At 30.7% G+C, this 61604-nt stretch overlaps 4 protein-coding genes and 1 pseudogene across 4 annotated transcripts; 2 read left to right on the top strand and 3 right to left on the bottom strand.

Moving 5' to 3' along the window:
• The first annotated feature begins 21181 nt into the window (after window positions 1-21181).
• On the top strand, window positions 21182-38059 carry LOC148202369 (uncharacterized; annotated as a pseudogene).
• Window positions 38060-42425: 4366 nt separating this feature from the next.
• Window positions 42426-44542, top strand: LOC148202370 (uncharacterized). The gene is made up of 4 exons (XM_088109603.1): window positions 42426-42548; window positions 42630-42765; window positions 42931-43130; window positions 43202-44542. Exons 1-4 carry the CDS (start codon window positions 42426-42428, stop codon window positions 44540-44542), a joined length of 1800 nt encoding a protein of 599 aa, XP_087965729.1.
• A 1640-nt stretch (window positions 44543-46182) lies between these two features.
• Window positions 46183-49211, bottom strand: LOC148202371 (mogroside I-E synthase-like). Its single transcript, XM_088110047.1, has 2 exons — window positions 48480-49211; window positions 46183-47056 (listed from the first exon to the last, which is right to left on the bottom strand). The coding sequence occupies exons 1-2, from the start codon at window positions 49131-49133 to the stop codon at window positions 46343-46345; spliced, it is 1368 nt and encodes a 455-aa protein (XP_087966173.1). The 5' UTR covers window positions 49134-49211; the 3' UTR covers window positions 46183-46342.
• Window positions 49212-52338: 3127 nt separating this feature from the next.
• On the bottom strand, window positions 52339-54007 carry LOC148202372 (mogroside I-E synthase-like). The gene is made up of 2 exons (XM_088108501.1): window positions 53337-54007; window positions 52339-53144 (listed from the first exon to the last, which is right to left on the bottom strand). The coding sequence occupies exons 1-2, from the start codon at window positions 53970-53972 to the stop codon at window positions 52434-52436; spliced, it is 1347 nt and encodes a 448-aa protein (XP_087964627.1). The 5' UTR covers window positions 53973-54007; the 3' UTR covers window positions 52339-52433.
• A 2980-nt stretch (window positions 54008-56987) lies between these two features.
• LOC148202373 (mogroside I-E synthase-like) lies at window positions 56988-58745 on the bottom strand. Its single transcript, XM_088109937.1, has 2 exons — window positions 58096-58745; window positions 56988-57905 (listed from the first exon to the last, which is right to left on the bottom strand). Exons 1-2 carry the CDS (start codon window positions 58717-58719, stop codon window positions 57195-57197), a joined length of 1335 nt encoding a protein of 444 aa, XP_087966063.1. The 5' UTR covers window positions 58720-58745; the 3' UTR covers window positions 56988-57194.
• Between the last annotated feature and the right edge of the window lie 2859 nt (window positions 58746-61604).

A 61604-nucleotide genomic window follows, 5' to 3' on the forward strand; every position in this document is an offset into this window, starting at 1 on the left:
AAACTAGCTTTCAAACTTTCATTTATTTTCATTTACAATGGTCTCACCATCCTTATCACAATCCCGATTATGACATTTATCACCACATAGGACTTGTACACGAGACTTTTACCCCACCACAACAAGCTCTGGCTAAAAAAACACATGGTATTTGCACAAAATATTTTTTATTTTATTAATAGATAACATTCCAATCACACCTTCAATGATCTCTACTCCTATAGTCTTAAACTTGTCGTGCTATATAAGTTCTCCATGCACTTTATTGACCTATCTAAACTTTGCACTGAGTTATTTGAGCTCTCCATGCATTTTTACCTCGCTATCCGGACTTTCTGTCAAGCTATTTCAGTTCTTTAAGCACCTTATCACGCTATCTAAACTTTCTACCTATCGAGTTATTCAGATATCTTGCATACTTGAAGACATAATATACGTGTCTTAAACAAGTTCGAGACTTGAAACATAATTTGCCACACTAAAAAAAACAAACGATATGATATTCGTTGTGAAAAACTAAATCCGTCATTTTTTAAAAGAAGAAAGAACGAAATATAATTAAATATAATTAAAGTTGATGAGAAAATGAAAACACATAATAGTAAAAATATGAAGAAAAATATAATTAATCTTATATTAAATGTACATTTATGATAATTATATATTATATTTAATATGATAGAATATGTATTAAATGTAATATTTATGATACTGTAAAATTAATAGAAAAAAGAATATTTTATTATTATGCGCTATAGGTTTAAAATCTCTCATCTTATAAAATCATTTTTTTTAAGAAATTATTTAACAACGAGTATTTTTTATTTTTTCCAAGTCAATTACCAATTCCTTTATGCTTGTGAAAATTGGATAAATTATATAAGACAAAAATTATAAAATGAAAACTCATTATAAAATCATTTTTTGTAAGATTGTTTAACTACCAATGTTTCTGATTTTTTTCAGTTGGGCTACCATAGGATGACAGAGAGAAAATATTGGAGTGAGGTAGATGAAAGAGAAAAGATTGAGAGGAATAAGGGAGGTGACTAAGGATTTGAGGGATTTTTTTTTTAATTTTAAGAATGAAAATTATTAAAATACCCTTAACCTTAAAAGTTAGAATTCATTATCTATAAGGGTATTTTTGTCTACTAAAATCCGGTACACATTGCTAAAATGTACCAAACTGAAAAACAGACGTGCGCGCGTTAGCAAACCCTATATATATATATATATATATATATATATATATATATATATATATAATCAAACTTTCATCAATTATAAAATATAATATATAATAAATTTGTCCACTAACCATAAAACCTATATTGGTTTTCAATGGAAAGTTTTAATCCACAAATACAAATAAATACAAATAAATGTTTTTCAAAAGAAACTTATATATATCATGTATTAAATAAATTCCCTAATATCAAAATTTAATAAAAAAATTTTAATATACATAAATTTTCTCAGTCATATGACTTTATTTAAATAATGCATACAATTTAATCTACCTATGCTATGATTGGATCGAAAGTTTAACGTATAAGAATAATTAAATATCTTTAATTAAATAGTAAAAATTTATATATAATTCACTAATTAATTTCCTGAAACACTAATTAAGTAAAAAGATTAAATTAATAAGCATTTATGATTTTTCTTAACCGTTATGACTAAATTAAAACAAACTCACATGATTAATGAGTTCACTGTCCAGTCATTGTTTGTAGGATATCTTTGTCTCTATCTTTCTTCAGTGTATTGTTTCTAACATATATTCTTCACAAACACTTTCTAGTCACTCTCAAACTTTTCTCTGAATCCAAAACACATTTCTCTCTCCTTTCATCAAACACTTTGCTCATTCACTCTAATTTCATGGCTTCCTCCCTTAGAATTAACGAAACAGTGTCTGCTTCGAAGGTGGTACACTTTCGAAACCTTCCTGAACAGTGCTCTCATGAAGATCTCATAGAGTTGTGTAGTCCTTTTGGTAAAGTTGTTAATCTTTTGTGCAATGTTGGCCCCAATAAGAACCAGGGTTTCGCTGAGTTTGTAAGTTCTTTCACCCTTTCATATTGAAGTATGTTTTATGTTCTCTTTTCTACTCATGAATGCATGTTCTATTATTATTTTCAGTGAGACAAACATAAGATATACTTATTTAACTTAAATTAACACAAGTATTTGAAGAGACAGATCGATCAGATAAAAGCTATAGAAAGTTGAATGGTGTGTAATGAATGTTTGATATTATGGTATATATATATATATATATATATAGTGATATGAATCCAATTAACATCGGTGTGTGACATTTAGTAATGTTGCTTCCTAGGTCTTTATAGAAGAAGATTCAACTAGATATTAGATTATGAGATTTATGGAAACAATTTAGGATAGAATGTAATGACCCTTTTAGTTTTTCATTTTGTAGAATATGAATGAAGTTAAATGGATGAATATAATCATAATAATTATAATAAATGACAGATACTTTCTAATTTGTCCTGTTGATTTTTGAACTCAGGGTTCTCTTCTCACATGTTAAGTTTAAATGTTTAACAGGCAAATATAAATGAAGCCATTTCAATGGTTTCAAATTATGCTTTGTCTCCAGATCGTGTTCAACTTCATGGCAAAAATATTTATGTCCAGTATTCTGATAGACCAGAAATTATTGTTACCAGATTCGCAAAAGGAAATATCCTTCTGGTAACCATGGAAAATGTGAAAGCTGGAGATGTAAGCATTGATAACATGCGTTTGGTAAGTCATATAGTTGTCCATTGAGTTCGATTTGGGAAAAGTTAAATGTTAAAAGTATTGATTAGAGATAAAATGGTTAAGAAGTAAATTTTAACTTAATTTTATAGAAACTAATTTATAATAAATTTTAAATTTACACTTTTAATCTTAACTAAATCTTATAAAACCATCATGTAAGGTGGAGTTTGTACTACCTATATAATATAAACTTGTCTTAGATATGGAATCTCCAATAAATACATATATAGTTTGTCTTTAAATATATGCAAGAACCATTTCGATGGTAAGCTCTTGCCAGTTAAGGAAGACAAAATATATCCTTTTCATGATTTATATAACAAACATTTGAAGCTTTGGAAAGTCTTGAATCAAGAAAATTTTATTTTTGGTAAAAGATTATATGAATTTGATTTCACCTCTTTGGAGGACATGCATAAAGTGCTATCCATTAGTTCTTCAAACCTTAATCCAATTACATTGCATTTATTTGATTGATTTCATGATTTCAACTAGTTGATGGTTAAGATAACTAGGATCAATGATCATCTGGAAAAGGATGACAAAAAATTGGTTTTAAGGTATGCTTATAAATAAGAAGTGGATACAAGAACCAACAATAGTCAAGAAAGGGAATTCAAATATTCTTTCAAGATACATTCACTAAGAAAAAAAAAATATTTTTGGATGGAGTGAAGAATTGAGACAAGAACTAATAAGATTGAAATAACTAATATAGATAACCATATTAAGATTGAACTTCAACTATCTTCTTCAACCAGACTACGTACCACTGATTAAATATAAAATAATGCAGTTATCTAGTGTCATTAAAAGTGAATGGCTAAATCTAAATCAATTCCAAGGAATTTAGAAATATAAGGATTTCAATCATTTCCTCAACTACTAATGAATGAACCCTTGATTTAAGTGCATGACTTAACTCAAGCATTCAATTTCATTCCCAACATTCAAACACATTACATCATTTGAGTGGACCTTAGATTTAAGTAGTTTTCCAAATCAATATAAATTAGTTAAATAAGATGAATCAGTTCATCAATCTTCAAGCATAAATCAAACCATTAACACTAAATAAAAGAATAATTATATATATATATATATATATATATATATATATATATATATATATATATATAAATAAATCAGCACTAGTAGAGAGAATTAGAAAAGACTGCATTAAACATGAATACAAGAGATTTTAGCCACTCATGATGATGACTCTAGTTATGAACATATGGAATTATTTTTCACTCTCATAACTCTATCAAAATGTTACCAAGGAAATAGAGAAAATTGAGCAAAAATGGTCTAAGAGAGAGCTCCCTAAAACATAGCAACATTATGTTGTTAGAGAAATAAAAGTTGATGCTCAATTCTAGCCTTCAGTACTCAACTCAACTGTAGAGGTTTCCTTCTATGCAAGATTTTCTTGTGACATCCTTTATTTTAGTGTTCAACTTTTGAGGTATTCTCTTTAGGCTCAACTCTTCGTCTTAGTGCTCAAGCTCTGCAAATTGGACCAATTTAGCTATGCAAATTGGACCAATTTAGGTTTTTCCATGGCTCAATGCCTTGCTTTGTTTCTTAATGCCTCTACAAAAATTTACATTTTCATAAAAAAATCATTAAAATCACACTTAACTAATTATCAGTACCACATTATTTATCTTTAAGCTAAGGGGGTCTAATTTACTTAAGAATACATCAAATTTATACATTTTAAGTGTAAAAAAATATATCAAATCAGTTAAGTTCTCCACTTATAATGTATTGAATAAGATAAAAGGATGACAATGGTTAAACAACTTTATGAGGATTGGTGTGTAGTCAAGTAAAATCAACTTATTCAATGAATCAAGATTGAATGTTTAAGGAAGATAATGACTTTTTGGGTACATGTGGGAAATGAAAGCTAATGCAAAAGGCTTGCCATTTCATTCTAAGATTTGAAAGTGTATCTTTCCCATATGCCTCAACAATTTCTTCATTTATAAGTTTGAGTTTGGTTTTGATAGTTTTGTCCCAATAAGATAAGACTCTTGTACTATTGCTTGTGCAAATATTATTAATACACCACACAATATTTCAATATGAACTTCATGTTTGAGTAGGCTTAAACTAGTGCATTTAATTTCTGGTTGTTCACCAATGAATTCAAATTTTTTTACATATCACGATTGAGTTTAAATCTACTTAAATAAGTATTAGATCACTCTATGTTCCTACTGCTTAAAAATGTTACTCCGATTTTGAACTATTGTCTTACATTAACAACTTATTGACAAATAATTTTTTCTTTTGCTTGTTTGGAAAGAGGAAAATTGCTCTTTAGGTTAGATTCAATTAACTTCAAATTTTTTAGTAGCCAAATCAAGAACTTTCTATAGGCTAATCAACAATTTTCTGTTCTTTACAACTTCGTTGATTCATTAAATGGGACAATTTTAAAGTTTACTCATTGACATTCTTCCTCATTTTTACCATTTCAAACTCTATTAAAAGTCAAAACCCTTGGCCTTTTCATCACCTACATATATTTCATGCAGTTCATTTCTTATTTTCTAAGATATTTCCAAATACATAATGTTAGTAGAAATCTCATACAACAAATTAGACATGAAATAACTATCCCCTTCTTCATAGTCACTCTTCATGTTATTTGATTTGAACTATCATTAACTCTAAATAATGAAATTTACTCATCTTGAATTACATACATTTATGTTTGTATATTAGAAAATTCTCTAATTTTGTACTTTAGGAGTATGTGTAAGGGGAGATATTTTGGAGGATTATTAGTTCATAGTTTCAAATAGAGTATGAAGGAAATTGAGAAATATTTATGATGTAGTAAATAGATATTATTTTTATGTTCGAGTTCTATATAATATATTTATTAATTACCAACTAAATACAAAAAAAGGAAAAAAATCTTATTGAAAAATATATATTTAATTATTTTCTCTATAAATTGAAGAACAAGAAAGAGAACATTTCTCCTAAAATCATTTGATTACTTACGAATGTTGAATCCCTCATTTCAATTCTTTTTAGATCCATAGCCTATAAAAACTCTAGATACCATCCAAGTTGATTCCTTCCTTGAATTTTCCTCAAATGAAATTCGAAAGTACAACTATTAGAATGTAACATTGCCATAAATCCCGAGGCTCTTAATCATAATTTTTTAACCAGAATAATTCCATATAATTTTGAATTCACTTTAGACAGATAATTGCTAAGGCAATGGCAGATGGTCAACTTTTGCGATTTCTTGTTCTATAACCTCTTATTATTTATTTTAATGTATGTTTGCTAATTGGGGTTAGCATATTCTTTTTTTTTTCACTTTTTCTTCAGGTATTCTCTGAATATGGTTTCGTACAAAAAATCTCAACATTTGAAAAGAACGCAGGTTTCCAGGTTAGTTGAATTAGTAATATATGAGCTTCTTGTGTCATTGTTAAGATATAATACTAAGAGATTTGTAGAAACTACTTGATATTAGAAAATTCAACCGCAAGTATTAAGTATATAAAAATTTGTTAAGCAATATAGAGTTCATAAAATTTATTATACTAAGATTTTGAATTGGAAATGATATTAAAATTTTATATAGATTTGATAAGAAGCTCATTATTATTAAATATTTCCGATAAATTTTGTATGGAAAATCCTATCTCATTATTCAGATAAATACTGTGTAATTAATATCCCATCATTGTATATATATTCACTGTTATTTTTGGGCAGGCTTTGATTCAGTTTGCTGATATTGAATCTGCTTCTTCTGCTAAGGAAGCACTGGACGGAAAAAAAATACCTAGGCATGCAGAGTTTTTACCTTTCCTCTTTAATTTGATCTTCTCATTCATCGATCCGTAATTAATTTTGGTGATTAATTCTAAATAAATCTTAATTTTGCTTATTTATGCCTCTTGCATCCAGGTCCTTGCTGCCAGACCGTATTAGTGATGGTAACTTTCGCATTGCATACTCAGGCCATCGAGATCTTAATATTAAGTTCCAATCTAATCGTAGCAGGTAATGATGCACATCAAACATAAATCATCATATCTTAATTTTGTTTTCTTTAATTTCTTTGTAAAAAATTATATATATTCACTAAAGATAAAATTAATTTACAAAATATATAAATGAATCTTCATCTAATAAATTTGTTAAATTTGTTATATGAAGATAAATTAGGTTTAAATTGATTTCTTAATATATAGTATAACTTTGTATTTTGAATGGAATCTTGTTTCAAGAAGCACGGAGTAAAATTAGTTATTATTGTAAAATTACTTTTCTCTTGTGGAAACTATAGAAAAGAGTTAATATACGGACTATTTAGATGTCCTTAATAGAATTTATAATCTCCTTTTAATATCTATTTATGGAAGGTATTTGAATTTGAAAAATGCACAACTACATTTTATAATTTTCTTTTTCTTCTAATCTGTGGTTGATTATGCCATAATCCCAAATGGCCATGTTTTGGGTGATACTTTCCTTATTAAGTTTGTTTTACAAAATCAAGCTATTTAAGGAAGAAGAAATAAGAAAAAGGATCTAATTATGCAATTTTAAGTTAATGTGCAAATGGTTTTCTGGAATATCCTTTCTATGGGAAGTTGTAATTAATTAACTGTTGCTTTATAGAATATGTAATTGCATGAATGAGCTTCTTTTGCACAGTAAGAAGAATATAGATATATATACACATTCAATTACTACTTTCTTTTTAGGCATTCTATATTTGCATGTTCGCATTAAAAGCTCATAATTTTACACGATTTTATTAGATACTTTTTGTGTTATGATTTTGCAGGGACTACACAAATGCTACTCTTCCTGTTAACCAGGCTACTATTGCAAGGGCATTGCAGGTATTTTCTTACTACTTTTCTTTGATGAATTTATGTTCTTGTTTATCATATGTTATGTGCTAATGATTTATGATGTTCAGCCAATACCTCGAACTGCTGACAACCATGTTCTTTTAGTTTCATTCGAGAATATGGTCCATGATGTCACTTTAGATGTTCTTCATGGGGTGAGTTTCTGTTCCTCAATTTCATTCAATTTTTTATCTTTATACTAAAGCAGTTGGTATATATATATATATATATATATATATATATATATATATATATGTATGTTGCAGGTGTTCTCTGAAATTGGAACTGTGCACAAAATTTATATATTTAAAAAGAACGGTCGAACTCACGCACTGATTCAGTACCATGGTATCAATCCTAATTGACTCAAGCACTTCACATTATGGACTTATTTTTAGTATGTATATTTCAAATTTCACAAAAGTATTCCCTTATTTTCTTTCTTATACGGATAGTTTTTACCAGTTTTTTCAAATTCTTGGGATATTATTTTGTTTTATGAAGTTAATTATTATTATTATTATATTGGATAAAGTAATTAAACATTATAGATTTTATTTTAACATAGAATTTAGGGAAATTCTCCTTTTATTGAGACATCATCTTTTGGTTTTACTGGTGATGCAGATGTGGCAACAGCAAAAGCTGCAAAAAATATTCTTGAGGGTCACTGTATATATGGTGGTGGCTCTTGTAAGATTCATTTGGCATACTCTCGTCACACTGATATCAATGTAAAGGTACGAGTTAGTAGTCTTCATGAGGGAAAACGTTATTCTTACAAATAATACCTTTTTCTTTATCAGAATTGATTCTGTTGTTCTTCACACTTGACAGATATTTCTTTTTAATGTGTTGACTTAATTTTAAAGTTTTTAATTATTATTTTTGTTTCATGAATTTAGCCTTTTGGTGACAAAAGTAGAGACTATTCAAAGGCTGAACAGACGAATCCTCATGCAATGAACCCTAATGCTTATCCCTACTGTTACATGTGTGCACCTGCTACTTTTCCTGATGAAGCTTATGGCTATGGTGTCGGACAAAGCAATCCTATGGTTTACACTACAGGTTACTTACAAATCACTCCACATGGAGTTCCTGCTTTCTCACCTCAAATGCAACCTTTTTTAGGGTTTTTGCCTATACAACCTTATTATTATGGTTACTAGTTTTATACATCGTCGGCACTTCACATACCCTATGTTTAATAATTCTAGTCACATATTGATTGTAATTTCAATTTCTAATCACTATACTATAGTATAATACTTTCATGCATTTTCTCATATTACTCAATCTTTTCCGGTATTTAACTATTTTATCTTTGTTGCTAATTTATATTTCTTTTATTCGACAAATAATCACTTTACTCAACATATATTTAGTTTTTTGAAAGAATAAAAAAACTATATATGCTAGTCATTAAATATGATGTTATAAATATATATAATAGAATGGTAAATATGATATTATAAATTATAACAAACACAGTTGTCCCCAAAAAGATAATTGTTTTCAGAGAGATAATTTTCTTAATTAACTTCTGGGAGTGACCAAAACCTTGTCATGTAAGTCCAATCCATCCATTACTCAACAACTACTTGTAACTGACTATTGCTTCCTGCACTCCCCTGTTTTCTTCCTACGCCCATAGTCTTTGAAATACCAATTATATCCTGATGGAAATAAATGAAGATAGAGTGTGTTTGGTTTGTTGGATTGTCTTTCGTCCAGTTCATTAATGACAAGTATTTTTAATGGGTCAGTTAAAAGAAAGGTTTGTGTACCAACATAGATAACAAAATCATATTATTTTGTTTTACTTTTTCCTCTTGGTGAGTGGTATATTTTGGTCTCCTTTTTTTATTACAATCTCCCCAAAACTATACATAGATAGATAAAAGCTTCTAAATGTTACACTTTTGTCTCCAAAATTACAAAAAATATCGTAATTTTGAAATTGTTCATACTTCTGTTTATATCACAATATATTAAGTCATATTAAACCGACGTAACTTTAATTTATATCACAATAATAGTAGTAATAATATAATAACAACCATTTTTTAAGTTGATAATTGATATTTTAAATGTAAAATATGAATAATTAAATATTTGTATACAGTTGACATATTTTATAGTAACGTTAATTTGGTACCGAAACGTCAGACTTAATATATTTTTGTAATATCTAATGCAAAGTTTAAACTAATAATTGATTTTTTTGTTTAAGTAAAATTTAATACTCTTATTGTTAACATTTCTGTTTTTTTATCACAACTATAATTATTGTTTTATGTCACTTTTAGTTTATTTGAGTACATAAACTCTCTTTTTATACATTCAATTACAATCTCTTCAAATTAAGCAAACGAGATAGAACAGTTTTTTAGTATAAATTCTACGAAGTTTCTTTATATTATATAATCATAAAGTTGTTATAAGGAGAAATTTCATTTGAGAAGATAATACATAAAATACTAAGCACTTACGTGCATATAGAAGCTTAATTTAATAAACTTTTTAACAAAAAAAAGCTTTTAACCTTGTCATTCTGACATTAGTGATATCCAACGCTAAAAGTATGTGATATCATTTTTAGTAAATAATTTGTCAAATTTAACGTGAGTGCATCATATATCTGACGTCAATTTCATTTTTCTCTTTGCACGAGCTTCCACTAAGATCCCCCAACAACTACGGTCATGACGATGAGGTCTAGTGTGATTTTTCTTTAATTTTCATTCACATTAATTTATTTATTTTGCTTCCATCTATAACATTTTTCTTGTTTCTACCGATTGGTTTTCGAGTAGCATTTCCTAGTGCGTTCTAAAGTATGTTCTCAAGACTTCAGGGTTATTTAATGGTGACGACTTTAAGATTGATGTTTTCTCATCTTTTTTTTGTTTTAAGGTTTTGTAGAGTGTTCATAGTTGAGCTCTTGCTCATATATTCAATATCTGGTGGTGAAAACTTCAAAAGATCATAACTTTTGTTATGGACCTTTGATAGAAACACTCCAAAACTGAAAGTTGTTGGAAATGGGGTGATGGACGCCATGACCAATTCCTAAAGGGGCTAAAGTTTCTTAAATTTTAGAAAATTCATCGTTTAAGGTATGACTTTTGTTTTCATATTAATTTTCACCAATTTTTTCACACTTTAATGCTTTATTTGAGAGGCTCAAAGTACTTAGAAAATTCTGTATTTTTTGTAATGTATATTGTATTGTATATTGATTTTTCAAGATTTAGTGAAAGAAAATATTGGTGAAATTTTTTAAAAAGACAAACCCCAAATTTGCTTCTATTGTCTTTATAACATGTGACATTAATGTATGCTATAAATTGAATAGACATTAATCGAAGTCTCGTAAAAGACAATAAATGTCAATTTAACATCACCTTTGACATGGAAGTTTCAAAATCTTAAAATAACATATATTACAAGCTTTTTTTTTTTGTGGAGGCTTGCACTTTTTAGCTCATCCTTATGTTAAAGCCTTTGAAGATCATGTATGATTGTATGTTGATTTTATGGAAACCAAAAAAACAAAATAAAATATGCAATTAACTTACCATTCCGTGGAATTTTTCATTGACAAGGCACATAAAACAGAGACACCAAACCGTGTCTCACGAGAGGTTATTTGGTCGTTATTGTATTCCTTTATAAAGACAAAATCTTGTCAAATGAAATTACAATCAGATAACATCTATATAATAACAATAATAATAATTGTTTCGGTTGTTGGGACTGAGCTATCAAATACCTCTATATTTTGTCTTCTTGCCGTCAGGTCTCGCTCTAATTTTTGTTGTCTACTCCAATCGTCCGGGGGAACCTGTCAAAGATTCTCCATGCCAAAGTTAGTATGAGAACAGTGATAAATGTGCAGTAAATGCAACCTATCTACCATTGACCTTTGACCTGTATTTATAATTTTTGCTATGGACTTGGGATTAGTGAAAATTTAATCACGGTCCAAATTCAACCCAATAGCTTTAATGGTTACTTACCTTAATCCTAATCTTTGTTGATCGACTTCTTCGACCAACATCTTGAAACCGGCCGTCCATGAGGCCTTTGTTATTCATCCGAATGATGAGTGGTCGGATTGTGTAATTGGGTAGTGTTTATGCAAACTGGAATGTCCAGTCAGCTATAAGGTCAGAAACGAGTTGGTCAAGGTTATTGAGAAGTCAGACATATAACAAATTCAGTCAAAGCATTAAAGAGGTCAACAAAGGTAAAAGATATGAGAGCTATAAGGAGAAGAAGAAGTCAAATCTGATTGAAAGAAGCAAACCCGATGTGAGATGATGTACATAGAAAGCAGAATAAAGGAAGGAAGAATTTAAGTTTATGGGAGAGTTTGTTGGGATAAGCTTAAATTTTAGGATTTTATTAATAATTTTGTTTAAGTCTTATTTTATTAGTTTTGGGTCTACTAATATTTAGTTTTGGGTACATGAAGAAAGATATTGCACAAATTAAAAAACTAATATCTACACATATTATAAAATAATTATTAACAGAGTAAAGGTTGAGATATTATGCAGTGAAGGGATATTGTAGACATGGTTGTTTATGGCAGACAATAAGAATGGTGATATCATCAAAAGCATTTAACAATATTGGTTAAGCACCCATTGTTAATAAGAGTGGACAACATTATTGATACTCTTATTCTTACATATAAGTAGTCATCATGATACAAAAGCAGACCTAATTGTAACCATAATGACGAAATTGGTACTTTGCAGTATATGCCTTTCATAGATACTAACAACATGGACCCCAATACAATTACAATTCTTCATCTTTTCCTACCAATAGCACAAGGAAAATTGATTGACCTCACACAAATTTGAAGTCATGGAACTTGGAAAAACAACCACTAGGTGTCTATGAACGATTGAAAGTAGAGAGAAAAAACTAACTTGGATTTCCAATGTAAGTGACATAACTATCCACCATCCTACTATCCCATTTTCTGGGCCAGTAGCTCTGCACTGTTATTCTAAATTCATAACTATGATTGAGATGGTGGAGTAAAAATAACTTACATATAAGAGAATCTACAGGGACAAAGAGTAGCAAGTAGCTTACATGACAAGTTTTCGTCATTTCTCTCGATTTGATATGTTGTTTTGGGCTATAAATTAGTACGAGTAGAAAAAGAAAAAGGAAATGGAAACATGAAAACAAATAAAACTGCTGATAAAAGTGCAGTTGAAACTCACCTTGAAAAATGAAGGTATGATATGTGGCTTTTTGTTTTCAACAGTAGAATATAAATAGTTTTGCATTCTGGAGAAAGCAATTTGTGTCAAGTTTGTAATTTACATATGTAATGTATCAATAGTTGAGAAGCATAAGTAGAAATCTCATTTTATATTTAACAAAATCTATCGTTTTATATTTAATAGAATTTCAAAATATTTTAATTAGTATAATTATATAACATGAAACGCACAATAAATTTTTGTTTTATTTTATTACTATACTTAAAATATATTTTTAATAATACTATTCACTACAAAAATCTATAATTTTAGTAGAGGTTATTTTTTATGTTACAGGGAATAAAACCCCCAAAAAATACATTTTCGCGGTTACAAAAATTATTGGAAAAATCAGCGTTACAAAATTATTGACGGTTTTCTACAAAATCGTCACTATTTCCATGGATTTCTGAAACCGTTGAAATTAACCGAGATTATATGAAACCGTTCCTATTTCCAAGAGTTTTGAAAAACTGTCGATAATTACCAGGAGTTTTCTGAAACTACCGAAAAATCATTGAGTAAGAAAAGCTAAAATCTTTCCTTGATCTTGAATAAGGAAAGCTAAAATCTTTGAACTCTATTTTCGCTTTTTTATACATATGTTTATAAAGCACTTCCCTAAATTTCCATTTTTGAGAGAAAAAAGAAGATAAAAAATCCTACTTCAAAGATACAATTCAAAATTGGCGATTCATCAATAAATCATTAGAGACGAATAAAAAGAAATAGAGTAACATAATTTATAAATAAATTCCTCATCTGTTACATCTACCCATCCTGTGATTTCAAATCAACAGACTTTTTAATCAACTCAGGAATTAAGTAAACCTGCTCTAATGAAAATATTACTAATGAAAATATTTTTCTCCCTATTTTTCTTAATATTTATATTTAATATTATATATTATTAATTTCATTTTAAATTATAAACAGTTTCAACTTATATTTCTTTATTATAATTAATGGACATATCACATGCTAACTTGCCTAACTAATTGTAAACATATCTCATGTGCAAAGCATGGAAGACATGTGTTATGGAGGGAACAGTAGAGTTAGGAATTTCAAGTACATAGTGTCTACTTATATATGTTGTTTTCAGTCAGGACAATAAACACTATTATTGTTGTAATTAATTTTTTATTATTTTTAATTAGTGATGTGAAATTAATTTATTATTTTTTTTTGAAGTTATTAAATTATAGTTTTCATATAATATTGAAGGTTTTTCTTTGGGTGAAAATTATATGATTGAGGCATGCGGAACTATTTAGGTTGTTTTATGATTCAGTTTTCATATTTGTCAATAGATTTGAATTAATACAGAGTCGATATAAAAAAGTCACTCCATCCATAGCCCTTACAACTTTATAAAGCACACAATTTCTGTATAGAATAAGCCTAATATAGGCTACTAAGAGCCTTAAAACTATAAAACCTATAAATTGTCTAAAACAAGTTATTAAAACTGTTAATAATAGGTAAAACTAAGTACGAACTGCCTAAACTAGCTGAAGAAAGATTACAAGACTAATAAAAATTAGGTAAATATAATTTTTCAAGTTAGACTTAGACTAATTTCAGGTTACATCTTCAACTTAGTCTAGCTTCTTTGGCATGTTACCCATGTGATGTGCATTCAAAGTTAGTTGTTCTCATTCAAGGTTTTTCAAGCAAGCTTCCTTTATCAATATTTATAACTGGATTGAATGCTCCATTGCATACACTTTCACAGTAGCAAAAATCATCCAAATTGGACTATCCTCACGCGAACAATACAAATAAGCTAAGAAAAGAATTGTATTAACCACTACCATGTAATGTTGAGCATCCTTTTCTGAAAATGAAAACAAAATGAATTCATCATTAGCCTTCAAGATGATAATATTATATGAATTCTCATGAAAATACCAAAGATTTAGTTACATCCTTTCATTTTCGCACTAAAAGACAGATTTAAAGAAGTTAGAGTGAAACAAGTACAAGATTTTATGAACATCCAGCCATAACAAAACTGATTACCTCCAAAAACTTACAAAAATTGATAGAAATAAACTGGTTTTAAAAATGATTATCACACAATGTTAACACCTTGCCATTAATTTATACAAGAGTGGTAATAACACAGCATTTGATGCACTCATAACACACTATTTATTATTAGTTAAATTTATTAAAAATTACAAAATCATGAGTCAGACTGATCAAACAAGAAAACATACTCAAAATCTAGTAACTTTTGGTGAATTTCATCCAATAAGTGTATCAGAAAAAAAAGTGTAGTTAGTGAATTTATTCCAATGGTACAGTGAGTCTAAATGAGTGTCAAAGAAAAAAGTGCATAAAACAATAACTTCATTGCAACTTGTGAAGATGAGAATTAACTCCAAAATGTGTTAAATTGTCTTTCAAATATGAATATAGGTGAGTAAAAGGTACATAAACTAGCATCTCATTTCCTTCACCTTTGATCAAGTTGAAATTTTTTAATTTTACAATTAATAGAGTTTAGGGTTTAGGATTTAAAGTAATCTCTGTCTAGCAGGCACCAGATGCAGGTTGCATGTATAACTCATACACTATAGAACTAATTTTGTTGCTTCGGAGAAACATACTAAGTTGAAATGTATGCTTAATACCAGTTCATCAAACGTACTTCGATGAACACTATAGGTTAATGCCAAAACTACCAAGATTCAACCTTGTTTTGTTGCTTACTTAGGTCGTAATTAACTTTAACACTATCCTTCAAACCTATCTGTAATAGATTAAGAAATTGTTGTTGAACATAAAAAAACCAGTATTATGTGAAAGTCACATCCTCGACAGCCTTAGCTCGGCAATATCGAAGCGCGGCAGCTCGAGGGTTGGGTTGTTAATCCTAAAATTTTATTAGATGCACAGACTCCAAGAACCAACCAGTAAGGTGGTAAGTGATGTAGAATTTTGAGTTATTTGCTGCACTTGCTGACATTAAACATTTGAAGTTGCTTGACTTTTTTTTATCAACCTCTAATTATTAATTCACTGAATATTACACATGACCAAAGAACCCATCCAACCATGTTGTTACAATAGTAGAAGAGGTTTGAAGGAAATATTTGTCATAGGAGTTGAAAAATTTATTCAAATAACTTGACAATATAAATAATATGTTCAAGATGAAAGGATTAGATTATGCATCAAGTACGAATTTACTAAAATTTTGAAACATGAGATGGTTAATATTAGAATTAATTTATTTTCCTTTCATATATGCATTTATGTTGATATATTTATATTTTGTTTTTATATTTATATTCCATTTTTATATTATTTTAAACAACTATATATATCAATTGTACTCTCTCCTTGTGATCGAATAAGATACACAATTTTTATCATTTCTTTTCTTCTAACATGGTATCATAAGATAATTAATTCTTAATCACGTTCTTCTTCCGCAACCAGTTCTGTTACTACCAAGATCTCCATCTTTTACCTTTCGTTCTTGGCTTTCCTACAATTTTTTCTCCTTCTATGGCTACTCTCTCTGATACTCTCGCATCGTTATGTTTTATGTTTTGACTTTGCTTTCTAGGGTTTTCAATGAGAAACAATTGGGTGCTTTCATCACTTGTAACCTTGGATTTGATTTTTGAGGAATCTGAAAGAGTTTTTGAGGATTCGGGTTCTGCCATTTTTGTCCAATTTGGGGGTGTAAAATTCAATGGCTTCTGCAATTGTTCTTTTTTCTAATAATTCTCAGGTGCAGTCACATTCCTCAACTCTAGGACTTTCTCAAGAGAAAATTCATGGTCTATTGACACTTCTTCCTCAATCTAATCCCACAATCACACGTTCTATTGGTCTAGTGAGTTCTAATAATGTTTCCACTTCTTTTCAAAATCAAGGTAATATCTATTCCCGATGGATTCTAGACACATGTGCTACTGATCATATATCTAGATCTTTGTCTCATTTTATTTCTTATCATAGAATCTCACCAATTATAGTATCTCTACCCAATAAGAACTCTTCATTTGCTCATTTTTCTGGCACAGTTTCTCTTGACCCACATCTTACTTTACATAATGTCTTGTTTGTTCCTAATTTTTCAGTCAATCTTATTTCGGTCACAAAATTAACTAAATCTCTCTCTTGTAAAATTACCATTTCTGAATTTTCATGTGAAATACAGGACAAGTCAACCCTGAAAATGATTGGGAAAGCTGAAGAAAGAGATGACTTGTATGTCATGATAGTTCCTGCATTTGCACCCCTTGGTTTACCAACTACTATTACTCCTGAGAATTTTATTGCTTGTTCTACAATAAGCCCTAACTATATAGATATTTGGCACTCTAGACTCGGGCATCCTTCTTCTTCTTGTTATATCAAACTACGTATCATGTATGCCACTTTACCTGATACAAAATACACTCATTGTGATACTTGCCACTATTCTAAGCAAAGAAAATTGTCTTTTCAATTAAGTACTACTGTTTCAAAAGCTCCTTTTGATTTAGTTCATGTTGATATACGGGGGCCCTATTGTACTTCTTCTGTTGATGGTTTCAAATATTTTTTAACTATAATGGATGATAGGTCTAGATTCACATGGATTAAATTGATGGCAAGTAAGTCAGATACAAGATTACAACTTATTGGCTTTGTTTCTTATATCAAAACACAATTTGGCATTGATGTAAAAGCTATCAGATCAGATAATGGTAATGAGTTTGCAATGACAACTTTTTATAGACAAAAAGGGATACAACATCAATTATCTTGTGTTGAAACACCTCAACAAAATGGAGTTGTTGAGAGAAAACATCAACACATTCTCAATGTTGCTAGATCTTTAATGTTTCAATCTCATTTGCCCATAATTTTTTGGTCTTTTTCTGTTCGTTATGCTATGCAACTCATTAATCTTTTACCTTCCAAAGTTTTGGCATATTTTTCTCCATCTCAACTGTTACACAATGTTAAACCTAACATTACTTACATGTTTTTGGTTCACTTTGCTATGCTTCAACTCTTTAAGCTCATAGAACAAAATTTCAACCTCGTGTAAGAAAATTTGTTTTACTTGGTTTTAAAACCGCAGTGAAAGGCTACCTTTTGTTAGATTTTAACTTAAGGGAAATTTTTTTATCAAGGAATGTAGTATTTTATGAAAACATATTTCCTTTTCTTACTAGTGACAAACACTCACCTATTGATACACAACATTCCTTGGACTTTGTCACCAAAATCATTTCCTCTCCATCACCTCTTTTCTCAGAAGTTACTCATCAACCCTCTTTACCACCTACATCTCCTCCTCCTCAACCTGTTTCTGTTGAACCTGCCACTACTACTCTCCAAAGGAAATCAACCAGGCCAACACATAAATCATCTTATCTACAGGACTATCATTGAACCATGTTATCTACTTCTTTCGCCACTCAATCATCCACAGGTACTTTATATCCTATCTCTTCATATCTCTCATATGATGCATTATCATCTCTTCATAAATCATATGTCCTTAATCTTTCCCAAGTTAGTGAACCTAAAACCTATAACCAAGCCATCAAACATGATTGTTGGAGAAATGCCATGGATCAAGAAATTGCAGCTTTAGAAAATACCAAAACTTGGATTTTGACTGATCTACCTTATGGAAAGCAACCTATCGGATGTAAATGGGTATACAAAATAAAGAGGCATGCTGATGAACGATACAAGGCAAGGTTAGTAGCCAAAGGCTACACACAACAATAAGGTTTAGATTACTTTGAGACTTTTTCATCTGTTGTCAAACTCACAACAGTAAGATTGGTTCTGGCTTTAGCAGCTTCTAAACATTGGTATTTACATCAACTAGATGTAAATAATGCTTTTTTAGATGGGGATCTAGATGAAGAGGTATACATGTCTCTTCCTCTTGGCTACAAAACAGAAAAACCAGGGCAAGTTTGCAAGTTGTTGAAGTCTTTATATGGAACTCAAGTAGGCCTCTAGACAATGGAATTACAAGTTGACAACTACTTTACTTTCTTTGGGCTACATACAATTAAAATCAGATTATTCACTTTTTGTCAAAAGTGATTATGCTCATATCACCATCGTACTTGTTTATGTAGACTGATATAGTCTTGGCAGGTGATGACATCTAGGAAATCCAAACTGTGAAGGCTCTATTGAATGCAAAGTTCAAGATTAAAGACCTAGGCCAACTCAAGTATTTTTTGGGCTTAGAAATTGCAAGATCTCAACTAGGGCATTAATTTGTCAGAAAGGAAGTATGCTCTAGAGTTACTAGAAGATGCAGGATTGTTGGAATGTCAACTTGTTTCTACTCCCATACAACCAGGTACAAAATTTTCAAGACAGAAGGGAAACCCTATTCAGATGTGCATGCCTATAGAAGACTTCATGGCAGGTTATTATATATAACCAACACGAGACTAGATTTTATCTTTTGCTTGTTAGTACTCTCAGTCAATTTCTTTCCTAATCCTTTGGAAGAACACTATGCAACAGTAATAAGGATCCTGAGATATATCAAGAACAATCCAAGACAAGGGTTATTCTTTCCCTCCAACACAAAACATGCTCTCAAGGCTTTTAGTGATTCTGATTGGGCTGCTTGCCCTGACACTAGAAGGTCTATGACTAGTTTTAATGTGTTCTATGGATGCATCCTTAATCAGCGGGAAATCCAAGAAGAAAGGTACTATATCTAGATCATTAACCGAAGCAGAATATAGAGCCTTAGCTTCCACAACATGTGAAATTCAATGGCTTATGTATTTGCTCCATGATTTGAAACAACCTCTACCACAACCTAGTTCCTCTTATTTATGACAATCAATCTGCTATACAAATTGCACATAATCCAACCATGCATGAAAGGACAAAGCATATTGAAATTGATTGTCATCTCATAAGGGATAAAGTTCAAGCTGGTGTAATTAAGCTCCTGCCCATTATCTACTTTAGCCCAACTTGTGGACACTCATACTAAAGCTTTACCTCCGACACAATTTCAATCTTTGTTGTGCAAGCTTATCATTAAGGATATATATGCTGCAGCTTGAGAGGGATATTGGATTTAATTTATTTTCCTTTCATATATGTGCATTTATGTTCATATATTTATATTCTGTATTTATATTTATATTCCATTTTTATATTATTTTAAACGACTATATATATCAATTGTACTCTTTCCTTATGATCGAATAAGATACACAATTTTCATCCTTTCTTTTCTTCTAACAGTTAAAGTTCACTTATACTAAAAGGAATTATCCCTAATTATAAGATTTGGAATATTTCGTGGTGAAGAAATTCTCTACGTTGATGTGATTGTGACAGTCCTTTAGTTCAAGCACTTTTGTATATACCTCTAAGATGGATCTAATTTATGTATATTGAAGAAATGATGAATAATACTCTTAGTCGACATGTTTCATATGAAGCAGACCATAATTTCTTAGAAGAGTATTCAAATGAAGTCACTAAGAGGTTTAGCAATTTATTGGCGGAGACAATAGTTGTCCTTCTAAAACTATGGTACACTACTAATTTATTTAACAAAGAAAAAGAATAAGAGAAAGTGTGAGTAAGTTTTTAAATGTGAACAATATTTTTAATATCTTTGATTTTATTTAAAAAAAATTCACTTGTCTTAAGTGAAGAATTATATTGAATAAAATATTATCTAAAATATACTAATACATTCAAATAAATTTAATTATTAGAATTTCAAAATATTTTAATTAGTATAATTATATAACATGAAACGCACAATAAATTTTTGTTTTATTTTTATTAATAACTTAAAATATATTTTTAATAATATTATTTATAATAATGAAATTAAAATTCTTCTATTTTATGCTCTAAAAAGATAATGACTTAATTAGTAATTTATTGTAAAAGAAAATATTTCATGTTTAAATAATTCAACAAAAATTAAACAATACTAAAATGGAAGATAATTAGGATTAAATAATAACTTTAAAAATTAATTCAATAAAGTTTAAAATTAAATAATTATTTTAAAATTAATTAATTAGAAGTAAATTTTAAAGATGATACCGTATTAAGTGGTTATACTTAGCGAATGTGTTAATGAATATAAAAGAAGGTTATTAGTAATTTTGTTTCAAATTAATTTTTGATCATTACAAAACAATTACAATGGAGAATGTTCAGACATTAGTTTCGGAGGGAGACATGAGCGAGATATTCAACCTTATGAAAAGAACTTTCTATTCCAACAAAGAAATCTTCCTTTGCGAACTTATCAACAATGCTTGTAATGTATGTTGTTTCTTAAAATTTGATTTTATATTTGTACATTTCTTTTTTGAAATTGTTATTAATCAATGTATGCCTTTATAGGCTTTGGATAAAAGTCGATTTGAGAGGCTCACGGGCATGAACAATTTACATGATGAATTGTTTATTAGATTGGTCCCTCAAAAGGAAAACAAAACACTTTTGGTCATCGATAATGGTATTGGCATGACCAAGGATGGTATGTTGGTGACAATGTTCCATTTTCGTTCGCATTTCATGTTGATTAATTGTAATTTTGTGTGTGTTGGCTTCCACTCTACGTTAGATTTGATCTATTTTCATTCGCATTACATGTTGTTTAATTGTAGTTTTTTGTGTTGATTAAGTGCATGTTCTATTTTAGATTTGATCCATAATTTGGATGTTGGCTTCTACTCTTCTTTTTTGGTTGCTGAAAAGGTTAATATCACCTCTAAGTATAATGACCTCAGACAATATATTTGGGAATCTCAACCCGATGGCTCATTTATTGTTACCAAGGATATTAATGCCCAACATGTCCCAAGGGGAACCAAAATCACTCTTTTCCTAAAGGATGATTAGGTAAACAAATTAACTTATCCCTATTTTTCATGTTATTTCCTTTGTTCACTTAATTTTTTTTCTTTATTAGTTGGAGTACTTGGAAGAGGCCACCATCAAGAATCTTGTTAACAAACATTGCCAACTCATTACCCATCCCATTTACCTTTGGAGTGAGAACACCAAAGATCATTGGCAAGTCATTAACTTTTGGCATAAACAAGAGATGGAGACGAGATGGAGAACACGTCTGTGGCCCAAAAGTGTCATAATCACTTACCTGATGATCTGACATTCTTGATTCTTGTCAAACTTCCTTTGAAATCTCTTAAGAGATTTGGAAGCCTATGTAAATCATGGGCCCTCTTGTTTGAAAATTCACTTTTCGTAGATCTCTTTCATACTAATTTCATATCTAATCATAATTCCTTCTATGATGATACATCTATCATTCTATGTCTCAAAGAAATTGACACAGAAACTAATCATAAGCCCTCCTTCTTTTTACTTTCTGGTGAGAGGTTTCAAAACGTCGACAAATTAAACTGGCCAAATCCACTAAAGGGTTGTTTTCCTGAATTGAATTTTTTGGGTTCTTCTAGTGTTAATGGAATTCTTTGCTTTTTCATCCATCAGAACCACTCTGTATATTTATGGAATCCAACTACTGGTGAATTAAAGGTCATTCCTCATAGTCCAGTTGAGTATGTACCACTTGATGCCTGTGTTAGCATTACATATTTGGGTTTTGGTTATGATGGCATTCAAGATGATTATAAGGTGATTAGAAGTGTGCAACCTGAAGAAGCTATACCGGAATATGGTTACACTAAATGGGATTACACACACTTATTTGAGATTTATAGCATAAGAAGTAACTCTTGGAGAAAACTTAAAATTGATATCACTCCTGCAGTGTATGGAATTGAGTATGGAACTGATGGTAAATTTTACTTTGACGGAATGTGTCATTGGTTATGTCGAATTGATGGTGATCGCTCCTGGGATCGATGCTTGGTGTCATTTGACATGAGGAATGAGACATATTATACAACTCCCACACCTTTAGACATACCTTTAGACATATGTGATAATTTTAATATAGGTTATATGCGGTGGTACTTGTTTCTCTTAAATGGGTCAATTGCTTTGATGTCGACTTATGGATATAACACTACATTTTATATATCAATTTTGACTGAACTTGGTAAGAAAGAAACATGGACTAAACTCTTCACTCTTGGATCCTCACCTTGCATTACAAGACCTATTGGAGCAAGGAATATGGGTTATATACTCTTTCAAACACACGACGGTGCACTAGTTTGGTACGACTTAAGTACCCACAAAATTACAAAGGTTGATCTCAAAATACCCAATCATGTTTTGTGTATGATAATTTATAAGAAAAATCTTCAACAAATTGAAGAAATAAGCAATTAACTTTGTTTTTGTTTTAAGTGAGTTATGTTATTAAACTTTGTTTCTGTATATGTCCAACAATTTTGAATTATAATTAAATATATTATAAATCCTCAAACCCTTTGATAATAATTATATTATGAAGGTTTGATTTCTTTTTCTTACCATCTTATTTTTTTGTTCTATTTCAAACTTTTTAAAGAACTAAATCCATAAAATTCGTAATAGATATTCAAATTTAATTTTGTTTTAAAATAATCCCATTCAATATTTTATTAATTACGCTTTAAAGAAACACAAACAATCGAAGCAAATAAGTGGAAATTAAAAATCTTCTGGAGTCACCACTACTTTTAACATTGAACTTGTTCAATTTCTTTTTTATGCTTTTAAGGTTTCCATGTTATGGCGTCAATTTGACTTATTATCCATACGTGAGTCTCAACTCACTCTTAAATAAGCTCTTGTTTTATTATCTCACTAAATAAGTGGACTAAAAAACTCTATTCTCTCATCTCTAAATGTGATTAAAATCATGGTCAAAGTACGTTTAATCTTATTATAGACTTTAGTTAATTTATAAAAAATATATCTTATACTGAAAATTAATCCCTCGATATTTTAAATTAAGTATAATTTGGTTCTTAAGTTTTACTATTTATGAATGAAGAATGCAAGCTAAATAAGCAAACTATATATATGTCGGGATGGGAACAAGTGTAAAATGCTTGAAAATCACTTCTTAGGATCCAGTGGTTGAAATTCAGAATTAAAATTTCTTGGCATGTATCAATTGAAATTCAAGACTCAGTTTGAGGTCTTTGGGTTCTTAATCAGAATCCCTAAAAATGCAAACTGATAATTGGATTCACCCAATTAAAAACCAAGAATATTAATTCTAAGCAGCATCCAAAACACCTAAGTTGCAAGTTTAGTGGTTTTTGGTTTGAGTTTTGATGAATTATTTTCAATGAGTTGCTGTTTTGAGGAAGTTAATAGTTGCTGAGTTTTTGGTTAGTCATTAGGTTAGTGTAGTGGTCAATTTTAGAAGAGAAAGTGGTGAGTGGTTTGGCAGGTGAAAATTTGAAAAAATTGATTTTATTTGTAAATCTGATGACGGACTAATCTTGTGTGGTAGCTTAGGTGGATAAGCTGTTTCACCACTACAGGTGAAATTTTAGTGTAGATGTCGCTTGTCTGTCTTTTGAAATGATCACTTGATTGGTGTGAGTAGAAAAAAAGGTTATGTGAAGCATGTACTAGGAGTGTGAGTCCTGACATGATATATTTTAGTTTTTGTTCCTATTAGTTTCTTTTGAAGAACTTGTAGTTCAGGTGCACATATTCTTAGATTAGAGCATCTAGTTTATAAACAAAGAACAATGTAAATTAATTTATTTATATTAAAAGGGTTTAGTTTAAGGTAGTATTTGTTAGAAATTAGTGAAATAAAATCTCAGTTTATTTTAGATTCGTTTACTTTATGTTGTTTCTTCCAAAATCTCTCTCAGGCACATAAGAACGGAGGAATGTCGGGACACTTGTTATTGAGGTCGTTGATGATGTCGTGGTCGACCACAGTGGATCTAATTCGGTGACTAATTTGGTCTGCTGAAATTTTTTTATTCAATTTAAAAAAGAAAATTGTATCGGCATCTTTAACAGTGTGTAAAACCCTATATAATTAGCAAATATAATTCTGTGTTAAATCTGTGATCAAGGCTTATCTTAGTAAAATCCTCTTCAAATCTGCTTATAATCTCTCTGCTGTGCACTGATATCGAGCCACATCATTCTCTGAAACACGCACCACTGCACACACTCAGTGCATTAAAAACGCACCAATCTGTGCATGCACGCACGCCACGTGTCGCAGGAGAAGCTTCCAAAGCAGGGATTGGTGTGCAGGTGGCAGGCGGGGAGACGCTCGCCTGTTTTGACGTGGAATCCACCAAAATTCTGAGTTTTGAGAAACTCTCTCTCACTTGCACGCACACTTCGTCTTCCTCAGAAATCAAACCCTTCATCTTCTCCAACTTCTCTCTAGAACCAGACCACCTTCTCTCTACGATAACTCCTTACCTTCTTCTCCGATCCCATTTCCAGCACCGTAGAAACGTCCACTGCAGTAAGAGCTATCCACTGGACCGAACAGTTTCAAGAACTGGAACTGGTAAGTCCCTTTCCGTAGCTCGTCTCTAGGGTTCTGGAAAAATAGGGTTTTTTTAGTTGCATGCAAACTTGTATCCTGAGTGTTCTGTAATCTGTGGTTAGATTTTGTTCTGGAAGAGTCAAGGACCTAGGCAAAACGTAGTTGGACGAAGCCATTTTCCTCTAGGACAAGCTTGAATTCCAATCCGGGTAAGGGAAGCTTATATGTTTAATTTGTACTCGTTTGTTGTGAAATCTGGATTTGCATGTGTGAAAAATATGAAGTTGAGCTGTTATGAATGGTTACTGATATCTGATATGAATTCTGGTTTGGATGGATCTGTCATGAACGAACACTGCTTGTATGAATTATATTTGATGTTGGATTTGATTTAAATGCATGTTGATTTGATTATGTATGAATGGAGTATGGTTATTGTGTGGTTGGAATGATTAAAATGTCGAAATCTGTATGATGAGAATGTTTGAGGTGAATTAAATCTGGAAATGAAAGTATAAAGTTTATAAATCTGAAATCTGGAAAATTCTGTTAAGCTTGCGAAAATCTGAAATTTTAGATCATTCCCTTTGCCAAATGACGCTCGTCACGGTACGGTATTAGACCATTCGGTTTTCATTAAAATAACTTAGATTGGAATTCTTTCATTTGGAAAGAATTCTGCTCGAGAACGAGCGTCCCCATTTTTGTGAATGAGCGTTCGTTTCAGCTCAGTATAGATAAATATTTGAAACTTTATAAATACGTGACGTTCGGCCTTAAGTCGAGCGTTCGTCTTTAATGTCGTTCGACCTTGTGTCGAACGTTTGTTTTACAGAGCGTTCGTCATTATATTGAACGTTCGTCCCCAATTGGCGCTCGGTCTTATACCGAAGCGTTCGTCCTAGATAGCGCTTGGTTTATACCAAGCGTTCGTTCTGATTTGTGCTCGGTCATTGACCCAGCGTTCGTCCAAGGAGGGTTCGGTTTTATAACTGAACGCTCGTCCTTATCATTGAATTCTGAGCGAACGTAACTGGCGTTCGTCCAAATTGTTAATTAACGTTCGTTCGTTGACTGGCAGTGTTGTTTTCTGAAATCAAATCCTAATTGGTTGTGTATCTAAATAATTTCTTACTGACTGTATCCTTTGGATTCTACCTGGAGTCTTTATACTTAAAATTTTTCTAAGTATCATCCATATCTTCTAAGATCAGTACCTTCAAATTTTTAAGTGTTGAAACGTATTAAGTGGACAAATGGCTCGTTTCTTTTGTTCAGAAACGAGGATGTAGGAGTACTGTAACATGTTAGTCCCTATTGATTGAGTGATGAACATTCGTGAATTTAAGAGAGTGGAACATAGAATGAAAATGTGAATATGAGAAATGTTTAATGTGGACGAATGATATTTTGAACGAATTATTGGAATTGGATTTTTACGAGCGTTCCAAGGAGGAACGTCTCAGATATGATTGATTATTGAAGTTTTGTAAAGTATGACTGTGGGCATGCTAATGCTGGCATGGTCCATCCTGATATTCCGTGATACTCATCTTCACGTAGAAGGGAGTACTCATGTGTGGGAATGGCAGGAGGCTCTATTCCTTAGGGGTACTTTGGATAGAGTTAACCTCGGGTGGCAGCTGTCGAGTGCAATACAGTTACCACACCACTCGGGTGCAAGGACGCCTGTAGCTACACGGTTCATACAGTCCGGACGGTCTGTCTTTTATATACGTATTTATATGATTGTGGATTGATAAGCGTACATGTTGTTTGAATGGATTGAATGGTAAATGTATGTGATTATTGTATAAATTAAATATTATAAGCTTACCCTTGTATTTCCTTTGTGTTGTCTACTGTCCATGTACCTCAGTCTTGTCAAATGCAATGATCATCCGTTGTGGATGTGAGCAGATGATGGTACGTCCCTTGAACAAGTGCTGGAAGAAGAGAACTTGGATGAAGCTAACCTGGTGGAGGTTGAAGTAAAGGCCGAGCCTTAGAGCGCTCGTTAGAATAGTACTGTGCGTGTTAGTATAGTATGAACGTTCGGCCAATTATTTTGTAAGGTCCGTTCGTCTTAATCATCTCTGATTGTATTTTGTCGTACGTTAGTGAATTTATCTAAGAACGTTTACTCTTGGTTTCATTCGTATGCGTCATACGCGTTCCCTGTACTGATGCCTTTCGGCTTTTATTTCTGAATTAATGTAAAGACTGTTTACTGTTTACTGTTAATCGTAATTAATTCTGAATTATGGTAATTACTATATTTTGGGATGTTACACAGTGAAACTATAGAAAAAAAAAATTCATCTAGCTCTTATTTGATTTCTTTGTTTGCTTTTCTTTGAATGTAATAAATAAAATAATGAATGAAATAATTTATTGTTTTTAGTTTTTTCTAAACTTATTTATTAATTTATGATATTCTGTGATGCAAGGCTAAGTCTGATTCAAAATTTTCATTCATTCATAGCACATTTTTAGGTGTCAAAAAACATATAAAGAAAACAGTGTGAAAACACTGTATGCTAGCTTAAAAAGATTTATAAGAACATTGTGTTCATAAAACAGACTAGAAAAGTGCATGAATTTGTATAAAACATTGATTGAAATTTCTTAATTCATATTATTCTCTTAAAATATCCAACAAGGTGACAATCCTAAAGTATTTTTATGTTCATTTAAATATTATTGTTATATATTATTATTACAAGAAAGAAAATTAATGAAAGCATATAGAAAACTAATCCAATACCACAATAACATTACATAATCATTCAAATACAACATCAAATAGTTTTTTTATGATGTAATAACCCAAACACAAACTGAAATAACCACATAATGCACTGAAATTTTTAAGACTCACATACAACATAATAAATCACTCACATTCAACATAATATATGGAATACTCACGTACAAATTATTACACAAACCAGAAAGGTTGAGTAAAATCACATTTACTCCATTTATAACAGTTGATGAATTGGGGAGGATTGTTTGTGTTCAAACATAACCTTATTTCTATGAGATGTTGACTTCCATCATGTGTTTTTGAACATGATAGTTGTGGGGTAACACCAAGAACACTCCATATGGCCCAGATGAAACTACTTGGATAATACAAACCATTTCGAAAGATACCACCAATTTGAAGTATTGTTAGAAGATGACTTCTTCTGTAAATATCCAATGCAAGCTCAAAGAAATCAAAAGAGTTCATATTAGAACATGTCCCATGCTTTTCCCATTCATAAGACCAAAAGTCAGAGTCATCTCCAAAATAATTTGGCCAGTCTCTTTCTAGCTCACTTTGTATTGTTGTGATCTAATAATAAAATAAATAATAATTAGTGTAATCTTTCCAATACTATATCAAAATTATACTATATTCATAAGTTTAAATGAAAAATTTACCTGAGAAAGATTTAATAGATTAACTGGATTACAAGAACTTGGAGGTGAGACGAAATTGTTTGACGGCCACAAGCCATGTATTGTGAACGTTGCTTTTGCTTTTGTTGTGATGCAGTTATTGATGGAACAGAATCCTGCTGGCCAAATCTCTGCCATCATCCAATAGTCAAATGCTCTACTAGAACCATGAAACAAGAAAAACACAATGAAAACAAAAAGAAATTTTTTCATTATGAAGGAATATTTTATGGAGAATGAGTGAATATTTTATGGACAATGAAGAGAATGAGTGAGCCGTTGATGTCTATTTATAGTTTATTTATGTTGTGAAAGCTAATTCAACAAAGTTGGCAAATAAACTTTATTAGTTTTTGTAATACACTAATCACACAAAATCAAATTTTAATCTAAAATATTTTACTATAATTTTCATCAAAATAAAAAAGACTACAACAATATTTTTCTTCCTATTTCATTAGTGACTTTCTTAATATTTAAATTTGATATTATATATTGTTAATTTCAATTTAAATTATAAACAATTTCAAATGTTATTTTATTATAAATAGTTATTGGACATATAACCCATGCTAAGTAGCCTAACTAATTGTAAACATATCTCATGTGCAAAGCATGGAAGACATGTGTTATGGAGGGAAAGTAGAGTTAGGAATTTCAAGTGCCTAGTGTCTACTTATATGTTCTTTTCAGTAAGGACAATAAACACTATTGTTGTAATAATTTTTTATTATTTTTAATTAGTGATGGGAAATTAATTTATTATTTATTTAATTTTTTGAAGTTATTAAATTATAGTTTTCATATAATACTGAAGGTTTTTCTTTGGGTGAAAATTATATGATTGAGGCATGCGGAACTATTTAGGTTGTTTTATGATTCAGTTTTCATATTTGTCAATAGATTTGAATTAATACAGAGTCGATATAAAAAAGTCATTCCATCCATCAATGGAAAATTATTATTCAAGTTTCATTTATTAACCTGTATTGTATTATATTTTATATTCTATTGTATTTTATTTATTTTATTATTTTGCTTACTCACAAAAATATATTTTTTTTAGGATTTCTCTTCATTTTTCGTCTAATTTTTTTCTATCACGTCTCCATACAGCGATTATAAAATGTTTACATGTTGTATTCATCCCTTCTTACATTACCATTTATTTTATATATTAGAAAGAGAAACAGAGAAAGAGGGAGTAAAGTATTTAAAAGTAAAAATATTTTTAATAATTTTTTAATATCTCTGATTTTTTTCCCTTCAAACTTCATTATGTTAAGTGAATAATTGTATTGACTAAAATATATTGATACCTTAAGATAAACTATAAAAAAAAACTGCCGTACCATAAGCATGGTTTAATTTAACGTAAGCCACCTATAAATTTTATAATCCATGTCCAACCATTGAACAATGATAAACTATGTCAAATAAAACAACAGGAGTATTTATTTATAAAGTCATGGAGCCACAACAGTTATACGAGTCAAGCAAACCCAAAACAAAACACCTAGTAGGGTTATAATTGCATATAGGAGAAGTAAGAAAAATTATCCATACACCTAAATATTTTATATTCATTTGACATTATTCTTACTTATCTTTTACTTTCTTTTTTTAAAAAAAACATATATAAAAAATTACACTTTCATAACCATTTTATCTTTATACGTTACATTAAATAAATGTAAAAGTATGTTGTAGTACCATTACTGAGAATAAAAATCAGGATTATGCATATCAATGGCTTGCACAAGGAGAATATCTAATTCCAAGATTATGCTACCTAACTTACACCGCAAAAAATTTCTTAGCATAAGTACAGTTGCACCATGACCATTTCCAGCACTTGTTTTCTTAACAAGAATTTACACTTTTAAAAGTTAATTTTGGCTGAGTCTATGGATTTGACCTAGGTTATCTCTATACTTCATTAGTGGAGAAATCTGGTTTTGTTCTGTTTTTACGTGACCAAATTCAGTTTAACAATAATTGATTATTTTTGTCAGATGTGCAATATATTTCAACCAATGATTCATTCTCAATCAATAAATTCATATTTCAATCATTTCACGCACAAACAGAGTAAAGATCAGCCAACTGTTTTTCCATTTTATTGTGCAAAAAACTATAAAATATTTTTTTTGTCATCATAAAAAACTGATATGTGAGATATGTGTTAGCAAAAATCAAAGATGAAGTTTTGATGATGAACAAATCTGCACAAGTCAAGATCCATAAAGACAAATTGAAGATCTCTGTATTTTATAAAGCTTTTATAATAATCAAAGTTGATGTAATAGTGCTCAAATAAGTATTAGGGTTGATTCTTGTAATTTATATTTGATTTATTTACTGTTAAGAATCATCCACAAGCTGTTTTAATCGATTAAACCCAGTGTTAATCGATTAAAACGAGGCTGACACTGAAAACCCAATTACCCCTGTAATAATCGATTAAGACTATTAATAATCGATTAGTTAATCAATTATTCCTGAGAATAATCGATTAAAACTAGCCGTTGGGGGTTTCAGATTTAAAAAACTAGCCTTTGGGGGTTTCAGATTTGAAAAACTAGCCGTTATACTCATTATTAATCGATTAATATTTATGTTAATCGATTAAATGCGTTAGATGGCCCGTTTTCGAAGAATGGAAGAGTATTTGGCTGAGCCTATAAAATAGCTCACTCTTGATCTCAAAAACAACTCTTCCCTTGTGCTCTAGTACTCATAAATCATTGAGACTTGTGTGCTCTTATTCGGCTTGTGAAACTCTTGTCTGTGGAGCTGGTGAAGTGCTGCTACGGTGACAAAGGAAATAGCCGGTTCATCCTTGGTGTGTCTAAGGAGGTGTTCGGAAGAGAATCATCCTTCGTGAAGTATTCGGAGGAGGTGTTCATCCTTTGTGAAGACTCAAAGGAGGTGTAGGTTCATCTCTTGTGGTATCAAGAGAGGTGGTTTCTAAACTTTTACAAATTGTGTTTCTTTGTGATTGTAATTTGTAATTGTTTTGTGTTAGTGAAAAAGGTTTATCTTGTTTGAGATAAGCGACTGGACGTAGGATTGGTAAGATCCGAACCAGGATAAAATCATCTGTGCAAATTTCTCTCAACCTTACTCTCTTTATTTGTCTTTATTATTTGCTTGGTAAGTTTAATTGAGTAGAAATTAAAAGGCACACGTTCGTATTAAAAACCCTCTTGGTTTGTTATTCCACGCTAACAATTCCGCTGCAGCAATTCTAACAATTGGCATCAGAGCTTGCTTTGATAGTCATTCAAATGGCAGGATCACATCAAACCTTTGCAGAGGGTGCATCAATCAATAGACCCCCACTATTCACAGGTGAGAACTATGCATTCTGGAAGGTAAGGATGCAAATATTTATTGAATCTATTGATTGTGAAATTTGGGATGTTATTGCGTCTGGTTCTTCTGTTCCTACTAACAATATACATGAACCAAAGCCCCGTGGTCAATGGACCATTGAAGAAAAGAAAAGATTTCAGAATGACGTAAAAGCTCGGAATATCATTGCATCAGCATTGACTGTTGATGAGTTCTACAGAATTTCTGTCTGCAAAACTGCTCAAGAAATGTGGGACGTACTCAGAGTGACACATGAAGGAACAGATGACGTAAAGAGGGCAAGGAAGAACTCCCTAATTCAAGAGTATGAAATGTTCCGGATGAAGCAAGGAGAAACAATTTCAGACGTTCAAAAACGCTTCACCAACATTGTCAATCATCTCATTGGACTGGGTAAGTCATTTGATACCGATGAACTTAACATTAAAATCTTGAAGTCTTTAGACAGGTCGTGGCAACCAAAGGTGACTGCAATCTCGGAGTCACAAAATCTCAACACCATGACTATGGCGGCACTTTTTGGAAAGTTGAGGGAACATGAACTTGACCTCGGAAGACTAGATGAAGAAGAAGCAAAAGCAAAAACCAAGAAAAAGAGTCTAGCCTTGAAATCTGAGGTAGAAAGGAGCAAGAGCAAAATGGAAGATGAAGATTCAGAAGATGAAGAAAATTTAAGACTCATGATAAAAAGGCTCAACAGGTTCATGAAATCAAAAGACAAAGGAAGATTAAAATTCGAAAAGAAAGAAAATCAAGGATCTTCCTCACAGTATAAATGTTATGGTTGCGGAGAAAAGGGGCACTTAAAAGCAGACTGCCCAAATCAAAAGAAAAGTGAAGAATTAAAGGAAAAGAAAAACTTCAAGAAAAAGAAAGCCTATATCGCATGGGACGATGACAACGAAACAATTTCCGATTTGAGCGAATCTGATGAAGAAGCAAACATCTGTTTAGTGGTGAACGACGACGCTGGAAGCCAAGTAAGTACATCTAGCGATTCTGATAATTATAGTCAAATTAGTGAAAATGAATTGCATGAAACTTATGCTCCTTTAATAGTAGAATATGAAAAATTAGATAAAGCTCATAAGAAATTGAAAAAGGATTTCAAAAATTTAAAATTAGATTTTGAAAATATTTCTGAAGAAAATAAAAATTTGAAATCAGACTTTGAAAATATTCTTGAAGAAAATAAAAATTTAAAATTAAATTTTGAAAATATTTTTGAAGAAAATTTGAAAAATAAAGTTTTATTTTTTGAAAAGGGTAAATTTACTAGTAGTGATGAATGTGCTTCTTGTGAAAATTTTAAGAAACTACTAGAACACACAACCTTAGGAGAATGTAGTAAAAATAACGAAAATAAGGTTGTTAAAAATAAGTATGTTCCTAAAATTAAAAATAAACATAATAATATAACCCCGTAAAACATGGGTAGAAAAAGGAACAACTTATAGGAACACAAACTTTGTATCATGCTTTTATTGTATGAAAAAGGGTCATACTTCAAATAAATGTAAAATTAAGCATTATGGTGTTCCAAGTGGTAGATACGTTTGGGTTGTAAAATGATTTCTTTTTTCTAAATCTAACCCAAAGGACCCATACAAGTAGTTGGGTACCTATTGTTTAATATTTAGAATTTCTTTAAAACAAAATTTAAGAAAATTTTATTCCAAGGCCGATGAAACTATTTTTTTTTTTGGATATCTTCTAATATACAAAGCATATATAGTTTTCAATCAGAAAACATTTGAAATAGAAGAATGTGTGCATGTTCTCTTTGATGATATTGTAGACCTTGAGGCAAAACCTCTTGAGTCAGTTGAATTAGATGCAGGCAATGATGAAGATTTGTAGAAGACAACAAATGAAGCGAAGAATGATGACAATCCTCAAGATGAAGATCTAAACAAATGTGGAAACAACCTAGAGGATTATCATTACGAAGTTGGAGGCATATCTAAAGGGGTAAACATTAGAAGAGATCTAAGAATTTTTAGAAATATCTTAGGATTGAATTTTTAAATGCGTTTCAGTTTTGCATTTTTGAAAAACTAGCCATATTTTTGTATGCTTTAAAATTCCTATCTTATATAGTTCAATGTATGTTTAAACAATGTTTTACAAGTTCTTTATCCTAAAATTATTTACTTTAAATATCCTATTGTGTATGAATGAATCTTTAAATTTGAAATACTTTTAGCTCATATGCATACATGCTTTTATTAAGGGGGAGTATTAACATCAAACACAACTTTTTAATTATGATCAAAAAGGGGGAGAAAATGTTTAGAGCTTATTTGCTTATTTGTGTTTATTCACTAATGCACTTTTTCTTCCATAAGTTGTGTTTTATCCAGATTATTACTAAAAGCTTTAAATCAAAGGAGTTTTTGATCATCATCAAAAAGGGGGAGAATGTTAGCAAAAATCAAAGATGAAGTTTTGATGATGAACAGATTTGCACAAGTCAAGATCCATAAAGACAAATTGAAGATCTCTGTATTTTATAAAGCTTTTATAATAATCAAAGTTGATGTAATAGTGCTCAAATAAGTATTAGGGTTGATTCTTGTAATTTATATTTGATTTATTTACTGTTAAGAATCATCCACAAGCTGTTTTAATCGATTAAACCCAATGTTAATCGATTAAAACGAGGCTGGCACTGAAAACCCAATTACCCCTGTAATAATTGATTAAGGCTATTAATAATCGATTAGTTAATCGATTATTCCTGAGAATAATCGATTAAAACTAGCCGTTGGGGGTTTCAGATTTAAAAAACTAGTCGTTGGGGGTTTCATATTTGAAAAACTAGTCGTTGTACTCATTATTAATCGATTAATATTTATGTTAATCGATTAAATGCGTTAGATGGCCCGTTTTCGAAGAATGGAAGAGTATTTGGCTGAGCCTATAAAATAGCTCACTCTTGATCTCAAAAACAACTCTTCCCTTGTGCTCTACACTACAAGAAAAGCGCGAATTACCGAGGGTATTTTTCCGAAGGCCTGTCTACCGTCGGTAAAAGTGATTTACCGAGGGGAAAAAAGTGAAGCACCGACGGCCTAGACGAAATGACATTTCCGACGGTCAAAAAGACCTTAGCGAGGGTTTGGAACCTTCGGTAAGAGCGTCGAGCAATTAAAATCAATTATTGGGGTTCGTCCCCAATTTTGTCAAACAAAGCCCTCCTTCCCCTCTGCCGATAAGAGCTGCGATTTCAGCCCTCCCTCCCCATCGACCTTCCCATTCACTCCGTCTGCATTCCCTTTCGCTTGCTTTCGTTCATTCTCTCCCTATCCCTCTCCCTGTCCGGTGGCATTGTGTGCGTACGGTTCGTCGTGTCGCTGTGGGTCGTGTCGTTGTGGGTCTTGCGGGTGGGGTGGTGGTTCGTGGTCGTGGGCGTCAGGCTTGTGCGGCGAGTGGGGTGGTGATTCGTGGTGATTAGCGTCAGGAGGTCGTTGCAGTGAAGCCCAAGGTTGGCTGTTGGGTTGAGAGCTCGCGGTGTGGCTTGGCTTCCATTGAATTGGGTGTTCTGGAGTGCGAGGTAAGTTCTCTGTTTTAGAACGCTACTTGAATAAATTGATTGTCTTGTTCTTCCCTAGTTGTGTGCAATGTGTCCATGTAATTGGTTGTTGCCCTGTTCTTACCAATATGCATTAACTTGTTTGCATTGTTGATATTTCTGTAAGGATGCTGTACTTGACTTGACCACAACAAAACTAAAATGATGGGTGATTGGAGGGAACTCTTCTTTTCTGAAAGGATGATTTCTCTCTGAAGTTTGAACCTTTAGGATTCTTGTCTGAACATTGGGTTTGGAAAGTGAATAATTGAGCAATGTTGACAACGTAGGTTGCCCTGGTCAGATTGTTCAGACCACTGTTCCAGTTGCTATAAGGACCAAATTCAGTTGCTTAGTTGCTAGGAACCAATGTCTTTTTGCTAATTGAGTTATTTCCAACGTGCCTTAATTGTTTTAGGACCTAAGTTAGTAATTTTAGTTAATGTAAGGCCTTTGTACAATAGTTCAGTTCCTTTAATTGGAAGGGTGAGTTTAGGGATGAGGAAGTGAGGGAGAAAGGGAACAAAGAGTGTTAATTTGTAGAGGAAAAAAACTAAACAGAGAGGAAGAGCAGAGAGTCAAAGATAGACACAAAGGATGAAAAAAAAACATAAATAAAATAAATTATTAAAGAAAAAAGAGAGAGAGTGGGGGGACGTGCCCCTCTTGCCTTTGACACAACAATCATGCATGTGTAAGCATGGAAGGTGCAGTGGACTTGTCTTCACTTGTTTACAAAAATTTTTTGTTTACGCTAAGGCCCCTTCTCTAACAAGTCATTATTAGCAAGGTTAATTGAACCAAAGGTCTCAGCCACGCTACCACTATTAATTTGTTTACTTTTGCCACTGTTGTTGGCAAAAGCAGGTTGTTAGATTGGTTCAAGATAGAGAAAAAAATGGAGTAAATGATCCGTATCAACACTGATTGAGCCACTAAAGGGTTAAACTAGGACATGTGTGTAAATTGAGGTAAGCAAGTCTAACACAAGATGGCAAATGGCAAGTGACTAAGGGAATCTGCAAACTTTATCTGGAAATTTAACTTTGTTGATTCTAGGCTTTTACTTAATCCAACCAAGTCTACTTGCAATGTAAAATTAAAATCAGACTTCACAACATCCACTTATACCAAAAATGAACTCAGAATGGATTTTTGAGATGTGAAAACGCACACAAGTTGCTCTAAGGCCAATTAATCAATTCCAGCAACTTTATATTATGAAATTAGATTTGTTTAAGCTGGGAATTGGTACAGAAAAAACATAGATCATAATATGACCTCCTAACAGCCCATTATGCAGGAAAATTAGCAACCTCACACCCCAAACTGAGTTTTAGTGAAACAAAGGACCAAACAACAATGCAAACAACTTTGAAATAAGTATTAACACTGAATCAAGCTGGAAAATATCAACTAGGTGAAATTAAACTCGAATTAGTGATTTAAAGCAAAGCTAGCATGGTGATAAGTTGAAAATTGTGCAATCATATGGTTTAAGCCGTAAAGCTGTGGAAATGCACTTCATAGCTTATTTGATGTGCTTTCCTTGATGCAAAAGTATCCACAACTGATTTGGAATAGCAAGGGTTGATTTTGGGTTTATGCTTTCGAAACCATCACTTTTTGAGTTAAAATAGAAGTGGAGTAGTGATTTTGAGTTGTAGGATGTTTATAACTCATTTTAGAGTTTAAAGACAATTAAAATCATCAAATAAAGTTACTTGAACCAGTGAATTCACATTGCAAGATGTTTTCAAACTGTTTGTGTTTAAACATCTTTAAATTTTGAGTATGTAGAACCTAAAAAGCTAGGATCAATCAGTCATAAAAGAGATCAATAACTGCTCAATAACTGCTCCTGGAAACTTTCACAGCCCATGGAAAACTCCCCACTCTGCCTGTGTTCTTCTCTGCTTTAATTCTGTTTTCTTACGTGAATCCACAGATTACTCCACAGGTTGTGGGAACTTTCACAGCACAGTTGTTGAACTTTCTGTTTTGCAACTCCATTTAGAAGCAACATCCACATGTAACTCCACAGGTTGTGAGACTATTCACAGCTTGGTTGTTGAACTCTTTGGTTTCATCTTGGTATCTTGTACATCAATTCTTCCCAAATTGTGATTTTGGCACTTAGCAGTTGGGCGATCTGCTTTATATTTGCTTAATGTTTAAAGTGTTAAAATTCTGGTTGTAGCATTTAGACCATTGGTAGCCATCTATACTGTCATTTTGCTTATTTGAGCAATTTTTGAGTGGTATGTTTGAGTCAAATACCTGGTTTGCAACCTGTTTCAATTTCTGAATCAAAGTTTGGATGATTGAGTTGAATATATGAAGTAAAATTAGGTTTGGAATTGCCTTTGTGAGTAATTTGAAATCTGCATGAGTTATCTTATCAAATAAGTTCTTGATCATATATCAAACTTGCTGATGTAATTTGTAATTTGAATTCTGCATCTTGTAACCTCACTTACTTTGAATGTTTATTTTGGTGGTATGATGGTTTATTTTACTGCATAATTGGCAATAATAAGGGTTGGTTTTCGGTTTATGCTTTTTCTGTGCTATTGGAAAGCTTGAACAAGTTTAAATTGGTGTAAGAAAGTTGATATTACTGTTCATTTCTGTTCTATTTCATATGGTCTCCATAATTTAGAGTTTTGTTTGTGTAATTTTAATGTGTTGGGAGGTGTTGGCAGTAATCATTGTTCTTGCCGTAATGATAAGAAATGATATGAGTGAGATGTCCAGAACCAAATGCAGCTGCCTTATCTCCTGTTTTAGTGAGATGTCCACCAACCAAGTAGCTTTTGTATTGGTTGCTACACCAATCAATCACCCAGAATATATAAATATATATGCATCACATTCTGCAGCAGCCCAACGCCCTGTTTTTTTTTTCGCCCTTCGAAAATTACCGAAGGCTTTTGGCCCTCGGTAATTACCGAAGGCTTTAGGCCCTCGGTAATTACCGAAGGCTTTTGGCCCTCGGTAATTATCGAAGGGCGAAAGCCCTCGGTAAATGTTAGCGACAAGGGATTTACCGAGGGCTCTTTGGCCGTCGATAAGCCTTCGGTAATTACCTTTTACCGACGGTTTTGGGCTGTTTTCGAGGGCTTCTGGCCTTCGGTAATGCCCTTCTTTTTTGTAGTGCTAGTACTCATAAATCATTGAGACTTGTGTGCTCTTATTCGGCTTGTGAAACTCTTGTCTGTGGAGCTGGTGAAGTGCTGCTACGGTGACAAAGGAAATAGCCGGTTCATCCTTGGTGTGTCTAAGGAGGTGTTCTGAAGAGAATCATCCTTCGTGAAGTATTCGTAGGAGGTGTTCATCCTTTGTGAAGACTCAAAGGAGGTGTAGGTTCATCTCTTGTGGTATCAAGAGAGGTGGTTTATAAACTTTTACAAATTGTGTTTCTTTGTGATTGTAATTTGTAATTGTTTTGTGTTAGTGAAAAAGGTTTATCTTGTTTGAGATAAGCGACTGGACGTAGGATTGGTAAGATCCGAACCAGGATAAAATCATCTTTGCAAATTTCTCTCAACCTTACTCTCTTTATTTGTCTTTATTATTTGCTTGGTAAGTTTAATTGAGTAGAAATTAAAAGGCACACGTTCGTATTAAAAACCCTCTTGGTTTGTTATTCCACGCTAACAATTCCGCTGCAGCAATTCTAACAATATGAGTTCAACTATACATAGTTATCCGTATCAACAATATTAATACAAAATGTTTAATTTGTTAAACCTTATAAAATTTAGATAGCAATTCCAAAATTTCTCTTATAAGTTGTATTAGGAAATCCTGGGTATCGAATCTAAGAAGATGGTGCTTGTTAAGCTATAACTTATATTACCCTTGTTAAGCTTTATATGCAACGACCGAACTAAGTGAAATGTAAAATGAGAATATAAACCTAGACTCAATGCAATGATGCAAATGTCAAATGTAAAAAAATTGAGTCTAATTTGCTAAAATGATGCAAACTCACAAAGAAGCTAAGATATAGAATTATATGATGCAATGCACATATTTAAATACCAAAACTTGGGTTTTGACTGATCTACCTTATGGAAAACAACCTTTCAGATATAAATGGGTATACAAAATAAAGAGGCATGCTGATGAACGATACAAGGCAAGGTTAGTAGCCAAAGGCTACACACAACAATTACTTTGAGACTTTTTCATCTGTTGTCAAACTCACAACAGTAAGATTGGTTCTGGCTTTAGCAGCTTCTAAACATTGGTATTTACATTAACTAGATGTAAATAATGCTTTTTTACATGGGGATCTAGATGAAGAAGTATACATGTCTCTTCCTCTTGGCTACAAAACAGAAAAACCAGGGCAAGTTTGCAAGTTGTTGAAGTCTTTATATGGACTCAAGCAGGTCTCTAGACAATGGAATTTCAAGTTGACAACTACTTTACTTTCTTTGGGCTACATACAATTAAAATCAGATTATTCACTTTTTGTCAAAAGTGATTCTGCTAATATCACCATCTTACTTGTTTATGTAGATGATATAGTCTTGGCAGGTGATGACATCTAGGAAATCCAAACTGTGAAGGATCTATTGAATGCAAAGTTCAAGATTAAAGACCTAGGCCAACTCAAGTATTTTTTGGGCTTAGAAATTGCAAGATCTCAATAGGGCCTTAATTTGTCACAAAGGAAGTATGCTCTAGAGTTACTAGAAGATGCAGGATTGTTGGAATGTCAACTTGTTTCTACTCCCATACAACCAGGTACAAAATTTTTCAAGACAGAAGGGAAACCCTATTCAGATGTGCATGCCTATAAAAGACTTCATGGCAGGTTATTATATGTAACCAACACGAGACGAGTTTTTTCTTTTGTTGTTAGTACTCTCAGTCAATTTTTTTCCAATCCTTTGGAAGAACACTATGCAACAGTAATAAGGATCCTGAGATATATCAAGAACAATCCAAGACAAGGGTTATTCTTTCCCTCCAACACAAAACATGCTCTCAAGGCTTTTAGTGATTCTGATTGGGCTGCTTGCCCTGACACTAGAAGGTCTATGACTAGTTTTAATGTGTTCTATGGTGCATCCTTAATCAGCGGGAAATCCAAGAAGAAAGGTACTATATCTAGATCATTAACCGAAGCAGAATATAGAGCCTTAGCTTCCACAACATGTGAAATTCAATGGCTTATGTATTTGCTCCATGATTTGAAACAACCTCTACCACAACTAGTTCCTCTTATTTATGACAATCAATCTGCTATACAAATTGCACATAATCCAACCATGCATGAAAGGACAAAGCATATTGAAATTGATTGTCATCTCATAAGGGATAAAGTTCAAGCTGGTGTAATTAAGCTCCTGCCCATTTCTACTTTAGCCCAACTTGTGGACACTCATACTAAAGCTTTACCTCCGACACAATTTCAATCTTTGTTGTGCAAGCTTATCATTAAGGATATATATGTTGCAGCTTGAGGGGATATTGGATTTAATTTATTTTCCTTTCATATATGTGCATTTATGTTCATATATTTATATTCTGTATTTATATTTATATTCCATTTTTATATTATTTTAAACGACTATATATATCAATTGTACTCTTTCCTTATGATCGAATAAGATACACAATTTTCATCCTTTCTTTTCTTCTAACAGTTAAAGTTCACTTATACTAAAAGGAATTATCCCAAATTATAAGATTTGAATATTTCGTGGTGAAGAAATTCTCTACGTTGATGTGATTGTGACAGTCCTTTAGTTCAAGCACTTTTGTATATACCTCTAAGATGGATCAATTTATGTATATTGAAGAAATGATGAATAATACTCTTAGTCGACATGTTTCATATGAAGCAGACCATAATTTCTTAGAAGAGTATTCAAATGAAGTCACTAAGAGGTTTAGCAATTTATTGGCGGAGACAATAGTTGTCCTTCTAAAACTATGGTACACTACTAATTTATTTAACAAAGAAAAAGAATAAGAGAAAGTGTGAGTAAAGTTTTTAAATGTGAACAATATTTTTAATATCTTTGATTTTATTTAAAAAAAAATCATTGTCTTAAGTGAAGAATTATATTGAATAAAATATTATCAAAATATACTAATACATTCAAATAAATTTAATTAATAGAATTTCAAAATATTTTAATTAGTATAATTATATAACATGAAACGCACAATAAATTTTTGTTTTATTTTTATTAATAACTTAAAATATATTTTTAATAATATTATTTATAATAATGAAATTAAAATTCTTCTATTTTATGCTCTAAAAAGATAATGACTTAATTAGTAATTTATTGTAAAAGAAAATATTTCATGTTTAAATAATTCAACAAAAATTAAACAATACTAAAATGGAAGATAATTAGGATTAAATAATAACTTTAAAAATTAATTCAATAAAGTTTAAAATTAAATAATTATTTTAAAATTAATTAATTAGAAGTAAATTTTAAAGATGATACCGTATTAAGTGGTTATACTTAGCGAATGTGTTAATGAATATAAAAGAAGGTTATTAGTAATTTTGTTTCAAATTAATTTTTGATCATTACAAAACAATTACAATGGAGAATGTTCAGACATTAGTTTCGGAGGGAGACATGAGCGAGATATTCAACCTTATGAAAAGAACTTTCTATTCCAACAAAGAAATCTTCCTTTGCGAACTTATCAACAATGCTTGTAATGTATGTTGTTTCTTAAAATTTGATTTTATATTTGTACATTTCTTTTTTGAAATTGTTATTAATCAATGTATGCCTTTATAGGCTTTGGATAAAAGTCGATTTGAGAGGCTCACGGGCATGAACAATTTACATGATGAATTGTTTATTAGATTGGTCCCTCAAAAGGAAAACAAAACACTTTTGGTCATCGATAATGGTATTGGCATGACCAAGGATGGTATGTTGGTGACAATGTTCCATTTTCGTTCGCATTTCATGTTGATTAATTGTAATTTTGTGTGTGTTGGCTTCCACTCTACGTTAGATTTGATCTATTTTCATTCGCATTACATGTTGTTTAATTGTAGTTTTTTGTGTTGATTAAGTGCATGTTCTATTTTAGATTTGATCCATAATTTGGATGTTGGCTTCTACTCTACTTTTTTGGTTGCTGAAAAGGTTAATATCACCTCTAAGTATAATGACCTCAGACAATATATTTGGGAATCTCAACCCGATGGCTCATTTATTGTTACCAAGGATATTAATGCCCAACATGTCCCAAGGGGAACCAAAATCACTCTTTTCCTAAAGGATGATCAGGTACACAAATTAACTTATCCCTATTTTTCATGTTATTTCCTTTGTTCACTTAAATTTTTTTTCTTTATTAGTTGGAGTACTTGGAAGAGGCCACCATCAAGAATCTTGTTAACAAACATTGCCAACTCATTACCCATCCCATTTACCTTTGGAGTGAGAACACCAAAGATCATTGGCAAGTCATTAACTTTTGGCATAAACAAGAGATGGAGAACACGTCTGTGGCCCAAAAGTGTCATAATCACTTACCTGATGATCTGACATTCTTGATTCTTGTCAAACTTCCTTTGAAATCTCTGAAGAGATTTGGAAGCCTATGTAAATCATGGGCCCTCTTGTTTGAAAATTCACTTTTCGTAGATCTCTTTCATATTAATTTCATATCTAATCATAATTCCTTCTATGATGATACATCTATCATTCTATGTCTCAAAGAAATTGACACAGAAACTAATCATAAGCCCTCCTTCTTTTTACTTTCTGGTGAGAGGTTTCAAAACGTCGACAAATTAAACTGGCCAAATCCACTAAAGGGTTGTTTTCCTGAATTGAATTTTTTGGGTTCTTCTAGTGTTAATGGAATTCTTTGCTTTTTCATCTATCAGAACCACTCTGTATATTTATGGAATCCAACTATTGGTGAATTAAAGGTCATTCCTCATAGTCCAGTTGAGTATGTACCACTTGATGCCTGTGTTAGCATTACATATTTGGGTTTTGGTTATGATGGCATTCAAGATGATTATAAGGTGATTAGAAGTGTGCAACCTGAAGAAGCTATACCGGAATATGGTTACACTAAATGGGATTACACACACTTATTTGAGATTTATAGCATAAGAAGTAACTCTTGGAGAAAACTTAAAATTGATATCACTCCTGCAGTGTATGGAATTGAGTATGGAACTGATGGTAAATTTTACTTTGACGGAATGTGTCATTGGTTATGTCGAATTGATGGTGATCGCTCCTGGGATCGATGCTTGGTGTCATTTGACATGAGGAATGAGACATATTATACAACTCCCACACCTTTAGACATACCTTTAGACATATGTGATAATTTTAATATAGGTTATATGCGGTGGTACTTGTTTCTCTTAAATGGGTCAATTGCTTTGATGTCGACTTATGGATATAACACTACATTTTATATATCAATTTTGACTGAACTTGGTAAGAAAGAAACATGGACTAAACTCTTCACTCTTGGATCCTCACCTTGCATTACAAGACCTATTGGAGCAAGGAATATGGGTTATATACTCTTTCAAACACACGACGGTGCACTAGTTTGGTACGACTTAAGTACCCACAAAATTACAAAGGTTGATCTCAAAATACCCAATCATGTTTTGTGTATGATAATTTATAAGAAAAATCTTCAACAAATTGAAGAAATAAGCAATTAACTTTGTTTTTGTTTTAAGTGAGTTATGTTATTAAACTTTGTTTCTGTATATGTCCAACAATTTTGAATTATAATTAAATATATTATAAATCCTCAAACCCTTTGATAATAATTATATTATGAAGGTTTGATTTCTTTTTCTTACCATCTTATTTTTTGTTCTATTTCAAACTTAAATGTGACTTATTATATTTAATAAAGAGAATTTGGTTTAAAATATGTTATTAGAAATATTTCAGTTGAGTGAGAGAATGCGCCCTTTATAAGTTATAAATGAATTATTTATTTGTTAAAATTAATTTCATTTTTTAGATCTTTGAAAGCTTCCATGTTATCATCTTCTGATCAATTTTAATTTTCATTAGGGATTTTGTCTTTCTATAAAATATTGAAAAAGAAAAATACAAATAAATCATGTCTCTCTATAAGAAAATAAAGGAAACAAGACTCTCCAAATGGTAGAAAAGTAAAAAATAAAACATAGATGATAGTTTGAATGTTCACTTGAAGTTGTTTAACTATCAGGTTGATTTTTAAAGAACTAAAACCATAAAATTCGTAATAGATATTCAAATTTAATTTTGTTTTAAAATAATCCCATTCAATATTTTATTAATTACGCTTTAAAGAAACACAAACAATCGAAGCAAATAAGTGGAAATTAAAAATCTTCTGGAGTCACCACTACTTTTAACATTCAATTTGTTCAATTTCTTTTTTATGCTTTTAAGGTTTCCATGTTACGGCGTCAATTTGACTTATTATCCATACGTGAGTCTCAACTCACTCTTAAATAAGCTCTTGTTTTATTATCTCACTAAATAAGTAGACTAAAAAACTCTATTCTCTCATCTCTAAATGTGATTAAAATCATGGTCAAAGTACGTTTAATCTTATTATAGACTTTAGTTAATTTATAAAAAAAATATCTTAAACTGAAAATTAATCCCTCGATATTTTAAATTAAGTATAATTTGGTTCTTAATTTTTACTATTTATGAACGAAGAATGCAAGCTAAATAAGCAAACTATATATATGTAGGGATGGGAACAAGTGTAAAATGCTTGAAAATCACTTCTTAGGATACAGTGTAAAATGGTTGGACAAGGGTTTGATGCACATGCAGTGCTATATGGAGTGTTTGATTGAATTTAGAATAAACATCATGAATGATTTATTAATTCTAAGCAGCATCCATGGTAGAGAACAATAAAATGAAATGAAATGACTTTATTATGCGTACCAACTATCAATTTCAATTACATTTAAAAACATAAAATTTAAAAAAACAACATTATTTAATATTAAAAAATAAGTTAAATCAATAAATTAATAATATTTTAGAAAATAAAATTAAAAAAGGGCATGTGTTATCATCTTTCTTATGCAAAAATTTATGAAAAATGAAACTAGTTATGGAGGGAGCATTGGGGACAATAACTCTGTTATTCCATGTGCCTTGTTATATATATTTTTTGTCGCTTATAACAAATTATTTTATTTGAATATCAGTTTAACAGTTAGCAAACAACCTCATACTAGTAAAACGACGATGTTTTTCTACTTTCTTCTCTCTTTTCCACTGCAACTGTTATTTATTTATTTATTTTCATTTTTTGAAAATAAGTTTATTCTAGATGTCAAAATTAAAGTATTATTTTATTAAAAAATATTTATCTTCTTAAATGAATTAAACATACCTACAACATCACCATTAACCTTAGAATATGCTAGTAAAAAAAAAAAAAACTTAAAAAATGCATAGTTGTCATAGTAGTGATCGTTTTCATGCATGTACTACTAATGAAAGAAGCTATTTACGAATTCTAGAATACTTTTATGAGAACTTCCACCACTTTTAACAGCCTTCACAGCTAAAGTCCTCCATTGATTGGCATTGTTTTTCAACTCATTTCCTTTCTCATTCTCCATTATTTCTCTTATGCAATGCTTCAGAGCTTCTCTTCGCACAACCTTTTTTTCATCAAAGGGAGCCCTAATTCCCATCTTCCAAACATCTTCCATAAGTTTTGCATTCGTGCTTTGATCTGACCAAAATGGTATTGCAATTGTTGGCACTCCTAAGCACAAAGTTTCTAACGTCGAATTCCAACCACAATGTGTCACAAAACATCCTATAGCCTCATGAGCCAGGACTTTTAGCTGGGAGCACCATGTCACTACAAAACCCTTTTCCGTTTTCTTCTCAAAACCTTTTGGGAGATTGGCCTCTTCTGACTTTCTAACCACCCACAGAAAGTAATGTGAACACTCTTTCAAACAACAAGCTATTTCTTCCATTTGCTCCTTCTCAAAGCTTGCAATACTCCCAAATGATACATAAACAACAGAATCTTTTGGCTTATCATCTAACCATTCTATGCATTCATCCCTCTTCAATTCTGTCACCCCATAATCTTGATCATCTTCATATTGTTCGTCTAAGAAGAAAGATGGTATATTTGGTCCAATACACCTAAATTTAGGCCAAATCTCCTTGAATCCATCTACAATCTAAATAAAAGATCTGGTTAAAACAATATTCATGCCAAATTTTACAAAAAGAAAGGTTAAAATTTTAATAGCTGCCACCATTTAAGTTTTACTTCAATCAAATTAACAGTGCTAATCCTATATATATATATATTGTTACCGACATTAGTAATGCCATTATCAAAGCAGCTTTAAAAACTTCCTGGAATAGTTGAATTATTACAATCACTTTCTGAGAATAACAATGTAAAACAAAATCGCGTCCTCTTTTTCTAACAATTTATGGTTCACCAAAAACAAATTGTAATCATTTAAGGGTCATGAATTCTTGTAAAACTCTCAACAACATCGTATCACCCACGCCTAAAACAACCTTTTATCCATGTACAGAAACAAAGATTTATAGTTTTCTAGTAGAAGCAGTAAAAGTTAAAATGGAAATAACCTCGGGAACCAAGTAAAAACCAAGGTATATTAATCTTATAAAATTGGTCTAACAATACTTATAATTTTATCTTGTTTTTAACAATCTCCAACACATATCTTAATACTAATGACATTGAGGACGAGAATCAAGAAGAACCCGATTTATGGTGGATAGGATAAATTCATATTTCGGTTATGATAAACTCTTGTATCTTTTATATCATATTAAGGTAGTGAGTATGTTCTTCGTGTAATGAGAATGATAGAGGTACAAAATTGACTAAAAATAAAACTGCATTACAATATAGTGTAGCCAAATTATTTATCACCAAATCAATTTTATAAAGTTTTAGAGGGTCGAATTAATTTTAAACTCACAATACTTCATATTTTTGATATTATTATTTTAACATCCAACAAATTTTTGTATATATTTAATTTTCATTATTTAATTTTTTAATTTTTCTCTTTCTTTATTAATACAAAAGTTAACATTTTTAGTGACCAAACTGTCTCTGATCAAGTGGTGCATCTAGTTTTAGAGATATCTTGTATTTGTAAAACAAGAGAGAGATATCTTGTATTTTTAGTGACCAAACTATCCTTTAACAAGAAATTTTTATTAGTACAATTATATCTTAATACAAATTTCCTTACGATATTTTAATATAATATACTTGTTATCTTTTCATTGAATTTAAAATATGTTAATATAGTAACACTTAAATAATGAATCAATTAAACAAAATAACACTTAGTTATCATTTCATTGAATTTAAAATACGTTAATACATTAATGAATCAATTAAAAAAAGAATACGTGTGATATAAAAATATTATTTAAAAATCTGTTTCAGAATATTATTTTCGTTTCTATTATAAGCATTTAATACTGTCCTGTCTTTTTCTTTTTTCTTTTTTACTTTTAAGTAGAATAATTAAGTTTTTGTTACAATGATTTTATTCTTATAAAAGTATCCTTTCCGAAGTGAAAATAATAGTACCTTAACATTCATACCTCTTTATCCATGTCGTATAATGTGTTGCAGAGGATCCAATCAGCTTTGTCGATGTTGGAGAACTGGTCCATAAGAAAAGGAAGCAGAAATGGTTGTTTTTCGTAAGTAAGGAAAAATGTAGGCAAGTCCTGAGGTTGAAGTTTAGGCAAGGTGGGAAGGGAAATTTCATCTTGTTTGAGTGGAACCTGCAACTTTCCCATTTGAGCATGATAGTATATACTATTCACAGTCATGTTTTGAGTGAGATAAGAAGCACTAACTATCCCAAATCTCTTTGCAACATCCAATGCCCAAGGGAAGAATGAATCATAGATAACACAATCAACACGATCATCTTCTGATCTTCCAAGTTTCTCAAGAAGCTCAGCAAAGGTGAGTGACCCAACTTCACAAAATTTCTCTGTGTATTCTTTGAGGCTGGCAGCACCTGTATAGCCAACTTCATCAAACCCATCAGAAATGGTTTCCAGTGTAATGGGAGGAGGCACTTTCTGCACAATATTCGCGTAGAAAATAGTTGTCACAAACGTTACTCTCACTCCTTCACGAAGCAACAGCTTCGACAACTGCAGCATAGGGTTGATATGGCCATATGCAGGGTATGCTAACACCAAGCAATGTGCTCTTCTTGTTGCTATATTTTTCTTCTCCATTATTTCTCTCTCTCTCTCTCTCTCTCTCTCTCTCTCTCTCTCTCTCTCTCTCTCTCTCTCTCTGATGTGTGGATATGAAAGGGGTTCCTTTATACATGATAAGATAAGATTTCTGCCTTCCATTATCCGTGCAACCAATAATGCTATTGTTTACTGTGATTAGGGTTCTTCCAATTCAACTCATTACTGTTCAAAACATCATCATTTACACTAATTTTAATTTTGGTATTTTAAATTATATTACAATTCATGTATTTTAAAGATACAAGAGAGATAATATTAAAATATTTTAAAAAAAGTTTAACTTTGGTTTCACACCGGCATGTTGTATTGGGTTATTTTATAATAATATTTTATTTATATTTATTATTATTATTATTTTAATATATATTTTTAAATATTTTAATATATATTTTTAAATATTATAAAAAGTAGTTGTGTTATAATTATAATGAAGTTGGGTTCGGTGAAAAGTTTTCAATTTTACATATTTTCTCTTTAATTAGGTGAGGATCTTGGATTCCACAAATACATTTGCATCATTGAAATGTGTACATGACAGTGATTAGTTTGGCTCATTTACATGTCCTTTTCGAAGTTGAGAAGGTTCTGTTCAACTGCTTCCTATTTTATATATACATACATATATATATATATATATATATATATATATATATATATATATATATATATATATATATATATATATATATATATATTATATGTTCAATTACAATAGTCATAACCAATGTTAATGAATTATTAATTAAATAATAAAATGACGACATGTTGTTCTTGACTTCCAAGTAAATATATGATTCTTAGACCAATTCATTTATCTATTATTCATTGAGCCCTATCTGCCCATCTGCTAGTAAATTTATTAAATTTATTTATTACAATGTTTAGAAAAAGGGGTCATATTAAATATATATATTGTTTTAATATTTATATGTGGCATTTATCATGAGTGTCTGTATTTTCAAATGGACATTTTTCGCTATTTTAGCTCTATAGTTTAATTAGACAATAAATTCTCGCATAATATTTATGTTCATTTGTTTATTTATGTTTGCTGATGAGTCGGTGAACATTGTCGATACGTATTATACACATTTCTTATGATTTTGACAAAACAATTATTTTAAAGAGTTGGGACCAAACAATAAATGTATTGTGACTTGTACTACAACTAAACCTTTAATTGCTCACTGCTAGCATGTTTGACTATGTATAAAAGGTTTAAATATTATTTTAGTCTTTACTTTTATTTATTTTATTCAATATATTTTTTCATATGTTTAATATAATTTTATTTTAATAATTCTTTTTAATTTGGTGATGTTTTATGATTGTTTAAATCTTTAATGAAAAATAAACAATGTATGTTACAGTTTGCAGTTTTTTAATTTTTTAATTAAAAATATTTACAAATTTTAAAAAATTTTAAAAACTATAAATTAATATGTGATATATTATTTTTTTTTGTTATCAATTTAAATAATAAAAAATAAAATTAAATAAAATTTATGAAAATAAAAACCATATTAAACGTTCAGAAAAAATAGTCTCACTTTAACAAATTATGTAAAAATAAAGACATAGGATAAGAAATCACACAAAAAAAAAGGACTTTAACATCGCTGTTTAGACGTCTAATCTTTAAAAATCTAAAGTAAAAAAAGATAATCTTTAAATATCTAAAGTAAAAAAAGATAATCAATAACATTTTGTAATTAAAAAGAGGATTTAGACGTTTCGATAAAAAGAGACGACTCCGGATGAAAAAAAATACGTAAAAATAAAAATATGAATTTTTTATTCCTATTAGAGATAGATAACCAATAAATATTTACGTAAATTTTAGTTAGAAGACATAAATAACCAATAAAGCATTAAAAAGTAAAAATATAAAATAGAATACACACAAAGCTTCCTCTGCTTCCATATTTTAGCCTTTAATTGTTGACTTCGTATTTGTTTCAAAAGTCATTTCTTACATAGATAGATGATGTCTTTATGAAATGTTTTCAATAAATATCTGTACCTACAATTTTGAAACTACTCCAATAATACAACTCTAGTGATAGTGACTCGCGCTCTTAGATAGGCACGATGTGATTAGTGACTCACTTTAAATATAATATAATATGATATGATATGATATGATATGCATCATATAACTTTTATTCTTCTTAACTTTTATTATAAAGAATTAATACTTATAATTAAAAAAGGTTTAAATACTTACTTTGTCCCTATTTCTGTTTAGTATCTGGTTTTTAAAATAAAGACATTGGGTTTCTACGTTATGAAAAGTATATGAATAAGATCTACAACAAATCATCAAAGAAAAAGCTGAATAAGAGAGAAAAAAAGCTGGACAGCAGAAGAGAAGAAAAAAATACGACCACATCATCATGGACTTAACGTCGTTGCTGTCAACTTAACGGACATGACTTTATTCATACATTTTTCATAACATAGGAACCCGAGAAATTTACTTCTTAACATAAAGACGAAATAAGTATTTAAGTCTAATAAAAATATCAACAAGTATTGAAAAACTTTTAGTAGAAAAAGAATCAGTTCAAGCTTTATAATTACTTTTCAGTTTTATATGTATTTTGGCATATGAATAATACTTTTAGGTTTTTTTTTTTTCTTGTTTTTGTGATTGTGTATAATTTTAAATCATGATTTCAATGATAGTTATAAACCCAATCCAGCTCAACTAATGCATTTTAAAGGGACTAATATGCATCAGCCAATCACTTAATGCATTTTAAAGGTACTACTAATCTGGATCACTCAATCACCTAATTGTTTTGTTTTTGTTAATCTATTATTTCTTTTATGCTGTATTTGACTAAGAATTTCCATGTTGTAGTTGTTAACTATTAAAGTGTTGTCCCCATATCAAATGTCGTATTATCTACATTCTCTTTATCATCTCAAATAGAGAGGCGAGATCTCGGTTGTGTAGCACTAAAATTTGTTGAAGCTTATTGCCTTTTACAAAAATTTATACACATTACTCAATCAATTTATAAGTTTAACTACTCTTTTTAACTTTATTTTCGTTCAAAAATATCAAGATGGTTGGTAGATGGATATACTATTAGTTATAATAAAATGTTCGCATGAAAATACAAGAATTATTTGTCATGTCATGGAGTACATTTGATTATGAAGCTTATGAATCTTATGAATGTATTGAATTATTGATCAACTTGTTACATGAAAATACAACACAGAAACTTCTTATCACGAAGTAATCTCCATTTTAGAACATTAAGCTTATGAATGCGATAAATTATTCACAAATTCTTTGACATTTTCATAAGAACTACCACCTTCACTAACAGCTCTTATTGCTGAAGTCCTCCACCTAATGGCATTGTTCTTCATTTCTTTAGATCCATTCATTATTTCATTTATACAGTGCTTCAGAGTTTCTCGTTGTACAACCTTTTTCTCATTAACTAGAGCTCTTGTTCCGATTTTCCAAACTTCTGAAAGAAGCTTTGCATTTATGCTCTGGTCTGACCAATATGGGATTGAAACAGTTGGAACTCCTAAGCACAAAGTTTCTAACGTTGAATTCCAACCACAGTGTGTCACAAAACATCCGACAGCCTCATGAGCAAGAACTTTCAATTGGGAACACCATGTTACTACCAAACCCTTTTCTGTTTTTTTCTCAAAATCTTTAGGAAGTTTGGTTTCTTCGGAAACTCTCACCACCCACAAGAAATAACTTGAACACTCTCTCAAACAACAAGCAACTTCTTGCATTTGCTCTTCACCAAAGGAAGCCAAACTCCCAAAAGATACATAAACAACAGACCCTTTTGGCTTATCATCTAACCATTCCATGCATTCTTCAATCTTGAATTCTGTGACCCCATAATCTTGGTCATCTTCCCATTGCTTATCTAAAAAGAAAGATGGAATGTTTGGTCCTATAGTCTTAAATTGTGGCCAAACCTTCACTATCCAATCTGCTATCTAAAAGTGTTTTCTGGTCACTAAACATTACATGCGAGAAATTGGAGAAAATATATAGATATATACATATTATTATAAGAAAAGTTGTATTGTAATACGGTTTACTGTAACTTGATACAAAAACTAGAAAAACTGAAAGAATAAACATTTAAGTTAAACATAATCTATATATTGAAATTATTTGGTTGTTACCTCTTTATCCAACTCATAGAAGGTGTTGCATAGGATCCAATCAGCTTTGTGAATAATGGAGAACTGAGAAACTACAAAATCAAGAAAAGTGAAATCTTCACCAAAAAAGAAAGAAGGCATGTCCTCGAGATAAAGTTTATTCATGGCAGGAAGGGAAAACTCATGTTCTTTGAGTGGAACCTGCAACTTCCCCAAGTGAACATGATAGTATATGCTATTCACAACCATGTTTTGAGTGAGATAAGCTGCAACAACTATCCCAAATCTCTTACAAACTTCTGGTACCCAACTGAAAAATGAATCATAGACAACACAATCAACATGGTCATCATCATCTTTAGATCCACCAAGTTTCTCAAGAAGCTCAGAAAAAGTGAGTGGCCCAACTTGCCAGAAGCGTGTCAAATAGGCTTTGAAGCCACCAGCTTCTTTTGGTCCTCCATTATCAAATCCATCAGAGATGGTTTCAACGGCAATAGAAGGAGGCACAGTTTTTAAGTTATTGTAGTAGGAACGAGTTGTAACGAGAGTTATTCTCACCCCTTGTCGTTGCAGTAGTTTTGAAAATTGATGAATGGGATTGATGTGACCTTGAGCTGGGTATGCAAATAACAAGCAGTGTGCCCTCGTAGCCATAGTTTTTGTGGTGATGTTCTTCGTTGGTGACTGCTTGCGATCTTGAGCCGTTTATGGATTGATTTATTCAATGTTAGTCATGAAAAGGACAAAATTTGGACGGCATGTAAAATCAAGTATTGAATTTGGAATAGCTCACAACATGTACTTCTTTATTATTAAATTCCAAATATGATATACGTTGAAGGTGGTAAAGAATACTATTTGTAATAAGGACTTTTTATCTTATTTGATGGCTACTAGATTTTTTAAATTCTGGTAAAAGCATATACTTACTCTACACTGTTCTTAATAATTTAACTTTTGAATTAGAATATTTATAAATAGTATATGCTACTTTAATCTACTAAAAATAGATAGATATTTATCATCCCAAAAAACCGTCATTAAAAAGCAAAATCGACTTTAAATAATTAAGATTGGATTTGTATTGTATTATCGTCTAACTCCATGCACATGTTAGAAAATGACTCCGACTTAAATATTTTTTAATATGTTTAGGGTGTTTTTTTTTTTAATGAACCTTACAGTTTATAAAATTAACATTAAATCTTTCATTAATAATCGATTACAATGTTTCTAATTATTACAAATTAAATACTATAATAACTATAAAATATAACAGAATAATTTTTTACTCTTCCTATCCTTTCATTTGCTTTATCAATTTAAATATTTACACTCATAATAACTTTCTTTGTTATTGGGTTAAACAATATATAGTTCTTAGTTTTATTTTCATACCTAATGACATTATAATAAGAAAGAGCTTTTTTGACGTTTGTTATTTTTATTTTTAACGTCCATTAAAACATATACATAATATAAGAGGAAGTCAATTTAACCTTAGAATAAATAAAGGAAATTGATTGACGTTGGAAAACAGACTATTCAAACATCCTTCAACACTCAACGTCATGCCTATGCCTTGGTTGCTGAGCAAAAGTTTTTGGGTGGTCTTTGGAATTTCAAGTGAAGGGTGTTTGACATCAAAATTCATCCTTTTGGCGTCGTTCTTAGTAGCTCACGCCTTGCCTGTTCAACGAAGGTTTCTTTCTGGAATTGGCATTGCAAACTTTTTGATGTTTGAAGAAATTCATTTTTTACTTCAATTGACGTTGGAAAAGGTTATTTGACATCAAAAAGTGCACTTTCCTACATCCTATTTTAATAAAAGATTCGTTTTTACAGCTTTACCAAACTTAAAAAGAGAAAACTAGTTTTTCATTTCATGTATCCAAAACTTATTTTGAAATTTGTTTGAATTAATCAAAACTATAAACTAAATATATAATAAATAAAATTAAAAACTAAAGTTATCAAAACTCAAAGTATTAAAGCTAAATTAATGTATATCCTAACTCCATCGATCCAAAAGATATGTGATTCATTCCTATGTATCTTCATCATTGTGGCATCTGCTATTAGTGATAAATTGTTGAACTGCTGCAAAAACAAGACAACTTTATATTTCTATTCTAATGTTCAAAATTGAATGTAATTTGTAAGATATGAAAGATATATTATTATTATCTCAGTTCAATCATCTCTAATTTCTGATCGAATGATAATCTTGATCTAAGACATGATGTAGTAGCTGCATGTCCATGAATCTGACTACATGTTACTCTAAACATGACAAAAAAGTAGTCAAATATGAAGGTATAAATTTCACATACAAAAATTAATAAGTTAAAGATCAATTAAGTTCAATCTTTGGATACAATATTTGAAATTGTGCTCGAGGCTTACCCACAACTCTAATTCAATTTGAAACGTTAATTGATATCGGAATTCCCCTTTTCAAACCTCTAATTTCTTCTTGGATAGTCCAAAGGTCATTTATGTACAGATTCATGCAACCATATAACGTCCAAAAGGGGAAATTCTAACATAATTGATGTCGGAATTCTCTTTTCCCAAAGTCAATTAATATTGAATGGTAGGTGTGGAACGCTTATTTGGCACTAGTGTAAATACATTTTTCATGCTTCTATCTTCAAGCTTGGTTCGCTATTAAGCTAGAACATGACCATAAGCTACACTGCCAAACACAAACTCTAAGAGGAGACACACTTAGCTTTCTTCAACTCCAAAGTTCTTTGCACATAGATACTACATAGCTTCATCCTAAAAACTCCTTTGGCATATTCTTGCTTTTAAACATTTTTTGAATCATATCAAAGATGGTTCGATTTTTTCTCTGTGCAACTCTGTTTTATTGGAGTGAGTATGGTGTTGTCAGGAATCTTCTTATCCTTCACGAAGTACTTCATGAGCTTGGTTGATATAAACTCCCCTCAGTAACTGAATAGATTAGTTGTTTGTCTCCTTCTCAATCATCACTTTAAACCTTTTAAACACTTTGATCATCTTAAATTTCTCCTTCAAGAAATACTTAGGTTTCCCTTGAAAAATAATCAATGAAAAAAATAAAATACCTTTTTCCAATAAAAGAATCGTATGTAAATGGTCCAGATAAGTATGTATGGATTAATCCAAGTTGTTCTCTTGCTCGATAATCAGATGTCCTTATAAACGAAGTTCATCTAGTCATAAAAAGCATAAATAAAATACAATACAATATTATATATTTGTAGTTGTTGCACACAATATTCTTTTACAAGATGACAATTAATAAGTATAATTCAACAAGACAATAAAATAATTCACACGAAAGAAGAAAATACATGGACAACTAGTTCTTATAAATACATTATAAAAAAATCAAAATCTAAATTTGTTGAAGTTTATTGCCTTTTACAATAATTTATACACATTACTTCGTCGATTTATAGGTTTAATTATTTTTTTCCACTTTATTTTCGTTCAAAAATACCAAATTGGTCTACCAATTTATTTTATATTTATATATATATATATATATATATATATATATATATATATATATATATATATATATATATATATATATATATAATTAGATAATGCAATGCAGCATGTTCTGTATATACACAATAATCCACCACTTCATTTTCAAATTTACTGATAAACAAATATAACTATACAAAAGGCAACCTAAATGATAAAATGGATATACTATTACTTATAGTAAAATGTTTGCATGAAAATTTAACAGGAATTATTTGTCCTGTCATGGAGTACATTTGATCATGAAGCTTATGAATGCACTGAATTATTGACCAACCTGTTACATGAAAATACAACACAGAAACTTTTGATCACGAAGTAACATCAAGCTTATGAATGTGATAAATTATTCACAAATTCTTTCATATTTTCATAAGAACTACCACCTTCACTAACAGCTCTTACTGCTGAAGTCCTCCACCTAATGGCATTGTTCTTCATTTCTTTAGATCCATTCATTATTTCATTTATACAGTGTTGCAGAGTTTCTCGTTGCACAACCTTTTTCTCATCAACTAGAGCTCTTGTTCCAACTTTCCAAACTTCTGAAAGAAGCTTTGCATTTATGCTCTGGTCTGACCAATATGGTATTGCAACTGTTGGAACTCCTAAGCACAAAGTTTCTAATGTTGAATTCCAACCACAGTGTGTCACAAAACATCCGACAGCCTCATGAGCAAGAACTTTCAATTGGGAACACCATGTTACTACCAAACCCTTTTCTGTTTTTTTCTCAAAATCTTTAGGAAGTTTGGTTTCTTCGGAAACTCTCACCACCCACAAGAAATAACTTGAACACTCTCTCAAACAACAAGCAACTTCTTGCATTTGCTCTTCACCAAAGGAAGCCAAACTCCCAAAAGATACATAAACAACAGACCCTTTTGGCTTATCATCTAACCATTCCATGCATTCTTCAATCTTGAATTCTGTGACCCCATAATCTTGGTCATCTTCCCATTGCTTATCTAAAAAGAAAGATGGAATGTTTGGTCCTATAGTCTTAAATTGTGGCCAAACCTTCACAATCCAATCTGCTATCTAAAAGTGTTTTCTAGTCAGTACACATTACGTGCCAGAAATTGGAGAAAATATCTAGATATATACATAGTATTATAAGAAAAGTTCTCATGCAATATGATTTTTAGTGTAACTTGATACAAAATTACAAGACATTGAAAGAATAAAAATTTAAGTTAAACAAAATATATTGAAACTGTTTGGCTGTTACCTCTTTATCCAGCTCATAGAAGGTGTTGCATAGGATCCAATCAGCTTTGTCAATACTGGAAAACTGAGAAACTAAAAAATCAAGATAAGTGAAATCTTCAACAAAGAAGAAAGAAGGCATGTCCTCAAGATATAGTTTAGGCATGGCAGGAAGGAAAAACTCATGTTCTTTGAGTGGAACCTGCAACTTCCCCAGGTGAACATGATAGTATATGCTATTCACAACCATGTTTTGAGTGAGATAAGCTGCAACAACTATTCCAAATCTCTTGGCAACTTCTGGTGCCCAATTGAAGAAGGTATCATAGACAACACAATCGACATGTTTTGATCCATCAAGCTTTTCAAGAAGTTCAGAAAAAGTGAGTGGCCCAACTTGCCAGAAGCGTGCCAAGTAGGCTTTGAAGCCACCAGCTTCTTTTGGCCCTCCATTATCAAACCCATCAGAGATGGTTTCAACCGCAATAGAAGGATGCATAGTTTTTAAGTTATTGTAGTAGAAACGAGTTGTAACGAGAGTTATTCTAACCCCTTGCTGTTGCAGTAGTTTTGAGAATTGAAGAATGGGATTGATGTGACCTTGAGTTGGGTATGCAAGTACCAAACAGTGTGCTCTTGTAGCCATGGTTTTCTTCACTTTTTGTGGAGATTTTCAACTTGTTCTTCGTTGGCGAGTGCTTGCGATCATGAAGATTTTATGGGTTGATTTATTCAATGTTAGCCATGAAAAGGACAAAGTGTGGACGGCATGTAAAATCAAATGTTGAAGGTGACAACATGTACTTCGTTGTTATTAAATTCCAAATATGATATACATTGAACGTGGTAAAGAATACTATTTGTAATAAGAACTTATCTCATTTGAAGGTTACTAAAATTTTTTAATTCTGGTATTCTTATTCTGCACTCTTCTTAATAATTTAACTTCTAAATTATGATATTTCTAAATAGTATTTGCTACTTTAATTTACTGAAAAGGATATATATATATATATATATATATATATATATATATATATATATATATATATATATATATATATATTGTAAAAAAGCCGACACTAAATAGCAAAATCGACGTTAAATAATTATTAAATTGCATTTGCATTATACTTCCGTGTAACTCTGAATTCAATAATATTCTTCACTTTTAAATTGCCTTACAGCTAATAGGACAAACTGTGAAAGTTGTGTAAATCAAGTGTTGAATTTATATTAGGTTTAATCCTTTTCAACATCCCTATTTAGGTACGAATGTCTCAATTGGGTCCTCGTTTTTTAAAGTGTACCAAAATGGTCCTTAATTTTGAAAATTGATATCAATTGAGTCCTTTCCGTTAAGTTGGCTGGACCGCGTTAAAAAAATTGATGAGTGGATGCTGAGATGACGAACGAACGCTCGTCCACCAGCGAACGAACGCTCGTCCACCAGCGAACGACCGCTCGTCCACCAGAGAACGAACGCTCGTCGACCTCTTACTGCTGGACGACCGTTCGTTCCACACTGGACGACCGTTCGTCAACTTAACGGAAAGGACTCAATTGATATCAATTTTCAAAATTAAGGACCATTTTGATACACTTTAGAAAACGAGGACCCATCTGAGACATTCGTACATAAATAGGGATGTCGAAAAGGATTAAACCTTTATATTATTAATTTCCAAGTATGATACATTGAAGGTGGTAAGGATACTATTTGTTAAGGACTTTTCATCTCATTAGATGGTTACTAAGTTTTTTAAATTATGGTAAATGGATATTTACACTACGTGTTCTTTACAATTTAAGTTCTAAATTATAATATTTTAAAATAATATATTCATCACTTTAATTTACTAGAATAAAATATATATTAGGTTAAATATGTTTTCATCCTTAAATTATTACATGATTTTGGTTTTAATCTCTCTCATAAAGTTTAATCTATTTTCATCCTTCTTTTTTTTTAAAAAGTTTTGGATTTAGTTTGTATGATTTATTAAAGAATAGTAGCAAAAATATATTAGAAAATATTGTAATATGTAAATAAAAAAAGAAATAAATACAAGGGAAAAAATTGTAAAATTAAGAGGAAGAAAAATTATTTTATATACTTTTTTTTATGGTCTGATCTTTTATTGTTCTTAATTTTTGTTTTTCTAATTGTTAAATATGTCGGAAAGATTGAAAATTACATCTTCTCACCTCTTTTATGTTCTTTTTCCTTCCATGTTCTTTATTTTTAACAATACACTGTGTGTATTTATTTATTAATTTAGGAGAAGAGAGCGACACATTTGAATTGATTACCCATTTTTAGACAAATGTACATTTCAGTGTTATTTCTTTCATGGGAGAAAGAACTTGAATACACCGCTGTCTTAATTAATTTAAGTTAATTTTTAATTAAATAAAAGTTTTAAACTAACAGTAAGTCATTCCATTTACTCCTAAAGTTTGTACATTCTTCTTCTTGTTTGTAAGACTATGTAAATTATATACTTTTTTATCTCATCTTACATTTTTTTTATGTAATATGATAATCTTCATTAATTACTTCCTCTTTCCGTTTTATCTATATCTATATCATTCATATTTATCCATTGTGTGAATAAAATAGAAAAAATATTTTAAAAAAATAATTATATGTTATAAGCAAGAAAAAGTAAAAAATGTTTTTCTCCGGTTTTATATAAGTCAAAAAAAATATAAAAAAAAGGAAAAAATTATTTTAATAAACAATGTAACATTTAATTTGTTTTCTTAATATGACATATTTTTTACTTCTAAAATTAAATTATATTCCAATTTTAAAAAAAATAAACTCAGAAATAGAGAAGTCATTTCCCACTCATTTAATTCTAATTTGAGACAATTATTTTCTTTTGCAACTTAGGTTGCCACGTGTTAAAAACAATCAGAGGAGTCATTACTAATATTTGTTAAAAAGGTTAAGAAAAACTTTTTGAAAAAATGGTTTTCGAAAACAAAACTCAAATTCTTTTTTTTTCCTAAAGAACGGTTAGTGCATAAGATTTGAATAAAAAGATTTTCATTAGTAAATAATAATTTTTATATTTTTTTAATTAATTAGTAAATGTTAATTAAAAATATTTTATTAGTTGAAGTCCAACATCTAATATTCATTCGTGCGTAATAAGTCTTTCACGTCTCACATTCAACATCAGAGTACAAAAAAGACAAGGTTAGAAATGATAAGTGACATTTTTATAAATAGATATTCAATTTCGATGTCGAAATTTATATTTTCCATGTCATAGACTCATTAGATGAAAATGTTTAGTGCGAAGATGAAAATATTTAGTGCGAAGATGAAAATATACCAATGTATGATGTTAAATGCCCTAGTTTCATACCTTAAAGAGCTATAAGACGTCAGAGTTTGGAGTTTTCTGACATCATATACATTGTAATTATTTTCTAAAAGCAGCGCCACCATACTATTTCTTCGTGTTTTCTCTTCTACTTGGACTAGGAACTTTGTTCACAAGTGTAAGGAAGAACAAA

Source organism: Vigna umbellata, chromosome 3 (assembly GCF_029865625.1).
Source record: "Vigna umbellata cultivar VRB3 chromosome 3, Vumbellata_1.0, whole genome shotgun sequence".
Taxonomy (NCBI): Eukaryota; Viridiplantae; Streptophyta; class Magnoliopsida; order Fabales; family Fabaceae; genus Vigna; species Vigna umbellata.

Bases quoted from the DNA above. Each gene is read 5' to 3' on its own strand.
- LOC148202370 (XM_088109603.1), top strand. From the start codon at position 42,426: ATGGAGAATGTTCAGACATTAGTTTCGGAGGGAGACATGAGCGAGATA. The intron at 42,766-42,930 runs GTATGTTGGTGA...GTTCTATTTTAG, and splicing joins TATTGGCATGACCAAGGATG to ATTTGATCCATAATTTGGAT. The intron at 43,131-43,201 runs GTACACAAATTA...TTTCTTTATTAG, and splicing joins TTTTCCTAAAGGATGATCAG to TTGGAGTACTTGGAAGAGGC.
- LOC148202373 (XM_088109937.1), bottom strand. From the start codon at position 58,719: ATGGCTACAAGAGCACACTGTTTGGTACTTGCATACCCAACTCAAGGT. The intron at 57,906-58,095 runs GTAACAGCCAAA...AAACACTTTTAG, and splicing joins TCTATGAGCTGGATAAAGAG to ATAGCAGATTGGATTGTGAA.
- LOC148202371 (XM_088110047.1), bottom strand. From the start codon at position 49,133: ATGGAGAAGAAAAATATAGCAACAAGAAGAGCACATTGCTTGGTGTTA. The intron at 47,057-48,479 runs GTATGAATGTTA...TCTTTTATTTAG, and splicing joins TATACGACATGGATAAAGAG to ATTGTAGATGGATTCAAGGA.
- LOC148202372 (XM_088108501.1), bottom strand. From the start codon at position 53,972: ATGGCTACGAGGGCACACTGCTTGTTATTTGCATACCCAGCTCAAGGT. The intron at 53,145-53,336 runs GTAACAACCAAA...AAACACTTTTAG, and splicing joins TCTATGAGTTGGATAAAGAG to ATAGCAGATTGGATAGTGAA.